The sequence below is a fragment of the Elephas maximus genome, chromosome 10, assembly GCF_024166365.1.
Source record: "Elephas maximus indicus isolate mEleMax1 chromosome 10, mEleMax1 primary haplotype, whole genome shotgun sequence".
Lineage (NCBI taxonomy): Eukaryota > Metazoa > Chordata > Mammalia > Proboscidea > Elephantidae > Elephas > Elephas maximus.
In genome coordinates, this window is record NC_064828.1 from 89,991,222 (window position 1) to 90,052,169 (window position 60,948).

A 60,948-nucleotide genomic window follows, 5' to 3' on the forward strand; every position below is an offset into this window, starting at 1 on the left:
TTGTTCAGGCACGAGTTATAGTGCTCTGGGGTGTGAGTTTAATGTGAATGAATCAACAACATATCTTAAATAAGGTGACTTTAAACACACTTAAAACAAGGTTATGTATTGATTGGTTGATGAAGATGTTGTGACCAGAGGCTTGCAGGAACCTACTCTGTACTTTCCTGAGGAGCGGGGGTTCAGTATTTGCTACTTAGTGTTCCGGTGACTTTATGGAACGTAACTACCTCGCGTAATGAGAATGGACTGTATTCTGATCAGACCACTGAAGCTGTTTTTCCAGGCTTCCGACGGAGCTGCCTCAGTCCCGCAAACCTCCTGGCTTCCTTAGGTGAAGTTTTCCTCGCCTGGTCTCTATTCCAAGATGAAGGAAAGTGGTGATGGTTTTTGGCCAGGCGGGTAGAAGGAACAGTCCAAATCTTCCCAGACTCCTTGCAAGGGTGAGCGGAGCAGGGGGGAAGAAGCACAGTCCTCTCTTTTCTCAGAGATTTTCCACTTGGAGGCTGGGATGCTGCCAAGCTCAGGAAGCCAGGAGCCAAGTACCAGGAAGGCAGCAAACCAGAGCTTTCTGGTTCACTCAGGGGGTGTTTTTAAAATTTATGTATTCAACAAGGAGAGCGAACACGGGATTCTAGGCACTGTGCCGGGCACTGAGGACATGTAGCATCGTGTAAAAGGGAGAAGACTCTAATCCTGCCCTTATGGGGCTTTTACTCTAGTGGGGTAAGAACAGACGATAAGGAGCATAAATACATTATGGATGAAGTATTTTGGAAGGTGGTAAGTGCAATAGAAAAATCATAGACGGAAAGGGGTGGTGTGCAGAGGAGTTGCGTTATTAAATAGGGTCACCAGGATAGGCCTCACTGAAGAGGTGACATTGAGACACCAGTTGTTTGCTCCCCTGGGGAAGCCCTGAGAAGCCTGTTGGCTCAGAACCGGGGCCAGGTGCCTTTCGTGAGGTGCTAGGATACAAGCACAGTCAGAAGCCCTTGTTGTCCCAGACCAGATAATGTCATGCCCTTGCTCTGAAATCTTCGACAGCTCCCCACTGTCTACACAATTAAGTGCAAATCGTTCAGTCTGAGATTTAAGGCCTCATGGTCTGGCCCCAACCTGCCTGTCATCTCACGAGACCCTTCACAGTAAGGCTGTCTGCCATTTCTAGAATATTCTACCCTCTGCTTCCCTCCTCCACTCATTTGTCCCCTCTGCCTGGACTGGCTCTATCTCCGTAGGTTTCTCAGCTTTGCAATCTCACTTGCCTTCCGGATGCCACCTCACCTGAAGACTTTGTTTGTCTGACTGGCTATGGTCTCTGGGCCCCATGACCTTGGCTTCTACCTTTCCCATCCCATGAACCTTACTCTGCCTTGGGTTTGGCCATTGGTTTAACGGATACTCCACCAGGGTGGGGGCTCCCCAAGGGCAGGGGCTGGGGCTCTTTCACCTCTGTGTCCCTGCCTCCAGCTAGAGTGGGGCTTAGCAAACCTTGGCTGAACTGAGTGCATCCAAGCTCAAAGCCCCTCAAGTGACACTAGGACAAGCCAAAGGGAGCCTTGGCCCACTCAAAGAAATCAGAGTGGGGGAGGGGCAGGAAGGAAGAGAGGAGACTAAAGCATAAATGAGATAAGATGGAGGAACTAATGAAGGAAAGAGAGAGAACACTCCATCACATTTTTCTCAGACAGGCAGACTACCACAGACAGAAGTATGGGTCTCTCTTCTTTAGAAATGGCTACTCCCTTTAGCATCCCAGACTGGTCCTTCCTTGTGTCTAACCTGAACGCCTCTTGCTGCTGCTGGAGCTCATTTCTTCTGGTTCTATCCCTGGGATCCAAGTTGCTAATTGAGTCCTCGTTTAGCATGGATCAAAGTGGCCTTCCTGACCCCCACCCAAGGGTGTAGGCTGGGGCAAGGTCAGAATGAAGATGGCCCCTGACTTGGGGACTTGTAGTCTGGTTGAGGAGGCCAGTGACCCCTGGAGCTATGCAGAGATTGGGAGCTAAGATGTGGGGCCACCATCAGGCAAGGAGGGTATGCCGCCAGTCACAGCTCTTGGCTCAGCTTCCCTTCAGGGCTAACCTTCATCACAAGCATATCCGGAAACAGAGAGCCCCCAGCACAGTGGTGGCACTGTGATTTGCCAGTCCTTCATGTTCTGGGCCTCTCTGCTCCCCAGGTGCCGGGAGACCATGGAATCTCTGCCATCTGGCACCCACCCTCAAGCTGCCAGAGCAGCTGTGCTCAGAGAGCCCCCTCACCTCCACCTCCCTGCCCAGTGCCCACCCGTTGGCAGCCAACTCTGCTCCTGCCCTATTTAGACAGATGGAGCCAGAGCCCAGGGACCAGGCTCCCACTCAGGTCTACCTCGTCTTGGCTGCCTGGAGGGCTGGTGAGTTTCCGTCTTGGGGACTTGGACTCCCCCAGGAGACAGCCTGAACACAATCTGGGCCCATGACCTCGTCTGCCCCCTACTCCCTTCCTTTCCGTTTTTGTGCTCACAGTGGACTCTGCTGGGAATGTCCTGCCTGCGCCTCCCCTTAGTCCTCCACGTGGCCACACTTCTTCAGGTAGAAAGTCCATGTGGGCTCTGGCTGGGAACGTGGATGCTCAAGTCAGACTGTCTAGGCTCAAAGCTCAACTCAGCGACAACGGTCCCCATCTTGGGGTTGTTGTGACGGTTAAATGGGCTCCAGCAGCTACTGTTTACTGTTATCCATCTTGTAAAAGCCGCCTTGGTAGCCCCTTCTCCGGGCAGCCTTGCTGGACCCCCTAGGCCTGTCGGGCCTCCTCCTGTATGCCCCCACCGCCCCTTGGACAGGCCTCTGGTCTGCGCCTACGCGGTACTGTCATGGTTGGTTTAGGGCATCTGTATGCCCGCTAGAATTTTGAGCCCAGCCTGTGAGCTCCTTGAATGCAGGGAAAGGCATCTGGAACATAATTTGCTGCATAAATGATTTTGTGAGTGGCAGGCAAGGGGCTGGAGACGGAGAGGATAAGATTGAGCCAGCTGAAGATCTGGCTTTCTGGGCCTGTGTGCACACCGAGGTCTCAGGGGAAAGGGAGAGGGCTGAAGAGGAGACCGATCTTCTGCTGTATGGTCTGCATTTGTGATTCGCAAAGTATGGTACCTTTCCTATTCCATGGACCTTACTCTGCCTTGGGTTTGGGCATTGGTTTAACTGATCCTCCACCAGGCTGGGGGCTCCCCTAGGGTGGGGGCTGGGGTTCGAAAGAACCTCTATGTCCCTGCCTCCAGCTGGGGTGGGGCTCAGCAAACCTTGGCTACACTGGCATCACTCAGGAGCTTGTTAGAGATGCGCATCTCAGGACCCTCACCCCCTCCAACTGCTGAATCAGAAACCATGGAGTGGGACGGGGACCAGCTATCTGTGGGGTAGCAAGCCACTAGGTGATGCCGATGTACCAAAGTTTAAGGACCACTACTCTGAGGCTTCAAAGTAATTGAAATGACTCATTTTCCCTTAAACAAACCCTGAAGAGGACAGGGTCTCTGGGGTCTCTGCTGTTCTGAGGTCTTCCTGGAAGGCTGTCATGCTGGACCTCTTGGGCATGGCTCCTGAGCTTGAGACTGTCTTACTGACAGGGCAGGTGCAGTGGGGACACTCCCCCTGCAGATACCCTAGATTGTCACTTCCCCTTTCCCAGGTGGCCCTAGACCAGAGAAGGTGCTGCTCCAAGCTTGGTCTTAATCCTAGGTCATCCCCACTGCCATTGGCCAGGGTCCTCTCAGGCTGGCCCCTGCAGCAGGGGCCCAGGGCAACTCCTGGAATGTCTGGGATTGCTAGGTCTTAGAGAGCTTTGGCTGTATACACATATGCGTGCCCTCACACACACACATGCGCACGCACACACACCAAATCATACAAAGACATAGACACACACAGATGCATAGACATATACAACACATTATTCCAGTTGTCTGCTTTTGTGGCCTCCTCTCTGTCTCTCCCACCTGACTGTGCGCTCGCTGAGGGCAGGTTCCTGTGTTTTTCCTCTTTGCCTTCCCATTTCGTAGCCCTGGTTCCGGCACAGAGCAGGCCTTCAGTGAAGGCTGGTTCTATCTGTGCAGCAATGAGTCAGCAGCAGCTGATTGGGTCTGAGTGGGAACAGGGCTCAGCCTCCCGGCTGCAGAGCCTGGGGCTTCTCTGTCTCCCCCCACGTGTGGCCTTTCTGTGGCAGCAGAAGGGAGTGGGTGAGATGGCCCCCAACAGTGTCCTGCTTGTTTTTGCCCACCACTGGGCAACCCTCTGCTGGCAGCCTCATCCTGGCTCCAGCTAGGCAGACGTTGAGCTGGGTCTCTGCTGCAGCTGTATTCCCTTCCTCTCCCCTCCCCTTCCCTCCTCTCCTCCTCTAGTGTCCTTTCCCCTTCTCTCTGCCCACTCAGGACTCCTGCAGAGGACTCCATCAGGGAAGATGCTGGGACATCTCTTGGCGTCTCAGCCCAAGGGGACTTGCTGACGACAAGCCCATTGCCCGGTTTCTGCTGGCTGAAGGCTTAGTCGGGACTTGTTGCCACGGAGACGGGAATTATGGCCATAACGCAGGCTTGAACTGAAGCCTGCAGCTTCCCCCAGTTGTGATGGGAATATATTCGCTCCACAACACTCAGATATGAGATGTGGCACATTTTGTATAAATCAAGACAGAAACAGATGCCTCAGTCCAAGAGTTCGCCATGCCTTCAATCAGTAGGTTTCGTGGAAGTTACGACCACCTAGCCCTGTGAGGATTGGAAGCCCAGGGAAATGCCAGTGAGCAGCTCCCTTCGCTCACCTATGGGAGGAGGGGCTTAGATTAGAGGATTTATAAGGGCCCTCCAGTCAAAGAGGACAGTGATGGTTCAGGAGTAGAATTCTCGCCTTCCATGCCGGAGACCCAGGTTCGATTCCTGGCCAAAGCACTTCATGCACAGCCACCCCCTGTCTGTTGGTGGAGGCTTCTGCATTGAACAGGGTTCAGCTGAGCTCCCAGACTAAGACAGAATAGGAAGAAAGGCCCGGCGATCTCCTTCGATCTCCTTCTGTAAATCGGGCATTGAAAATCCTATGGAATACAATGGTCCAATCTCCCTGTGCGTGGCGTTGCCAGGAGTCTGGGGGCAACTTGACAGCAGCTAACAACAACTCCAGCCCAAACACTCTGGGCTTGAGATCACAGGGGACAAATGAGACTCCATCTAGCCCTGCTGCCAATCATTTCTTTCTTCAACAAATATTTGTAAAGCACTTAGCTCCACCCAGCGCAGCAGAGAAGATAATGAGTAAACACAGCCAGGGCTCTGTCATCAAGGCACTTTCCATCCACTGGGGGCGTCAGCCGTTTGCCATGTCATCCCATAAATAAGCATCAAATGTGCTAGGTTCTAACAAGGAAAATAATCCTTAGCATTTATTGAGCTATTACTATGTGCTAGGTGCTGTTCTGGGTGTTGCATTTGAATTGGTTTACTTAATCTTCACATTCATCCAATAAAGTAGATGCTATTAACATCTCCATTTTATAGATAAGGAAACTGAGGCACAGGGAGGTTAAAAAATTTTCCCAGAGACATGGAACTAGTAAATACCAGAGGCAGTATTTGAACCCAGGGAGTCTAGCTCTAGAGACCCATACTTAAATGCTACACTACGTTTGCTTTCCCAGATGCTCTGAGGGTGTGTAACATGACAGCATGTGATGTGGGCGGCTTGACCTGGCCTGGAGTTCTTCCCTGAGGAAACAAAAAGTGAGCTGAGATTAACTAGTGGGAGGATGAGTTAACTAGTGCGGCGGGGAGCATTCCAGGCAGAGAGACTAGTATGTGCAAAGGCCCTGTGGCAGGAGGGGAGGTGGCATGTTCTAGGAATTGAGAAAAAGACCTGGGAAGCTGGGGGATGAAAATGAGGGGAGAGTGGGGTGAGATGAAGTTAGAGTGGTGGGCAGGACCAGACCCTGCCAGGCCTTGCTGGCCGAGTTAAGAAGAGTGGCAGAAGGACCTTCTCCTAGCTGACCCCACCGCAATCTGCAGGATGGCTCAGGCTTACCTCGTCTGAGAAGCCTCCCTGGCCACCCCATCCCCGACTGGGTTCTGTGTGCCTCGTCTGTGAGCCCTGCTGCTGCAGTAGCCCTTCTCACACCCTGTAGGCCATGATTGCCTCTTAGCCTCTTCTAGAATGCGGTTGGCGAGGGCAAGGCCACGTCTCAGTGTCTTCAGCACGCACTACCCAGTAGGGAAAGGAGAAAGCGGTGGTTGAGTGGTAGAATTCTTGCCTTGCATGAGGGAGACCTGGGTTTGATTCCCAGCCAATGTATCTCATAAGCAGCCACCACCCGTCCGTCATAGGAGGCTTTTGTGTTGCTATGATGCTGAACAGGTTTCACTGGAACTTGCAGACCAAGATGGATTAGGAAGGAAGCCTTGGTGATCTACTTCCAAAAATCAGCCAGTGAAAACCCTAAGCATCACAGTGGTCCAATCTGGTCGTGCATGGGGTTTGTGTGAGTCCAGGGCCAACAGGAGTCGGGGGCTGACTCCACAACAGCTAATTCCACCACCATCTGGTAGGGAACTCAGGAAAGACTAGGTGAGGGTCATAGCAGCTGAGGGAGAGCGAGATCACTGATACCCAGGGGTGCTCGGGGAGGATGGCCTGGAGGAAGCAGAGCTGAGCTGGGCCTGGACCATGGCAACGCTCTTTTTTTTTTAATTATTTTATTGTGCTTTAGGTGAAAGTTTACAGCACAAGTTAGTATCTTATTCAAAAATTTATACACAGATTGTTTTGTGATGTTGGTTGCAATCCCCACAATATGTCAGCAACCTCTCCCTTTCACCCTGGGTTCTTGTGTCCCTTCGTCCAGTTTTACCGTCCCTTCCTGCCTTCTCCTCTTGCTTTTGGGAAGGAGTTGCCCATCTGGTCTTGTATATTTGATTGAACTAAGAAGCACATTCCTCACATGTGTTATTGTTTGTTTTATAGACCTGTCTCATCTTTGTCTGAAAAGTGGGCTTCAGGAGTGGCTTCAGTTTTGAGTTAGCAGGGTGTCTGGGGGCCACAGTCTCAGGGGTTCCACCAGTCTCTGTCAGACCTGTAAGTCTGGTCTTTTTTTTTTTTTTAATTGTACTTTAGATGCAGGTTTACCGAACAAATTAGTTTCTCACTAAACTATTAATACATGTGTTGATTTGTGACATTGGTTGCCATCCCCATGACCTGTCAACGGTCTCCCCTTCTCAACCTTGGGTTCCCCGTTACCAGCTTTCCTGTCCCCTCCCACCTTCTCGTCCCTGCCTCTGAGCTGTTGTGCCCCTTTGGTCTCATTTTGTTTTATGGGCCTGTCTAATCTTTGGCTGAAGGGTGAACCTCAGGAATGACTTCAGTACTGAGTTAAAAGGGTGTCTGGGGGCTATATTCTTGGGGTTTCTCCAGTCTCTGTCAGACCAGTAAGTCTGGTCTTTTTTGTGTGAGTTATAATTTTGTTCTAAATTTATCTCCAGCTCTACCCAGGGCCCTCTATTGTGATCCCTGTCAGAGCAGTCAGTGGTGGTAGCCAAGTACCATCTAGTTGTGTTGGACTCAGTCTGGTGGAAGCTGTGGTAGTTGTGGTTCATTTGTCCTTTGCGTTAATCTTTCCCTTGTGTCTTTGGTTTTCCTTATTCTCCCTTGCTCCAGACAGGGTGGGACCAGTAGAGTATCTTAGATGGCTGCTCACAAACTTGTAAGGCCCTAGATGGTACTCACCAAAGTAGGATGTAGAACATTTTCTTTATAGACTATGTTATACCAATTGAGCTAGATGTTCCCAAGACCATGGTCCCCAGCCCTCAGCCCAGTAATTCGGTCCTTCAGGGAGTTTGGATGTATCTGTGAAGCTTCCATGACCTTGCCTCGGTCAAGTTGTGCTGAGTTTCCCAGTATTGTGTACTGTCTTAGCCTTCACCAAAGTTACCACTTATCTATTGTCTAGTTAGTGTTTTTCCTCCCCGCACTCAGCCCAGCCAGCCCCAGCAGGGAGGGAGGCGGTATCAGATTCTGTCTGCCCTTGAGTCTTCTTTCTGAGCAGGCAGCCTGCACAGGAAGCCACTGGGTCACACAGCCCCCGGAGGGCCACTCCCCCCACCCATGGATGGGTTTATCTAAGTGGGAGCTGGTCAGAACGAGGGCACTTGAGGAAGGAGAAGGATTTGATGGGGAAAGAAAGAAAGCTGATTGCCTAGAAATATCCAGCCTTCCTTTTTAAATATTTTTTTTTCTGATTATAAAAAGTAATACATAGTTATATTAAATAATTATAAAATTCAGAAAAATAATTTTTTTTTTTTTTTAAGAAAGCTGAGATAACATAGTCCCATCACCAAATGATAACTGGTCTTTTTTTCTATAGCTATAATTTTCTTTTTTAATTCTTTTTTAGAACTGAGATCATCTATTTTAACAGCTTTGTATCCTGCTGTTTTCACTTACCATTTTGTCTTTTTAGCACAAGCAGGGAACATCCCTTCCCCTCCTGGAGTCTCCCTGAGTCACTGCCCAGCTCTCAGGGGCCTGGGCTGGCTGTGATGGCCACACAGCTGCCTCTACCTCCTGCCTCCAGCCCCAGCTGACTTAGGTCATGGGCAGAGAGGCATGGGCTCCTGGATGGGAGTTCAGGGTCCGGAAGGCCGGACAAGGAATCTTCCTGGGAGGAGCAGGGCCCCACAATGTTCCCAGAGGTAAGACAAGGTGGAGTGGGGAAGCTGGCACCTGGCTTCCAGCCCAGGGTCAAATGGCCACCTTCTCCCCTCACCACACTCCAGCTCCCTCAGCCACCTGCAGCCTTCCCTTGCCTCCAGCTAAGAGTCCCTTAGATTTACTGCAAATCTAGGATACAGCCCTCCTGGGGTGGGCAAAGCAGCTCTCTCCCCAGTTGTGCCTTCAGAGGCCATATGATGTAGTGGAGCCAGACTCTTAGATTTCAACCCTGCATTTCTCTCTCCTCTGTGTGACTTTAGGCCATTTACTTTACTCTCTGAGCCTCAGTTTCTATGCCTGTAAAATGGGTATACTGATACCTATCTGTGAGGGGTAGATGGTGTTTAGTGGGATGACCAATAAGAAGGTGCCCAGTACAATGCCTGGCCCATCACAAATGTCAGTGTCCTTCTCCTCCCCCTTTCTTCTGCTGAGACCTCCTCAAGGGCTGCACCTACTGGAACCTGGAGTGTGTTCCCAGTATTATTTGTCAGCATTTCTGTCTCCAGCCTGGGGGCTGTGGTCCTGTCTCCCTTGGGGATGGCACATAGCAAAGTGATTAGGAGGGGGCTGTTAAGTTCAAGTCCTGGGTGCAAGTCCCAGCTCCACTGCTTACTAGCTGCCTGATCTGGGGCAAGTCACGTAACCTCTCTGTGCCTGAGCTTCCTCATCCCTAAAATGGTGATTATAGTAGAATCCACCTATTCTGTGTAAAAAAAAAAAAAACCAAACCCAGTGCCGTCGAGTCGATTTCGACTCATAGCGACCCTATAGGACAGGGTAGAACTGCCCCATAGAGTTTCCAAGGAGCACCCGGTGGATTTGAACTGCCGACCCTTTGGTTAGCAGCCGTAGCACTTATCCACTATGCCACCAGGGTTTCCCTTATTCTGTGCACAGGATACAAAAGGCCGTTTTAGGAATCTTAAGCAAACTGGGGTTTAATGCAAGGAATTATATGCTTACACATTCACTGGAAGTGTTAAAATCTGGGTCTTCAGAACAGAGCAGAACTGACCCAGCGGAGAAACCAGCCCTTACCCCCCACCCCACCCCCGTCACAGTCAGGAAGGCCACTGCTGGGACCACTGAGTTCAAGGTCACACCCCCTCGCCTGCAATCCAGGGAGGAGGAGTCATTGCTGCCCTTGCTACAGTTGCCTCTCGGCTCCCTTCCCCCTGGGAGCCAGACCGGGCACTGAAATCTGCTGCAAAGTACTCTTTCCTCTGCTCAACACCGCTTGTCAGCAGAACACAGCCAAAGTATCAGGAAGATGGCAGCCTCCTCCCTTTGACTTATAAATCCATCTCAAGTGCATCTAATTGATGGGACCTAATTTGCATCCAGAGCCCCAGCTGCAAGAGAGTCTTGGAAATGTAGCTTTTAGCTTTCCAGCTCCTGCAGTATAGGAAGGTACATTACAAGGAGGTGGGAATGGATGCGAGGGTCCTCAGCCAGCTCCAACATGCAACTTGGTAGGTTTGTTAACCCACGTGATGCACTAAAAGACTTGCCACAGTGACTAGCACATAGAACTCACTCAGTAAATGCTAGCTGTTACTCTTATTCTTGTGGTAGGGGTACCAGTGAGCACTGCCTGGGCCTGCCCACAGAGCCCTGCCCATAGATCCCTGCTCACATAGCCCTGCCCACAGAGCTCTACCCGCAGAGTCCTGGCAGGGAGAAGCAGCAGGCATGTTCTGTCCACGGTGCTGAGAGTTGTCTGCTGCTCCCAGCTACTGCCTGCCTTATTATTACCCAGCTTGAATAGTGGGCCCAATGGCAAGATGTGACTCCAATCCAGGGAGCCCTGGTGGTGCAGTGGTTAAGTGCTTGGCTGCTAACTGAAAGGCTGGCAGTTCAAACCCACCCAGTAGCTCCATGGGAGAAAAGTCCTGGTGATCTGCTCTTGTAACAATGACAGCCTAGGAAATCCTATGGGGGAAGTTCTACTCTGTCATATAGGGTTGCTATCAGTTGGAATCAACTCAACAGCACACAACAACAACACCAATCACAGTCGACTCACCTCCTGCTGGGGCTTCTGGGGTGGCGAGGGAGGAAACAACAGAACTTTGGGAACTCCTGAGAGAAAGCTGGCCTCAATCCTAGGAAGGACATAGCAAAGGCAACAATCAACATTTGTGGCACTCATAGTTTACAAAACTGTCTCCATGCACTGTCTCCTTTAAGTAACCATCATAGCCACCTGGGGCGGGCAAGACAGACAATAATGTCCATTTTATAGAAGAGAAAACTGAGCACCAAGGGCTTAAGTATAGTTAATAAGTAAGTCACACCTGATCTCCCACCCCCAAATTGTATGTCCCCTCCTGTCTACCATGCTGTAACCTGGGGGAGGGGGAGACTTGGTGGCCATTGATGTACTCTGGGGAGGCAAAATTGAAGGACTCAGGTACCCTCTGCACACTATGCAAATGTATGCAAATCACCCACATTCCATTCTGTCCTGTCTCTGAGTGTGGTCCTGGGTGAAGGGCCAGCTATCCTTCACTAAGCCTATGTGTGCTAGTCACTGTGCAGGAACCTCGGAAAGTATAAGAAAGAGACATGGTCTCTGCCTTCAGGGATCCCATGGATTTAGGGGAGCTGGCTGCTCATGTGCATGGAGACATGAGAGGATAGTACCGGGCAGTGGTAGCAGAGACCAGCTATGTGATGGGTGGGGGATGAGGTGCAGGCTGGAGTGATCATCTGGAGGAAAGCTCCAGGGAGTAGGATTTGAGCTGGACCCAGAGCCTGTAACTGCTGAGAGACCAGGGTCCCAGCAGAGCCCAGGAGGAAGTGGCTCAAGCTGTCAGGGGTGGGGGGCTGGGACAAGTAGATATGAGAGACATGGGCACGCAGGCAGGGGTCAAGCATGGTGTCCATGAAGAAGTGGCCAGGCCAGTGGCCTCTTGCGTAATGGGAGAAATGCAAGAGTTTGGGGATTCCAGTGAAGAGGTGGTGTGGGCCACTGTAGAGTTCCAGTCCCCTTTCTACAGAGACTCGAAATGAGGTGAGATGGGGAGAGCTCATGGAAGGAGGATGTAAGGACCAGCCTCATGAGCTACCCTTTGAGACATGATCCAGGCATCACTGAGCTACCATCCTTTATCCCAAAGTATCCCCATCCTCCGTCCTTATTTAGAGAGAGTCTGCAAATCTTAAGCCCCATGATCTCTATCTTGGCTGCGCATTGGAATTGATGGGAGATTCTCATTCTTAAGGTCTGGAGTGGAGCCTGAGTATCTGAAGCTTCTAAACACTGCCCACGTGATTCCACTGTGCCCCCCCACCCCACCTGCAGGCTGAGGGGGTCACTGATTCAAGCCCGAAGAGCACTGACCAGGGAAATCCAAATTCTGATCCCAGATGCATCACTCTTCCCAGCCTTAGGCAAATCTCTTAGCCTGCTGGAGGCTCCTTTCTTGATAAATGAAATTGGGCAAACCATCTTTTGTGAAGATATGAAGAGACCAAAGACCAAAGAGCAGTCTAGAGCAGGAAGGTCTTACTGATACTTACGGAGAGATTCATGGTCAGCTGACATGGGGGTTGGGGAAGGACATGAACCAGAACCCCTCATTCTAGTCACACCCCTTTTCTCTCCTTTCCGTCCTCTAAAGCTTACCTGGCCCCTAGCAGTGAGATGGTGAACCTGAGAGGGGGGAGCCTGAGAGCACAGGGTATGGGAGGGGTATAGGAGAGACCCAGAGAGGAAGGGGAGGCGGGAGGCGGCTCCCATGGCCAGGAAATCCAGTTTGTTTGTTTACAGTCCAGAACCATGGGAGATAATATTTCCTGTTGTTAACAAAAAGGTGATGAATTATTGAAGAGGCTGAGAAGGCTAGATGGCAAGAAGGGGCAGGGTAGGAGCTGTGGCTTTGTGCTCTGTGTGGGGGATGGGGTTGGGGGGAAGAGGAGGGGGTGGCTCCCCACCCACAACACCTTCTCCTAGGATGTGGCTTGTGACAACAGTGATTCTCTCCAAACCGAAATACAGGCCCTGAGAACTCATGGCACTGATGGAGCAGACTGGGCCCTGGGCAGTGCAGGCAAATGCAGCCTGGGTGGCCGCAGCTAAGCCTCTGAGACACCTGGAATTGTAGGTCCAGCCTAGCCCTCAGAGACCTTACACCAACACCCCGATCTTGTTATTAGTTCTGCTGTTAAGTTGGCTCCAATTTATGCCAACCTTATGTATTTTTTTTTTTTTTTATGTATAACAGAGCAGAATGTTGCGTGGTCCTGTGCCATCTTTATGATCGTTGCTCTGTTTGAGTCCATTATTTTGGCCACTATGTTAATTCATCTCACTGAGGGCCTCCCTCAGCTTCACCAACGCTCTACTGTACCAACCATGATATCTTTTTCTAGTGATTAGTCTTTCCTGATGACGTGTCCAAAGTAAGCAAGCCAAAGTCTCACCATCTTCACTTCTAAGGAACATGCTGGTTGTATTTCTTCTGAGACGGTTTTGTTTGTTCTTCTGGCAGTCTGCTGTATATTCAACAGTCTTCACCAAGAGCACAATTCAAAGGCATCAATTCTTGCTCTGTCTTCCTTTTTTCATTGTCCAGCTTTCGCATGCATATGAGGCAATTGATGCCCTGAAACAGTGCATGGCTTGCATCGGATGCATGTAAACTGTGGCCTAGAGAAGGGAAGGCACCTGGCCAAGGCCACACAGGTGGACCGGCTCTTCTGGGATCTCTCCATCCATAGTAGTTTTCACTGTACCACCCTGAGGGACTGGGAAAGGTTCTGTTCCTGGACTAGGGGTTGAGGAGGTCAGCCTATTCCCCTGCCCCTCTGCCCAGCACTGTTCAAAGAGCCCAGGAGGCAGCAGAGCAGATGGTTACAATCTGCCTGAGTTCAAGGGCCAACTCTTCCACTTACTAGTGTTGTGACCTGGGACAAGTTATTTAACCTCTCTAGGTCTTAGTTTTCTCTTTTTATTTAAAGAGGGATGATTCTAGTACCCACCTCCTAAGGTTCTGGTGAGATTAAATAAACTAATATTTAAAGGGGAAATGCTTAGTCTATAGTAAATGCTATAAATGTTAGCCATTAAGACTGGCGTGCCCCCGGGCTTCCTGCTCTGTCCTAACTCTGGAGTCATTCCTGAAATTTGGGGTCCTCTCACAGAGGACTTGGGCTTGAGATAGCCAGCTCATCTGGAAGAAAAAAGGGGGATCAAAGAGCTGGCCTGGCTGATTAGGGCAGCAATTGATGAAACCAGACCAGGTCTGGAAGCCTGGGGGTGAGGGGTGGGTTGGAGAGATAGGAAAGATAAAGAAGGGGGCCTCATGTTTGTACCCCCATGGTTTTACATAGGGCCTGGCAAGAAAAATTTGTTTTCACCTCTTCAAAAAGCTATGCTTGATCTTCTCTCTGGGCCTTTGCCAATATGGTTCCCTCTGCCCAGAACATGCTTCCCCACTGCACTGTACTAACTCCTACAACTTCTTCATGTCTCAGCTTGGAGGTCATTTATTTGCTGAAGACTTTCCTGACCACTCAAGTGAGGACAGGCCCTCCCCATGGCTCCATTGTCCGGAGCTATCAGAGTGTGTGGGATGTGCGTCTCCCCAATGAATCTGGGAGCTTCAAGAGTCAGGTCTGCCAGAACCCAGGGCCTTGCATGATGCCTGGCCCATGGTTGGTACTCAACTCTTATTTGAGGCAGGCAAGCAGGCAGGCAGGCAGGAAGGCAGGAAGGAAGGTTGGAAGGAGAGAGAGAAGGGAGGGAAAAATGCTTTTGGAATGAGAGAGAATGAATGAGTAGGAGTGAGTGGGGAAAAACAGCACCCAGGACTCAAACCTTCTCAGAGCCAGATAGAAGCCCAGAGCCCGTCACAGCCGAGAACCACCTCCCCTTTCTCTCGTTATGTGGAATATTGCTAAACAATAGAAACAATTCCAAGTCCTTATGGTTGTATAGCACTTTACAGTTTACCAAGTCTTTCACGTCCTATTCACCTTATTTGAAAGATGAGGTTTCAGTAAACAGTGCTGGGACAACTGAATGTGGACATGCAAAAAGATTAACTTAGATCCTTACCTCACACCATATGCAAAAAAATTAACTCAAAATGAATAATAAGCTTAAATGTAAGAGCTAAAGCTGTACGATATTTGAGAAAAAGCTCAGAAGAAGATCTCTAAGGCCTTGGGTTAGGTAAAGATTCCTTAGATATGACACCAAAAGCATAGTCCATAAAAGAAAAATTTGGTAAGTTGGACTTCATCAAAATTCAAAACTTTTGCCCTTCAAAATACACCATTAAGAAAGTGAAAAGACATTTCAAAGCAAGGAACTGGGAGAAACTGTTTGCAAACACACATATCTGATCAAGGATGTGTATTCTGAGTATAATGTATAAAGGTGAGGAAAGGGGCCAGTGAAGAGGGTCCTGAGTCCCTAAATCCTATAATCTCTCTACTGGATTTGTTCTTTTGCAGCAGTCCTGTAGCTGAGTGGTGCTGGAGCCTCCAGACCTAACTGGACCCTTACTGCAGGAATTGCCCAGGTAGGAAAAGTCTCCCTAAGGCTTTCAGACCTGGAGGATTCATCTTCCTATGCCCACCACCGCCTGCTTCCTTAGCACAGGCTCTCCCCAGCGGCTGCCAGCAGAACTGTGACTTCCTGCTGTAGCTGAGCTGGAGCCTGAGAGGCTAAAATGCCTGCCCCATTCACTAAGAAACCATAGAAATGCCATTGCCACTACTCTGACCCTCTGGGAGAGGGCTTGCCATTAAAATGCACCATGTTAAATCTAAACCGTTGTAAGTCATTGATATGTTAGTCTAAATGAGTTATTAACAACTTGGGGCAGGAGGAAGTAAAACTGTGGGTGCCTACGCAGAAAGAGAGGGGAGCAGAAATCAGGGAGATGAGAGAAAAGAGGTTCTCCATTTAGGCTAGCAGCCAATCTGGAGGATTGGAGTGTGGGAAGTTTTTGTGTTCTCTTTCTTTTTCCAGGACTAATTTCATTGTGCCTTTTATCCCTATTTTTGTGAGTTAGCATAAGTGGCCCCAGGCTTCTTCACTCCAATCCGTTTACCTCATCCCCTTCTCTCCTTACCTCCTAACCCTCCTCTACTCTTGAAACCATTCTCCTGTGCCCCTCAGAATTCCTCATTCATTTTTCGTTTTACAGATGTCTTTGTGATACTTCCTGTGTCCAGGCATTGTTCTATAAGATTGACAAATATCAACTTATTCCTCTTAACAGCCCTATGAAGTAGGTGCTAATTGCTATCACCATCCCCATTTTACAGATGCGTAAAGTAAGGCATGAAGACCCTAAGTAGCTTTCCCAAATTTGAGCAGAGGGTGTTTGAGCTAGGATTCCGTATCACAGAGCTCGTGATACCCAGAAACACCCCCAAATCCTTGGCCTCCTCACGTTCTCACTAGAAACGAAACCCAAGACTGTCAAGGACCTAGCCCACCTCATCACCCTCTCAGCACCACTGGCCTGGAGATGGGAAGGATGTCTGTCTTGCTCCTCTTTGCAACTTTCAGACCCTTGTTCCTTCCTCCTCTCTAAAGCGCCTGGCTTTGACTCACTGGTGTCAGACTAGGCGTCATGCTCTGTCTCTTTGTTACAGTTGCCAACCACAACCTCCCAGGTCACTCCTGACCTTTCTGGAAGGTTTTAGTTCTAACTCCCTATCCCTAAAGGACTATCCTGTCTTCATTCTGTTTCCTGACTTCTTGTCCTCCACCCTACTCAGCCACTCATTCTTGTGGTCATGCTCTAAACCTCATCACTACCAATACCTGCAACCCTTCCTTAACTTCAGTATCAAACATCTTACTCTCTGGCCACCTCTCCCACCTGTCCAGATTCCACACTCTAGTACTCAACAGTTCTTCTACTACTCTGGACTGTCAACACCTTTTCGCTCTTCCTCACCCACCTTACGTCTCATTTCTCTCCTTACTTACTTGAAATTCCATAGGCATTCATTAAGGTTACTTCCTGGCGTACACCCCCAACCTTCTTGCCTCGCTCTCATACTTGGTTGGAAAAATCCTTAACCCAATTAAATCTATCTCTCTGCCTCCTCTACACCTGCTGGAGAAAAATACACAATGAGTCTGACTGGTCTTATTATAAATTCAAGACTATCATCTTCAATGCGTCCTTCATGCTGCCCAGGAATCCTTCTACATTCCCCTAATGCATTCACCCTCTCACTCCCCTGGGCTTCTATTTATACTTTTTTTCCTGTCCTCAGGCATCCAACATCTATCTCCCTAGCACCACCACTATGCTCATCTGAAACTTTGTTCCCTCTTTTACTGAGAAAATAGAAGCAGTGAAAATGTGCACAGTTCTTATCACCACATCTACTCACCTGCCAGCAGTCCCTGTGCATATCCACAGCTGAACCAAGTGTCCAGCTCTCATCTAAGGCCAACTTCCCCACTGTGCACTAGATTCCTACCCTTCTCACATTCTAAAGACATTGTTCCAGCAATTACCCCCTCTCTCCTATGTCACCAAATTTTTATTTCCTACTGGATCATTCTCATCAACATACAATGTGCTGTTACTTCTCTCCTCTTAACCACTTCCACCTCTAGTTCCTCTTTGAAAGGGTTGTTTATCCCCACTGTTTCTGCTTCCTCTCCTCTTGTTCTCTCTTGAACCTGTTCCACTCAGGCCACCAGTCACCTCCACGTTGCTTAAACCATGGCTAATTCTCGGTTTCCATCTTATATAACCATTCAATGCAATGGATCACTCCCTTTTCCTTAAAACATTTTATTTGGCTTCCGGGAGGACACCACACTCCTGATTTTTCTCTTCCCTCGCTGGCTGCTCCTTCTCAGCCTCTTCTCTTTCCTTTTCATCTGCCCAACCTCTACATTTTGGAGTACCCCAAGGTTCAGATCTCTCTTCTCTTTGCTCTCTCTGTTCACTCTCTCCCTTGGTGATCCAGTCTGATGCCCTCAAGTGCCATCCATATGCTAGTGATGCCCACATTTATATGTCTAGTCTGGTTCTCTCTTCTCAATGGCAAACTCATAAATCCAACTGTTTGCTCTCTGTCTCCACTTTTATCTCATACTTAAAATGTCCCACACTGAACTTCTGATCCTCCCTCAACTTGCACTTCCCATCCTCTTTCCCATCCAGTTAACAGCAACTCCATTTTTCCAGTTGCTCAAGCCAAAAACCTTAGAGTCCTCCTGATTCCTCTCCTGTCTCACGCTCCCCATCTAGTCTGTCACCAAATCTTGTTGGCTCCACCTTCAAAATGTTTCCAGAATCTGACCACTTTCCATCTCCTCCACTGCTTCTGTCCTGGTCCAGGCTAGCATTGTCTCCTGCTTGGATGACTACAGCTTCTTCCTAACTGACCTCTCATAGCAACTCTTTGTACAAGAGAATGAAACACTATTCAATTCTGTGCCATCCTCACAATCGTTGCTATGTTTGAGCCTATCATTGCAGGCACACTGTGTCAATCCATCTCATTGAGGGTCTTCCTCTTTTTTGCTGACCCTCTGCTTTACCAAGCATGATGTCCTTCTCCAGGGACTTGTTCCTCCTAATAACATGTCCAAAGTATATAAGATGAAGTTTTGTCATCTTCCCTTCTAAGGAGCGCTCTGGTTGTACTTCTCCCCAGATAGATTTGTTTGTTCTTCTGGCAGTCTATGGTATATTCAGTATTCTCCATCAACACCATAATTCAAAAACATCAGTTTTTCTTTCATCTTTCTTATTCATTGTCCAGCCTTTGCATGCATATGAGGTGATGGAAAATCCTATGGCTTGGGTCAGATGCATCTTAGTCCTCAAAGTGACTCTTTGCTTTTTAACACCTGAAAGAGGTCTTTTGCAGCAGATTTGCCCAATGCAATACATTGTTTAATTTCTTGACTGCTGCTTCCATGGACGTTGATCATGGATCCAAGTAAAATGAAATCCCTGATAACTTTAATCTTTTCTGTGTTTATCATGGTGTTGCTTATTGGTCCAGTTGTGAGGATTTTTGTTTTCTTTATGTTGAAGTGTAATCCATATTGAAGGCTGTAGTATTTGATCTTCATCAGTAGGTGATTCAAGTCCTCTTCACTTTCAGCAAGCAAGGTTATGTCATATCTTCAATACAAGAGCCAAAGGTGACTCCTTTAAAACATAAGTCATTCTGTGTCACTCCTTGACTTACCTCCCCCCACCCAGTGCTTTTCACTCTCCCCACTCCAGCCACACTGGCCTATCTCCTCTTCCTCAAAACATCCTAGGAAGCTTGCACCTCAGGGCCTATTTCTTTGCCTAAAGTGCTATATCCCCTGTAACTGTATGGTTTGCTTCCTCTCTTCAAGTCTTTGGGCAAATATCACCTTCTCAGTGAGGCCTTTCCTAATCACCCTGTTTACAGTGCTGACCTCACCCTCATCCCTGCTCTGTTTCTCCCCACTAGAGTGGAAGCTCCACTGGGGAAGGATTTATTTGTCTTGTTCACTGATGCATCACCAGCATCTGTGTGGCGCAAAGTAGTTGCTCACCAAATATTCGTTGAATGAGTAAATAAGCCTAATTTTCCTGAATTAGAGTGAAGAGTTCTAGGGTGGGGTGAAGTCTGGAGTCAAAATGAATGATCTTTTGGGATCAGAACAACCTTGCAACCTAACCCTAACCCTAATCTTAACCCTAGTTCAAGCAGCTACCCGTCCCCTCCAGTTTCCACCCAATCTTTCCACTTTTATCTATGCTTGAAGAATATGGATACCAGTCACCTTGAGCTCTACATTTGGGTCTTCCCAAAATGCTCAGGCTTACTGGATTAGCTCAGGCCCCTGGGCAGGTGCTGCTCTACCTGGTTCCAATGTGACATTTACTGAGGCACTGCTATGTGCCAGGCACTCTACACTCTAATCTAATATAGTCTCAGGAGCTATTGCCTTTCCTGGGAACTGTATCAGAAAATTGTAAGATGTTTGAGATGGTCATCAGTGAGCTCCATCTGCATAGGTGCCCTGCAGATGCAGTTCCCCTGTCTTCCAACCTGAATATTCCCACTTTATGGTCTGACCCACCTTAATGAGCTTTGTTCATTTATATACAAGAAAAACTTCACAAACGTAGGATTATTAAGACCCATTTGGATGCGCATTCTACAAATCTTTTCTTAAAGAGATCACGTGGTACAATAAGAACTACCCCAGGGTGCCTGCGCTGTCCTGTCATAATGCCCTGGGCTGGAGCAACATGTTCTCTTACAGGACAAGGCTGCATGCCATCTTCCTGGGCTGTGTCTTCCTTCACTGGCCAACCATCTATAAGCCTGGCACCTGGGCACACGGTAGGATGGGAATCCAGACCCTGCCTGGCTGTTACACTCAAGTGACTTTCCCTCAACTCCCCAGCAGGTTCTGTATTTTTCAAAGTGACGGTGAGCCCTCATGTCGAACCTGGAGACTCCTCTGTTCACCAAGGAACCCCCTAGGACACCTGTCTTGGGAGGCAACCTGAATGTGGTGGAGAAGGTGCAGAACATGTCAGCCTATGACTGCTTCCAATCTAGGAGCACTGTCCTCCAGGGGCAGCCCTTTGGGGGTATCCCCACTGTGCTGTTGCTTAATGTCATCTTGTGGATGGTAAGTCCTGGTCGCTGCAGTGGGCAGACAGCAAGGTCTCAGCTAGGGCCATGGTCATACTTTCACAAGTGATAAATCGGGGGCTCCAGTTGTCTATTTGGACAACAGCTGTAGTGATGCAAACCAGCTGAATGCCAGTCCCGCCCAGGGCTACCCAGGTGTGTGGGCCTCAGGGGAAGAAGGGGCTGAAGGGACAGTCAGAATTCCTGGGATTCCCTTCTGTGTGCCATTGTCCAAATGTCCATCTGGCTAATGCTTTTGGGTTTGCTTCTCTCTCTCCTAGCTGATGTCTCCAAGGGGAGTTCTTGTCCAATAGCTTTAAACATGCTATCAGCTCCTTTATTCAACAAACTGAGCATCCACCCTGTGCCAGGAAGCTCTGGGTACTGAGAATAGAAAGTTGCAAAGGGCGTGGCCCCTACCCTACATCTCCCCATCTTGTGAAGGAGGGGAAGGCATCCATGAACTCTTCTGCCCTATATCACTTTTCCTGACCTGTAGGTCATCATTTTGCTTTACTCCTTCCTCCGGAAAGCTGCGTGGGACTACGGGCGCCTGGCTCTGCTGATGCACAATGACAGGTGAGGAGGAGCTGGGAGGCTGGGGTGGGTGAGCTGCTCTCTGAGAGGAACATGCTGCTGTGACCACACCCAGGAATGATCCTACCAGTGCCCAACCTGTAGCAGGTGTCTCATCAGCAGGTGGCATTTCATCACCCACCCTGTGCCCTAGCTCTGCCTCTGCCTGCAGGAAGGGGACTTGGAGGGCAGCCATCTCTGGGCACAAGGCTACTTTCTTCTCCAGTCTCAGATTTTCTGACCCCAGAGCTGGACTCCTCAGATGCACTATCTACCTGGCAATGGGGGCGATGACTGTTTGCACCCACAGTATGTGCTCAGTCAACCAGCTGAGACATTGAGCCTGCCCCAGGCAGAGAGCAGGGCAGCCATATGAAACCTTCTCTGTCCTTTCTTGGCTGGCAGCCTGACTTCACTGATCTACGGGGAGCAGAGCGAGAAGACATCTCCCTCAGAGATTTCTCTGGAGATGGAACGCAAGGACAAGGTGAGTGCGGGGAGCAGGTGGGCTGGGGGAGTCCTGGCTGCGGGCAGGCACCCCTGGTGTGCCCAGAAAGGGATGAGGGGCGTGGGAGTTAGTCCAGGCAACCACTTCTGGCAATGTGGCCTTGGACAAATTATTCAGCCTCACCAAGTCTCAGTTCCTGCATCTGGAAGATGGAGATATTAACGGTACCTACCTCCTAGGGTACCAAGTAAGTGTTAGCTAATTGTAGTATCTTAGATGGATTTTTTTTTTAATTGAATTTTCTACTCTCCTCAAATCTCCAACCCTCCTCCCAGCCCCAACCTTGCCTCTCCCTCTCACTGACCAAGGACTCACCTTGCACTTCACATAGAAGATTCACATCATGTGGCAAGGATCCCCTCAACTTCTTGCTGCCCAAGCCTGCCGTCTTCTCCCCCCTCTTCTTCTCTTCTGTTCAAGGCCCGCCCCTCCCTCTGAGCTATTCATTCATTCAGCTGTTGGCTGTGGATCATCTGCAGCCACTGGTCTTGGGACCGGGCACTGGGCAGTGAGAAAACTCACCAAGTCCTGACCTATGGTGCTTTCATCCAGGGTGCGGAGACAACCATGTGGTGCATGTGGGAGGGTGAGAAGTGCAGAAATGAAAAAGGAATGAATTTTTCATGCATGAATGAATGAAGAAAAAAGCACAAGAGAGGCCCTAAACAGCAATGGAAGACACTCCCGTACAGGTGGTAGTCAGGAGGGTCTGGGTGTAAGATGGCAGCTGAGTGGGGATCAGAGTGCAATGAGAGAGGAGAACTGCCATTGCACCACCATACCCCCCACAACCCCAGTCTCCTTTGGCCCATCACAGCTAAACTCCTGAAGGAGTTGTCTACTCTTGCTGTCTCCATTTTCTCACCTCCCTCTCACTCCTCACTATAACCTGGATCCACCCCTCCAGTGGCTCCATCCCCATAGCTCTACCTTCCTCTCCACCTGCCCCCCCACCTGCCCCTGTACTCTACCCATACACTTGAGGCTCCACCCACAGCCCTTGGCTCCACCCACCCCTGTGGCTCCCCCCAAACAAGGTCATCAGTGGTGTCATGCTGCTAAGTCCAATGGACATTTCTTGGTTCTCGCCTTACCCCATCTCTCAGAAACATGTGACCCTGTAGACCATCTTCCCTTTGTAAACAGATACATGTAGTTGCTCTGTGACACCCCCTTCCCCCTGAATTTTGCTTCTGCCTCTCTGTCTGCTCTTCAGCCTCCTTTGCAGGACCTCCACCACACCTGGAGTCCCCACAGCTCAGTCTCAAGCGCTCTTCTCCTCTGCCTTTGTACTCCATCTCTTGAGCAATGTCATCCACACTCACAGCTTCAATTGCCATCTCTACACTGCTAACCCCTAAATTTATATCTCCAGCAAGACCTTCCTCTCTAGCTCCATTTATCCAACAACCTTCAAAATATCTCCACATGGATATTGTAAAGGCATTCCAGATTCAATGTGTTTAAAACATGCCATGATACTCACCCCACCTGATCCTGGATCTCTGGGTTCAGACTTACCCCACCAACCAACCAGGTGTACCTCCCTAGCTCTTGCCAGCCCCCTGAGCACAGTCAGTCTGTCACCAAGCCCTGGTTGCCTTTACCAACCTGGTTTTGTTTCTCTTCGCCTCCCCCACCCTCCCCAGGTCCAGGCCTCCATCAGTCTCTTACGTAGATGACTGAGGTAGCCTTTCACTGATCTCTTTATGTCCACACCTGCCCTCTACCCCATCCATTTTCCACCTGCCCCCAGAGCGAGCCTCATAGTTGAGGACTTTTCATTCCCTTCCACGAACCATCAGTGGCTCCCTAATGCTCTTGAAAATAAATTGCAGGTGCCTCAGCATGGCCTGGTGGTTTGGCCTCTTGTCCACCTGCCCAGCTGCAACTCCCTCCCCCCACCAGCCACTTTGGCCATCTTTTAGATCCCCTAAAGTGCCACCTCCTTCCCACCACAGGGCCCTTCACATGCTCTTCCCTCTCCCCCTTCTCCAGTGACCCTTCTCTGAGTTAACACACTCACCCTTTCTTCATATTTCATCCCAAACACCACTTTGCCAGGAAGCCCTAACCACCCCATCCAGGTCCATGTTATATGGTCATGGAAAACTTGTTCGGTTTCCTCAAAGCTCTTAATCCAGCCTGTGATGCTTCCTTGTCTGTATGATCAATCTAATAAGTCTGCTTCCCCCACTGCGAGCAGGTACTGACCTTTGGCTCATCACAGTATCCCAGCACCTAGAAACATCTCATGAATATTTGTTGGATGTATTGAATGAGTATAACCATATTTCTGTTATCAATCCCCCAAGAGCCCAGGTCCCTTTACTTGCTAGGATCTGCCCTTTACAAAGTGAGAGGCCTCAGATGAGTTATTAATCTCTTGGAGGCTTCATTGGTAGAACGAGGACAGTAACACCTACCTTGCAAGGTTGTTCTCAGGTTTATTTTTAGAAATATCACTTTTTTTTTTACAATGACAAAAAGATCATTTTATTTTTAAAATGTTTAAGAAGATAAATCATGCAGAGGTCAAACAGAAGAGCGTAGAAATTAGACGAGCGGGAGTACACTGAGGTGCCCTGTGGTGGTCCATCTGGGACAGGAACCTCACCAGGGCCAGGCGTGTGGGTGGTCAACAGGCCTCACCACAGGGCCCCACGAGCAAGTCAAGGCAGGAGTCATTGCCCACACGTGGTGGGTGGGGGTGGGGACTGGCCACTGTCAGTGTGATCTTGTCACCTGAGCTGGCCCCTGGGAACCTGTGACCATTTCCTACAGGGCCAGAGAGAAGATAGGAGGTGTCTGCCTCTTGGGCCTGCTGCTCAACTGCTAAGCTTTCTAAATGGTTTATCATTTCAGAGCTACGATGTATATGGTGCGTGTGTGTGTGTGCACGTGCGTGCACGAGAGAACGTATCTATGTCTATGCAATTTCACGGGTACATGGGCCACACTCCACTTATGATCTCCGCCCTTTCATGAATCAAACATTCATTCAAAGAGCTGGAATCCTGTCCTCCTGTGTATATTCCAGTGTGTGTACATGCTGGTACGTTGCATACACCTGCACACCTGTCCATGGAAAGGGATGGAAGTGCATGAAGATACGTTCTCAACTGGCTCTAACCATGAGGGGTCATCAGAGAACCTACTTGCTCGCTTTATAACACACACCCCTGTTTGTCTAAAAAAGCCAGTGGAGATGCTCTCCACACAGGGAGGGGTGGCTGGCCCACTCAGCCTAGCTCTTGTATTGCCCTGACTGATATGCAGCCACCATACTATTCCCCTTCCTTGCTGCAGCTCACACCTCTGACTCATACCCGTCCTAATTTTAGTTCCCTGGACCTAGCTAGGAAATGGTCTCTCCTGAAGTGAGTGGACATTCCCACTGTCAGTCACCCACACACAGGGAAGGGACTTAGAAGGCAGGCCTTGTGCTGAAGAGGTTGAGGAATTCCTTCTCTTTTTCATGGCTCTTCATTGCCTCATTTTGGGAAATGCCTCATTTCCAATCCATGTGGTTCCAGGGGAACTGTCCATCAAGTGGCCTGGCCCTGATTCACCGACGTGTGATGTGCTGTGTGTTTAACCCAAATGGGGCCAATCAAGGGCTGCAACCTTCCCAAGATTTTGCTAAACCCTCAGAGATCCCAGAAGGAAGTGTGCACCAGGGTAATTTAACCAGCTACCAGATCTGGCAGCTTCTAGAGCCCATGGCCCCAGCCTACCCTCAGCACAACCTTCTGAAACTGACTCTCTCAGAGGCCGCCTCTCTTCCACCCCCAGAAACTCCAGACAGCAAGACCCCAAGAGAAAAGTTTATTCAAAAGGACTCTCAGATGCAAGAGAAGAAACCCAGCTCAAACTAGTTTACAACAAAAGGGTAATTTGTGATTTAGCTTATCAGCTTACTAATTGCTGTCCAGTTGATTCCCAGTCATGGCAACCCCATGTGTGTCAGAGTACAGCTGTGCTCCATAGGGTTTTCAATGGCTGATTTTTCAGAAGTAGATCACTAGGCCTTTCTTCCAAGGTGCCTCTGGGTGGACTTGAACTACCAGCTTGGTTGGCAACTGATTGTGTTAACCATTTGCACTACCCACCCCCCCCCAAAAAAAAGGGATTCCAAAATTTAAGAGAGGGGGCGCTGCTTCAGGCACAACTAGCTAGATCCAAGAAGTCCATCAATGCCACCAGGACCTCCCTCTCTCATCCTCTCTCCTCTGAGCAGGCTTTTTTCTCAGACCAGCTCTCTGCACAGGGCACCAAAGATGGCCCCAAGCTACTGCATGCTTTATGTGTTTACTGAGATGCTGGAGCTCACAGGGAGAAAGTCTTTCTCTCTCCCAACACCCATACTTATCAATCCCCTTAAGAGAACTGTGATCGGGCCCACTTGAGTCATGTTCCCATGTTCCACCAGTCAGCTGGTCACTGGTGGGCAGCTCACCAGACCACATGCATCAGGGGAGGGGCATTCCCCAAAAGGAAGCAAGGAAGGACCAACCGAAAAGCAACGGATGTCTACTCCAGAAGGAGGCCCTTGTCTATCTCCAGTGCCAGGCCCACATTCTAAGGCCCCGTTTCCCAGAACAGGAAGGCTGGGGGCAGGAATGTCCACTTGCTTGAGGAGAGACATCTTCAGCAGTCATCCTGAGCCGCTTCCTTCCTGGACCAAGCTCTTACCCACCACCTGCTACCTGAGAAGGAAGTGCCTTCTGGACACTGCCTGGGTTGACAGAGCTGGGCTAGGCAGGCCTGAGGCTGGATTTTCTCACTGTTCCTCTTCTTTTTCCCCAGGGTTTTTGTTCCTGGTTCATCAATAGCATAACCATGAAGTAAGTACCTGAGCTTTCTGAGCTTGTGAGGGCATTGCCTTTGGGGGCGGGGGAAGGTCCTCCTGCCAGAATTAGTAGCCTCCAGCCCTGACTGGAGGAGCTCTGGTGGTACAGTGGTTAAGCACTTGACTGCTAACTGAAAGATGGCGGTTCGAACCCACCCAGCAACCCCGAGGGAGAAAAGATCTGGCAATCTGCTCCCATGAAGATTACCAAAACCCATTGCCATCAAGTCAATTCCGACTCATAGTGACCCTACAGGACAGAGTAGAACTGTCCCATAGGTTTCCAAAGAGCAACTGATGGATTTGAACTGCTAACCTTTTGGTTAGCTGCCGTAGTGCTTAACCACTGTGCCAATTATGGCCTAGGAAACACTCTATAGGGCAGTTCTACTGTCACAAGGGGTTGCTGCGAGTCGGAGTTGACTTGACAGCACGCAACAACAACAACAACAGTCCTGGCCAACTGGGCTGACCTGAGCACTGTAGCCCCTCGGGCTCAGCCCAGGCAGAGAAGGCTTTCCCGGACCACAGAGGAAAGCATCGATGGAGTTACGGGGGTCTGAAATAGGGGCAGGGCATAGCCCACAGCCTGTTTTCTCTCTGCCACAGCCCCCAGGAAAGGGACACAGTTAACAGCTGAATCACTGCTCTCATGCAGCCGTGCTTTTAGGCACTCCACACCAGAAAAAAGAAGTCCTTGTTGTGATGGTACTTGCCTCATTTCTGTAAACATCATGAATCATATTTATCATGATGGAAAAATTACTGGGCACAAGGGCAGACGTCCTCTCTCGGCTCCAGTCCCTGATTAGAGAAGGCAGGTCCCTTGGCCACCTCACCTTCTAGATCACTTTAGTGCCCACACCCCGCCTGATGAGGAAACAGATCCCAAGTCACCTGTGTTCTCCCGATTCCCGCACACCAGCCAGATGCTTCTGCCAGGCAGACACTCTTTGTCAGAGCTCTGTGCCCCACTGCACATGGGCACACACATACACAGGTGCCACACCTGCACACGCATGTACACCTGCGCACATATGTGCACAGACATGCATAAACATGCACACAGCTCTGCCTCCACCTCAGAGCCCTCTGTCATGGCTCTCCCTGAATACCCCCACCATGCTGCCCTGCCCATTCTTCAGACCCCCCCTCCAGAGCCCTTTCTTGCCCAGTGATGCCGCTTTAGGCACATCCTCACTGTTGCCCAAATGCATTGGGGTGGACTGGGCCTGCTAATCTACTTGTTTGCAAGAGCTGGTAGGACTTCTTCCTTCACATGCCTCCACGCCTACCACTTGATGGTTAGCCCTCAAGGACTTTGTTGGAGCACTCTTATGTTGCACCAAGACCCCACTCCATCCTATGAGCCATACCTGACAGGAGGGGAGGGGGCCTAGTACACCCTGACGGGGCCTTGGGAATCCCAACACAGGCTTAGGATCAGTGTCCTCTGGTGTTTGATCCCAACCCAACCAATGGGAGACCCTCCATGGCCTTGGGTTCCAGTTCCCATGATTCATGGATCATTGTCCCCAGGAAATGATGTGACTAGTTTGTGTGGTTCAGCAATCAGCCTCTTTACTCTTAGCCACACATGGGGGAGTGAAGGGGAGATTTATTTCTTGGCTGCTGCTTTGATTTTGCTTTGTTAATTTTTTAAGTGCATACAAGCTAGCATAAATAGGGAGAGAAACATGAAAGTCCACCTCCAGTCTCTCACCCCATCCCCGTGACACCCCTCCGCAAAGGCAGTCCCTGTCAGCAGTTTCAAGGGAAGTATACTTTTTGCTTTTTGACAAGCATTTACTATTTTTGTGTTTTTAAAATAACCAATATTGTATGTGAACATTTGGAGCTGTTACTCTGGGGGGCAGTACAGGCTGGATATGAGTTTCTGGGTTTGGCCAAATTCATGAATGATAGGAGCAATGACATGACGGCAAGTTAGCCAGCCCCTTGCCCGGGTAAGCAGGAAGGGAGCCTGGGATGCGTGGCCCCTCCCGAGCTGACCACATCTCAGATATTGGAGAAAAGGAGCCCCTCGGGGTAGTTTGGGAGTCCCTAAACGAAAACCAAACCAAACTCCTTGCCATCAAGTCAATTCTAACTCAAAACGACCCTATAAGACAGAGTAGAACTGCCCCATAGAGTTTCCAAAGAGTGGCTGGTGGATTCGAACTGCCAGTCTTTTGGTTAGCAGCCAGGCTCTTAACCACTTGCCACCAGGTCTCCTTGGGAACCTCTGAGCAGTGCAAATGGCTACCACACTTGGCTGCTAACTGAAAGGTTGGTGGTTCAAGTCTGCCCAGAGGTGCCTTGTAAGAAAGACCTGGCGATCTACTTCTGAAAAATGAGCCATTGAAAACCCTGTGGAGCACACTTCTACTCTGACACACACGGGGTCACCATGAGTTGGAGTTGACTTGATGGCAACTGGGTTTTGGAGCCCTGGTGGCACAGTGGTTAAGAGCTTGGCTGCTAACCAAAAGGTCAGCAGTTCGAATCCACCAGCTGCTCCTTGAAAACCCTATGGGACAGTTCTACTCTGTCCTATAAGGCCGCAAGGAGTCAGAATCAATTTGATGGCAAAAGGTTTGATTTTTTTTGGTTTGGGTTTTGTCGGTAGTTTGGGACTGACTTTGTGGATTTTTACCGTTGCCTGCTGACATATCAACAGGTATACACAGAGAAAGAAAGCATCTGCTTTGAGTGGGGGTAAAGTACATGCAAAACAGGTAACAAAATTTCATGGGGTAGGTGTCTCTGTATCCCTGTGGGGTGGGTGTGAGTATGAAATAACAGATTCCGATCACTGTGTTGGTACAGACCTCAGTGTGCAGTTGTTTGTGTATGTCTGTGTGTGTCTGGACCTGCAGATGTCAATGAGAGGTAAGTGTACACAGCCGTGTGTGTGTGTGTGTCTGTGTGTGTGTGTGTATCCTCTCCCCCTAGAATTTCCTATCAGTGAGGCCCCTCCATTGGTAATCTGTCATCAGGGAAGGAAAGAAGGTGGGGGCTGAACTGTCCATCCAGCCCCCTGAGAGCAATGTCATAGAAGACATTTACTGAGCAGGGACAAGGAAGCCAGAGTCCCAGCGTATAAACCTGTTTCTAGTTGGAAAACCAAAGGTTAACAAGACTCATCACATGTAAGTCATAATGGGGCTCTGATGGTGCAATGGTTAAGGCACTTGGCAGCTAACCGAAAGGTTGGTGGTTCGAACTCATCAGCGGCTCCATGGGAGAAAGATGAGGCAGTCTGCTTCCATAAAGATTTACAGCCTTGGAAACCCTATGGGGCAGTTCTACTCGGCCCTATAGGGTTGCTATGAGTGGAAATCCACTCAATGGCAATGGGTTTGGTTTCGGTTTGGGAGAGGCCATAATTGCCATGCAAAGGGCATTTGGGAGAGAGTGAAATTAATCCAAGTGAGGGGTGGGGGGAGGTTAAGGCAAAGCATGGTTTTGAGTTGGGCCTTGAAGGACGGGAAAAATTTTGACATTTAGATAAAATGTAAGACTATGTAGGAAAAGACTTCAGGTTAAATGCTAAGCAAAAGAGCAATCCATCAAATGCCATTTATAACACAGTCACTAGATAAAACCAACACAGCAAGAAACTAAAGGAAGTTAATCAAAATGCTTCATAGTCATTGTCTTAGGTTTGATGAGATTGTGGGCAAATTACTTCCTATTCTTCTGTGCTCTCCAAAGTTTCTAAAATAAGCATGTGTTGTTTTTCATTTTTTTAAATTAACATAGCACACATAGAAAAGTGCATAAAAATAAATATACAGCTCAATTGTCACAAAGCAAAACCTACACAGCCCCAATCTGGATCCAAAATTAGAACATTCATGACACCCCAGAAGTTCTCCTTCTGCTCCCTCCCTCCTTCCCAAAGGTAACCAGTATCCTGACTTTTACATATAGTTCTGTATTGTCTGTTTTTGAACTTGAATTGTTTTGTTTTGTGCCCGGCATGTTTCATGTCTCACTCAACGTTGTTTTATGAGGTTTAGCTATGGGTCATTCATTTTTATAACTGTTTAGTGTGTGTGTGCGCGCAAGCACATACACAATTCACGTGTCCATTCTATTGTTGATAGACATTTACATTGTTTCTGGTTTAGGGCTGTTCCAAATAATGTATCTCTGAGATTCTTGTGCATGTCTTTGTTGCACATGTGCACGTATAAACCTAGGAGTGGAATTGCTAGACTGTGGGGTGTGTCTCTAGTCAGTTTCAGTAGGTAATGCCTGCTGCTATTCAACATCCTGTGCCACGCACACACCCGTAAGTGTTAGGGACCTCTCAGTGCCCCATACTCACACCAATACTTGGTCAGTGGCATCACTAGGGGATGAGGAGGGTATGGACTGCACTGGGTGACACTGTCAGAGGACGTGACGCCGAAATGGCTGTCTATAAAATTTTTGTGCAGTGTTCAGCAGAAATTTATTATTTTTTGTAAAAATATCCCTATAAATCTTCTAAATATTAAACACTTATGCTCATCAAAAGACTTCATCAAAAAAGTAAAAGGAGAACCTACAGACTGAGAAAAAAATTGGGCTATGACAATCTGACAAAGGTCTAATCTCTAAAATCTATAGGAAAATCCAACACCTCTTCAACAAAAAGACAAATAATCCAATTAAAAAATGGGCAAAGGATACAAAAAGACACTTCACCAAAGAAGACGTTCAGACAGCTAATAGACATGTGAGGAAATGCTCGAGATCACTAGCCATTAGAGAAATGCAAATCAAAACTACAATGAGATGCCATCTCACCCTGACATTATTGTCACGAATCAAAAAAACAGAAAATAACAAATGTTGGAGAGGCTCCAAGGAGCTTGGAACTCTTATGCACTACTGGTGGGAATGTAAGATGGTACAGCCATTTTGGAAAACGATATGGCACTTCCTTTAAAAGCTGGAAATAGAAATACCATACCATCCAGGAATTCCACTCTTAGGAATATATCCTAGACAAATAAGAGCCATCACACGAATAGTCATACGCACACCCATGTTCATTGCAGCATTGTTCACAATAGCAAAAAGAAACAACCTAAGTGCCCATCAACAGATGAATGGATAAACAAACTCTGGTACATACACACAATGGAATACTACACAACAATAAAGAACAATGATAAATCTTCAAAACATGGATGAATCTGGAGGGTATTATGCTGAGTATAATAAGTCAATCACAAAAGGACAAATACTGCATGAGACCACTATTACAAAAACTCATGAAAAGGTTTACACAGAGAAAGAAACAATCTTTGATGGTTACTAAGGAGGGGTATATGTAGGGTTGCTATGAGTCGGAACCCACTCTATGGTGCTGAAGAACAACAATGGGGAGGGGAGGGGTAGGGAGGGAAAAACACTAACTAGACCATAGATAAGTGGTAACTTTGGTGAAAGGTAAGACAGTACACAATTCTGGGGAAGTCAGCACAACTTGACCAAGGCAAAGTCACGGAAGCTTCATAGACACGTCCAAACTCCCTGAGGGACCATATTACTGGGCCGAGGGCTGGGGACCATGATCTTGGGGGACAACTAGCTCAATTGGCATAACATAGTCTATAAAGAAAATGTTCTACATCCTATTTTGGTGAGTAGTGTCTGGGATCTTTAAAGCTTATGAGCAGCCATCTAAAATACTCCACTGGTCCCACCCCATCTGGAGCAAGGGAGAGTGAAGAAAGCCAAAGACACAAGGGAAAGATTAGTCCAAAGGACTAATGGATCACAACTACCACAGCCTCCACCAGACTGAGTCCAGTGCAACTAGATGGTGCCCAGCTACCCCCACCGACTGCTCTGACAGGGATCACGGTAAAGAGTCCCGGACAGAGCTAGAGAAAAATGTAGAACAAAGTTCTAACTCACACAAAAAAGACCAGACTTGGTCTGACAGAGACTGGAGAAACCTCGAGAGTATGGCCTCCGGACACCCTTTTAACTCAGTACCAAAGTCACTCCTGAGATTCACCCTTCAGCCATAGATTAGACATGCCCTTAAAACAAAATGAGACTAAATGGGCACACCAGCTCAGAAGCAGGGACGAGAAGGCAGGAGGGGACGGGAAAGCTGATAACAGGGAACCCAAGGTCGAGAGGGGGAGAGTATAGACATGTCGTGGGGCGGACAACCAGTGTCACAAAACAATATGTGTATTGTTTAATGAGAAACTAATTTGCTCTGTAAATGTTCACCTAAAGTACAATGAAAAAAGAACCCCCCCAAAAAATATCCTGATAGTTGTAACAACAGAAAAATTTTTGGTAAGCCCAGCTTACATGTACCAATATACCTACAAGGCTAAAACTCTATGCTGATTTACTTTTTGAACCTTCTAATGCACTTGGTCCGAGCTGTCGTCATTACCCAGTTACCGTGGCACTTCAGATCGCGTGGTTTTGTTTGCACCTGCTACAGGCACACGCTGTTGTTTTCGTTGCGGCCAGTGTTTTTATAGTCCTTGATTTTGTCAAATTCTCTGCTGTTTTAGCTACAATTTGTGGTAATTGGCATGGGGGGGGTGACACCATGAGTTACTGTACTGGGTGACACCAACTCTAGTGATGCCACTGCACTTGGTATTGTCTGACTTTGTATAATTTAGCCAGTCTAGCGCTGTGGAGTGTATCTCATTGTGGTTTTCAGGTATTTAATTCAAGAAATTTCAATACGCCCTCGTTTTTTTTTAATAGAATATATCTTGATAGCATTCATGCCTTGGCCAGTGCCTACACCAAACAAGCCCTCGAAAATGCTTGAAAAATTAATTTAAAAAAACAAAGAATGTTTGATTGCAAGAGTGCTTCTGGCTTGCTAAATGTTTCTCTGTAACATGGCCTCTATCTTTGAGATGCCTGTAAAATTCAGTTAAATACATTTCGGGCGTAACAGAGGCCTTGACATGATGGGTGATAATTTTTTTTTTTTAATTAAAACTTGTGGGGAGGGATGCACTGGTAACCTTCCTTCTTTTTCCTGCACCTCCATGAATTTAACCTGTGTCCACCCTGGCTCCTGAGAAATGTCTTCCTTGTATGTCTCTTCCAGGAATGAGGAGCTGATTAACAAGTGTGGGGACGATGCCCGCATCTACATCATGTTCCAGTACCACCTCATCGTCTTCGTGCTTATCCTCTGCATCCCCTCCTTGGGGGTCATTTTGCCCATCAACTATGCTGGAACTGTTCTGGGTAGGCAGAGCTCAGCAGGACCCTGGGGTCTGGGTGACTAGACCTAAGGGGCAGCCTGGTAGGTGAGACAGAGTTTGGGTCTTTGGGTCTAGAAATTTGGATTTTAGTCTCACCTCTGGCAGTAAGTGAAGGTCTCTAGGTGGTGCAAATGGTTTGCACTCAACTACTAACCTAAAGGTTGGTGGTTCAAACCCACCCAGAGGCACTGAGGAAGAAAGGCCTGGCATCTGCTTCCATGCTTTCGTAAAGATGATAGTCCAGAAAACTCTATGGGGCTCAGTCCTACTCTGACACACCTGGGCTCACCATGACTTGGAATTGACTTGACAGCAATGGGTTTGGCTTGGGGTTTGGGGGCAGTTAATAGTTGTGTGACATTAGGCAAGCCATGCATCAGTTCTCTTATATGGAGAATAGAGATGGTACCAACTTTGTCACATAGTTGAAGGTGCTTGACCCAAAGCCCGTCACATAGCAGGCACGTAGTACTGATTCAGTCTGAAATAGAATGTTAATTCATGTCCTACCTGCACTTGGCCAGGGGGTCATGGAGTCCCTTTTATGACATGTGACCCACTGCCAAGATCCCTGAACTGGGTTTCTCCCGTACTCACTCTGATGGACACAGCACCATAAGTGCAGAATTTGTCTCAGAGGACTTCTAACCACACTCGTCATGAAAGGGTAAATCCTATTGACAAATCACGTCAGGGGTGGGGGCTTACTTTGAAGACAGAAAAACCAGGCTGTGAATCTTGGCTCCACAACTTTTGCCCACATCTGCTTCCCAGAAAACACCTTTGCCCTATCTGGTGTGTTATTTAATATTGTATTCGGCTGATCAACCTCTCCATGCCTCATTTCCTTGAGTGTGATAGGGATTGGGAGATGATGCATGTCAGTGCCCAGTACAGTGCCTGAGACATAATAGGTGCTCAGTGAATTGCAGCCAGTATCTCACTCAGCATTATGAAGAGAGACAGAGCTGTATGTAATCTACCTAACAAGGTTGTGTAGAATAGCACCTTATTCTCCCAGGTGGCAACCAGTTTTCCTCAGGTTTCTACCTGTTTCTCCGTAGCCAGAGGTAGCCCTTAATGAATTCAGTGTAGCATATGGGATGTCTGTGCTATACAACCCCACTTCCAGAGTAAATAACTTCTGAGTCATGTCTTTCCAGATTCTCATCCTAAGAGCTAGTGTGTTGGCAATGATAATATAATGTAGGCTTTTCAGACACATTCCGTAAAACCCAGAGGTGTCGAAACCAGCAAACCAATGTACTTAGCCAGGAAGACTTTGCTCCATGGAGGCATTCACCTTTTCCAGAGGTTTGGGCTCTTGTGATTGTTGTCAATGGTAACACTGTTGCCAGTTTGTCTTTCTGCGCTAGTGGGACATCCCGGTTCCTTCAACAAGCATTTGCTGGGTGTCTGCTATGTGCCATCAGGCACTGGAGGTGCTGCATGAGACTCAGCCCCCTTTACGGCCATGGAGCCCCAGTCAGCAGTACCAGGGAGCAGAGGGGGTCACTGCTGTTTCTGTTGAAGGTGGGGTAAGCTCTGGGGAACTGGAAGGAAGAGCAGGATGTAGGCAAGCATCTCTAGACCCCAGGCGTTCCTTCTGGAACCTTGAATCCTGGTGCTCCACAGCTCCCAAGGAGCCAAGCTCAAGGCCATCCACTTTCTTCTCTTTCAGAGTGGAATAGTCACTTTGGTCGGACCACCATTGTCAATATCTCCACAGAGTAGGTACCTGATCTTCTTACCTCCCACTCTACTGCCTGGGGGTGTTGGTGGGGAAAGAAGGACCAGCAAGTCCGTCCATCATGTGAGCACCGCTTTCCTGATGAGAGAGGCCTGGTTTCCCGAGGATTCCAGGTCCTGAGTGGGATGTCAAAAGCCACATTCTTTTGATGGGGAAGGACCCTTGGTGCCTCAGTGTCCCCATCTCTGTAATGGGTGGACTTACCCAAACCAACCTCCCTTGAAGACTGGGGAAGGTGGTCCTATCTGCTTAGTATGTCCAGCTCCTAAAAGACAAAGATCTTATACCGAGTAGAGGCTTAAGGTACGATTTCCTCACACACCAGTAGGTTCAAGCCAACCTTATATGTCCATGAGTGAAGCCTGGACCTGACATTCCCCTGTCTGATTCCCACAGCAGAAGGACGGAGGAGTCCTAGGACTTGGGTTCATGCCCATCTCTGCCATTAACTGGCCTGGATCTGGGACAATGCACCTCCCCTCTCAGAGCTTCCATCCCTGTCTGTGGTGGGGGAGGAACTGTTGGATGTGATCACTAAACCCCTTCAGCCCTCACAGTCCACGAGCCTATAGTTTTGAACGTCAGCCAGCCTGACTGGTGGGCAATTCAATCTGTACTGAGAAAAATGTGGCCCTATTGTGCCATGCTGAGAAAATGGGCTCACTCGGTGTCTGGCCAGGCTTGGTTGACTTCCTGACAAAGCTAAAGAAGCAGTTCAGCGGGCGGGGGCTCACACATGACTGCCCTACCTCTCCTCTCTCCATGCCCTCTGTCTCCTGCACTTTTACAACCCATCCTCAGGGTGGGCTGGCCTCAGGCAAAATTCCAAAATCAGCAGAATGGGGCCATAGCATCTTCTTAATCCCCTTTCAGCCAGCTCCCAGTCCTGCCACTCCCCACCCCGACGCCTAGAGCTGCCAACACCAGAGCAGAGCTACCAGCTTCCTCCCAGGTTTAAACTGTCTACACCTCCCCAGCAAGAAACAAACTTTAATAGAGCAGCAAAACTTTCAAGACCCATAAATCCATACCAGCAGTGAGCTAGAAAATCCCTTAGCAATTATGTAATCTTGCCCCCTCCGAGGATCAAGGCATCTAGCTAGCTAGACAGGGAGTGTATGTGAAAAGTCAGGCACTGTGACTGGGGTGGAGGAGCTGTTTTAAAGCAAGGTGGCTTTTCTCTCCTGAAACCACACCGAATAAGGCAGGCCCCATTTCTGAGCAGAATCCTGGCCAGAGGCCTGGGGCCCATGTCAAGTGAGCTGGAAGCAGGATGGCACACATGGCACTAGTGTGACCACTGTTCCTGTCCCCTGGAAGGCACTGCTCAGACCTTCTTTCCTGCCAGGCCTGCATATGACCTCAGGCTCCTCCTCAGTAAGGGGCTCCCGGGGGCCCTTCTGCCTGGCCTGAGTATGACATAGCAGTGAGGAATCTAAGTGCTTCAGCAGATCCTGGGCTTCCCTCCCAGCTCTGCCACTCCTATGAGTTCCCTCAGGCACATTGCCTACTCGCTCTGGCCAGTGGTGTCACTAGGGTTGGTATCACTCAGTGCGGTAACTCATGATGTCAGCCTCCCCACCCCCTGCCGCGTGTACTGCCTCCTGTACCAGACCGTACAGAATCCGGCCAGGCCCCCAGGGATCCCCAGCCTCAGCCCAGCAGCACACAGCCTGTGAGCTGCCCCAGGTCCCCGACACCCATCGGCCACGTCCTCCTGCCCTAGCACCTGGCCCAGCTGTGCCAGCATCTCACGTGCCAGTAGCTCACACTGCAGAGAAATTTTAGACACCCATTTTGGTGTCGCCACTTCTGACAATGTCACCCTGATGTGACCTACATTCCCTCACCCCCCCCCCCCGCAAGTGATGCCACTGACTCTGGCTGTTATTTCCTTATGGGGAAATGAAGATAATCCCAGTCCCACCCTCACGTGGCTATGAGTCTAATGGAAAAGGTATGTGAAGCACTTGGCCCCGTCCTGGCTGTTGGCACATAGGAAGTACACGATACATGTTAGCCGTTATTAGCTGGAGTGAGACACCCCCTTCTTCTCACCACTGCCATCCCCTTCCAAAGTGCCTGAGGGTCTGGACTCCCAATGGGTGGCCACACGGAGATTTTGTGCCCAGTGGGCTCTGTGGACCCTGCAACCCCCTGCAGAGGCTGAGCCCCCCTCTGCTTCTCGTTCCTCCAGGAGCAAGCTCCTGTGGCTGCACAGCCTCCTCTCCTTCATCTACTTCATCACCAACCTCCTCTTCATGGCTCGCCACTGCTTGGGGTTCGTGCCCAAGAAGAACCAAAAGGTGAGTAAGTGAAAGAGCCACCAGTGCTACTCCCCCTGAGCTGGAGCCACCACCCCAGCTGGGCCACCCCGCTTTCATCCTTCAGAGATGGCCCAGCTTGGCGCATCCTGCACACCTGTGTACCTCAGGTGGGGAAGATCTCACCTGAGCAGGGGCAAGCCCTCTCCCTATAGCCCTGGTGGGCTATCATTGAGCACACCTGGTGCTTCCAAATCGGTTGATAAACAGCTCTAGCCCAAGTGCCCCTGGCACCCCTAATGCCCCAGCCCCTCTCCCGAAGCCCCTGGACCTTCTCAGAAACTCTAAGTGTTAGCAAAAACCTGGCCCAGTGGGGGGCCTGCAGGCATCCTTCCTGACTGCTCAGTACCCTCTGCTGAACTGCTGGCTAAATATTTTGACTAGCCCCTTTTGCAATCTCTCTGAGGTCAGAGACTCCATGTCTTGCTCTTTACGTGTCTCCACTGTCTTGGTTTGGGTTCCCCCCAAAGCAATCTCTGAGACAAGGATCTGAATAGAACTAGTTTATCTGGAAGGAGGTCTGGTGGTTCAGTGGTTAAGAGCTCGGCTGCTAGCTGAAAGGTCAGAAGTATGAACCCACCTGGCAGCTCCGCAGGAGAAGGACCTGGTGATCTGTTTCCGTAAAGATTATAGCCAAGAAAAGCCTGGGACAGTTCTACTGTGTCACAATGAGTCGGAATCGACTCCGCAGCCTTCAAAAACCACACAGTTTATCTGGGAGGTGATCTCAGAAAAGACCAGTAGGGGAATGGGGAAGTGAGACAGGAAAGAGAAGGCAACCAGCAAAAGGGAGCATTGTGAGCCATTTACCCCTGTGGGCAATGGCACTGCATCCCACCAGGGAACTCTGGGGATCAGTGTAGAACCAGGGCTTCGAACACACATCTTAAGAGTTTTCCCAATCAGGGGTGAGAAATTGGAGGTATATGCCCATGAACTCTGTCTGTCATTGATTCAGGTCTGCTTTCAGGGGCATTATGCTTTGCCATTTCTGGTTTGTTCTGCACATGCACTGAACATACTCTCCAGGGCAAGAAAAAGTGCTTAGGCAGTCTCAGGTGTTTGAAGTAAGCCACAGCCCTTGGTGTGTAGAGGTGAACACCAAGGGGACAGTGCACGCGTAAGGGACAGTGGAGGCTGTCTGTGCTCCAGTGGGAGCCAGGGAAGAGTGAAGTACTTATCCTTGGCTCCCATCCTCAACTTTTCAAAGGTGCAATGGACTGAGATCAGCTCCCTCCCTGGCCGTCCATCCTAAAGGACTGATTCACCTTAACTCACTACAGGATATAAGTCTACATACCCTGAAAAGTCACCCCGAGTGCTTCAGGCTGCCAGGCATGGAGGCTTGGGCACCTCTGGCCAGTCTGGGCTTGGCTGCTTCAGCTCTCCTTATTGTCACCAGAAGCTTCAGCCAGGACTCCAGCTTCTTGCAGCAGGTTGCCACACTGTCCCCTTGAGGGTGATGGCTCAGGAGACAGCTCCCACTCCCAGAAGGAAACGCTAAGTTCAGGAGAGCTTCCCTAGTCCCTCCCCAGAGTTCTGCTCGCCTCCCACTTTCTTTCCCCACCCCAGTCTAATCTTAGGGATTTCCCTGGCGATGTGGGGTTTTACCGTAGAATAGTGGGAACAACTCTTAAAAGTTGCAGGGAGACCAGAAATTCTTGGTGGGGCCGTATGGGCAGCAAGTGAGCAGCTCTTCCCAGTCTTGGAGCTTTGACCTCCACCCCAGCCCTGTCTGCAGCCCTCCTTCCCTTGACCACAGCTATCCATGGCAGTGGGCCCACAGCTATCCATGGCAGTGGGCCCACAGCTATCCATGGCAGTGGGCCCACAGCTATCCATGGCAGTGGGCCCACAGCTATCCATGGCAGTGGGCCCACAGCTATCCATGGCAGTGGGCCCTCAGCTATCTATGGCAGTGGGCCCACAGCTGGGGCCCAGGAAATAGCACATGCACAGTGTGCCTGCTGAAGCTTCCCATGGCCTGCTGACCTCAGGCTGCCCAATTCAGCTGGAGCACCACAGGGCAGGGAAGGTGGTACTTGGCCTGCTCAATAAGGAGGCACCAAGTGTCCAGCAGCCTGCTGTGAGTAGAAGGCTGATTGCACAGGGGCGCTGGACTGCAGCCACCTGAGCCCTGCCATCCTGCTCAATAGACCCAACTATCCAGGATTCTTGTGCTCAGTTTTTGTTCTCTATTTGCCCTCCCCACCTAGGTCACAAGGACACTAATGATCACCTACGTCCCCACGGATATCCAAGATCCCGAACTCATCATCAGACATTTCCAGTAAGTGGGGACTGGACTGAGGCATGGATTGTCTCCTCCTGGCAGCCCTGCCTGGATCCTCTTGTGGGTAGTGAGCTGACACAGGATGGAAAGGCTAGAGAGACCCCAGGTGGTGGCTGTCCCTGGACCAGCTCAGGTGCGGCCCTTCAGAATGAGGAAGATGACTGGGGTCGGGCAGGGTTTTGGAAGTCAGGAAGTTCCTGCATGGCATGGGTGTGATGTGGGTGATGCTAATTTTCCTTGCCCTCTGCTCCAACTACTGACCCCAAGGAGCCCCTGAACCATAGTTAGAGGAAGTCATCTTGAGACACCTTTTATGACCCCAAGTTCTTAGCCCCACGGACAACCACCACTGAGCAGATTATGCCTCGGTGAGCAGCTCTTTCCTGGGTCTCTGGTGGTTTGAGCCCTGCCCCTGGGGCTGTTCTGGGTCATCTGGCAAGGATGCAGCCACTCTCTGATGACCAGGAATCAAACCCTGAAGTTCAGCCTGAGGAGCAAGGGATGGATTCTCCCATCCCAAGAATAGGCAACCACAGGCAGCTAAGCCGCCCAGCCCTGTGGGCTGTAGAGCTTGGCAAGGGGCAGACGGCAAAAGCAGCACGTCCCAGCCCTGGAAGCTGGCTCAGCATCCATGTTTGCGGCTGCAGTGAGGCCTATCCAGGATGCGTAGTGACCAGAGTCCACTTCTGCTATGACGTCAGGGACCTGATTGACTTGGACGACCAGAGGTGAGGTTGCAGCGGGGCCTGAGGTCAGGGGAGAAGGGGAGGATATAGCTCTGCTGGCCCCTGACCAGAAGACCCTTCCTTTCATTACCTGCTGGCTGACAGGCGCCATGCCATGCGTGGCCGACTCTACTACACGGCCAAGGCCAAGAAGAGCGGGAAGGTGATGATCAAGATTCACCCCTGCTCCCGCCTGTGCTTCTGCAAGTGCTGGACCTGCTTTGAGGAGGTAGCTGGCATGAACGTGGGGAGAGATGACCAAGGAGGGGCTGGGGCACTGGGTCTCCAGGCTTTGTCCTGCACCTGTAGGCCCCAGGCTCTCTCTATTCAGTTCTGCTGTGATGCCAGACCCTTCCCTTCCTCTCCACCATGCCCTGCCTCCCTGTTGAGCATGTAGAGGAGCTAAGGCCTTTCTTGGGATCACCTCCAGCACAGCGAGAGAGGCTTACGAGTGCTCTCTTTCATTGTTGGATGGGAGGACCAGAGAGAACACAGCAGGCTGCCAGACCTCAGGCTTTCAGAGCTAGGACAGGGACATTTGAAGTCAGTGGGCTCCATCATATCACCCAACCACTGTGGCTGGAAGGAGCCTCAAGACTTGAACCTCTGCCTTAGGTAGGACTGCTCCAGCCAGTCCAGAAAAAGAATCATCTCCCTTTCCTGAAAATGCTGGAAATATATTCTATCACTTCCTAGGGCCCACCCCAGGTCTGAAAGCATCCTCCTCCCCAGCCATGCCTTAGTTTCCCTAGAGAGAAGAGCAAGTAGCTCACTGCAGATTCATAGCTTCTTCCTGCTTTAGGGAGGACACCTGGGGCCCTGAGCTCTTTGCCAGGCTTTAAGAGGGGCTGAGGATGGGCCAGTGACCTCAGGCCTACCCTTTCCTGGGCTGCTGAGTACAGAGGGACCTCGTGTGCAGGTGGGGCCTTCTGGGGGCCTGGCCTCCCCAGCTCTGAGGGCTGCGTCTCGCCCCAGGTAGACGCAGAGCAGTATTATAGTGAGCTGGAGGAGCAGCTGACTGATGAGTTCAACGCCGAGCTCAACCGCGTTCGGCTGAAGCGTCTGGACCTGATCTTTGTCACCTTCCAGGACGCCAGGATGACAAAACAGTGAGTGCTAGAGCCAGTGGCTGGCTATGCACAGCCCCAACCCTGAGAGCAGGACTCTGCTTCTCTGACTCTATCCTCTTTCATCCCATTCTAGCCAATGGGAGGAGGGAGGGGAACCTCCCTCCAGTTTGCCACATCCCAACCTCCCCTTGGCCCCCTCCATGCTCCTCACAGGCAGCTGCCATCTTGCTTTCCAGAGCATTGCCACATTCGTTTCACCTGGCTGCCAGGGCTCAGCTTATCCCCAGGGAGGCCCAGGGCCAGGGGTCCTCACTGCTATATGTCTTTGCTTTGTTAGCACAGAGTGGTCAGAGTGACCTTTGAACTCTTGGCTCCTTTCCAGGACCTGGACAAGAACATTATCCATTTCCTCCCTCAATGCAGACACCTCACTTCCCTCTCCCTACCACAAGTGATGGAGTCAGGTAGAGAAGCCCTGCTTGACCTTTCTCCTCTCCTGCCTCTTAATTCGGTCTTATAGCCTCTTCTCTTCTCTGCCCCAGCCTCTAGCAGCCCCACCTTATCAGGGAGAGTGTCAAGTCAAATTCACTCTGGAATATTCTAGAAAGATCCTTAGGACTGGGTCAAATACATGGCACACCAACATCAGTCTCTTGAGAATTGTGGGGCCTCCCCTCCCTAGGGGAGCCTGGTTAGACACAACACTTTGTCCTTGCCCGCTCCAACTCTTCAAAGGGAAAATGGAACAGCCTAGATTTTAGTACAAACAATTGTGTGCAATTCTGCAAGTCACTTATACTCTCAAATTTCTTGTCTGTCAAATTTGATTACTCATATCTTCCCTTATCCATACCCCAGAGGGCTGAGAAGTGATACGTGTTCTATTTAGTGTGTGTTATATATAAAGCAATACACCTACGTAAGACCATATTGTTCATTTACTGAGACAATGAGACACTGTCATTTGATAGATAGAAGCTGAGGTTTAACTATAGCAGAGGTATGAGTTAGGAGGCCAAAGACAGGACTGCATTGGTTGTGTCTTTACCCGTTAAAACCCTTAGGCATCTCAATTATTTATCTGTGCAGTTGGTATTAATCACCAATTAGCACAGTGCCAGGCACACAGGAAGATCTCAGTAACTGGTAGCTATTGATGTTAAGGTGAGGCTAAAATTAGTGCCTCCCCTGCTTCCCCTATTAGTCTCAAAGGGTTACTGAAACAGCTGAGAAGCGTGTGGTACCTCTCCCCTTCCTGGGCAATCAAGACACCCTCAAATGCCCCCTTTCCTGCAGCTGCTAGGCCTTAGGAACTGCCCACCTCTAAGGTCCTGAGAGATATACCCAGGGCCTCAAGAATCCTCAGGAAGCTGACACACTCCTGCCTGTGGGATGGTCATGGTGCCCTGGGACCCCGGCACGAGACCTTCCTTATCCTGCCCTCCTCACTCCCAGACCTCTGTCTTCCCATCCTCTCCCTTCTCTGCAGCATTTTGGAGGATTACAAGTATGTCCAGTGTGGCGTGCGCCCTCACCAGTCCTCGGTGACCACCATCGTCAAGTCCTATCACTGGAGGGTCACCCTTGCCCCACACCCCAAAGACATTATTTGGTAAGCCCCTTCGGCCCTTCCGCTCTCCTTTGAGTCCTCTGAACTGGAAGAAGGCAACAAGACGGGGACAGGAAGAGGGACCCTCTCTCCCCATATCATTGACCAGCAGAGACTCCACGGGGACTGAGCCCAGTGTCATCCAAATACAGGTCCCCCCAGGCCGTATGTCCTCTGCCCACAGCCTCTGCCCACCCCAAATTCACCCTCACCACAAGTGTGGAAGGCCCCCAGCCTTGGGGAAAAGGTTTCTCCTTCAGCGAGAACTCAGATCCGTTTTTTCCTCACCTATGTAACATATTCAGAGCCCTTCCAAATAATGTGACTGGCGGTATGATGCAGGGGTCCTTTACATGCAGGTCTGGGCCCAGGGGGCTGAATTAGACCTGGGCAACCTGGGAGACAGCTGCATGCACATGGGCTGGCTCTAAGGGCTGAGACCCAGGGTCCTAAGTGCACCTTCCTCCTCTCTCCCTTCCCAGGAAACATCTGTCCGTCCGGCGCTTCTTTTGGTGGGCCCGCTTTATTGCAATCAACACCTTCCTCTTCTTCCTCTTCTTCTTCCTCACCACACCTGCTATCATCATCAACACCATCGACATGTACAATGTCACCCGCCCCATCGAGAACCTGAAGGTGCCTCCTCTGCTCAGGCCAGGCCTGGGGGCCCCAGGGAGATCAAGGAAGAACTCAGGCGAGGATGGGATGTGGGGTCCACTGGGATGGGGCCACAGAGCCCTGCTCGCACACTGCCAACGTAGTAGAAGTGGCAGTGGTGTAAATGGTGGGGTAGAGTTTCCTCTGTCCTGAAGTGGATGAATCTGGGTCATCCCCATCTTAGGCACTGGGGCTGGAGAGGAAGGGAAGAGTGGGAGCTGCAGGATGTTGTAGGGGGAATTTTGGGAGGATGGGGTGGTCCACTCAAGTGGGCTTAGAGGTTTTTGGAGATAGGGTCACCCTAGGCCACCAAGAGGTATGAGAACCAAGCTGGACAGGGCGTGGTAAATGTGACCTCTGTTCTCCCCAAGTTCTCTGGGGCTTGGGGTCTCTGGTTTGAGTGGTAAAATAAAGGATGGGGAAGGGTGAGGAAGCCCCAGTCCCACCCTCCAAGAAAAGCAGGAGCCCCTCACCTGTCTTCACTTCCCTCCAGACATCTCCACTCCAGGCCGGCAGCTCTCAGCCCTGTAGGACCCATCCCAGGAATTGAGAGGGTACCTTTTACTTTCAGGGGAGTTCAGAGGAAGCCCTGGCCCATTTCCAAAATCTATAATCCCTGGGTGGCGCAAATGGTTAAGTGCTGGACTACTCGCTGAAAAGTTGGCAGTTCTAATCCACCCAGAGGCACCTCAGAAGATAGGCTTCCAAAAGTTGACAGCCTTCAAAACACTATGGAACAGTTCTACTCTGCACGCATGGGGTTGCCATGAGTAAAAACTGGCTCTTCCACAACTAACAAGAATGACATAGCTTCAAGGCCGCTATAAGGAGCCTAAAAGTCTCCTCCTTCCGTAGTATTCACATCCTTATTCCCTGCAACATCCACACACTCGCACATTCACTCATAAGTATACACATACATGGACACACATGTACATATGTTCACGTACATGCTGTCACACACACATACACTCACACATGCTCATACATGCATACATTCATGCACACACAAGCACACCTGGAGGCACACCACTTCTGCTGCTTGCTCTTGCTCCCCTTTGTCACCTTCATGATAGGCCCCAGGCAGCATGCCTGCTGGGAGCATCATGGCGCTCCCTGAGTGCTCTTCCTTCACCATCTGCCCCTCCTCCACTATTCGTACTACATGAGAAAAGGGTAGTGTTACCTCCATGAGGTGTGAGACCTGACAGCAGCTGGCTCTGAGCTTCTTGGGACCCTGCCTGGCCTTGTGTGTCAGCTCAGCCTGCACCCAGCCAGCCAGACCCCTGGCCAGGAAGGCACAAGAGGAAGGCTAAGTCCACTAAGCAGCCTCAGGCAATGGGAAGCCAGGGAGAAGAGGCTTGGGGTGTAGGAAGAGCCAGGGGTAGCCTGGAAGGGGAAGGGGCTCTTCTTGCGTTGATGTCTCTCCTGCCCCCTCCCCTCTGTCCCTACAGAGCCCGATAGTGACCCAGTTCTTCCCCTCCCTATTGTTGTGGAGCTTCACAGTGATAATGCCTCTGATGGTCTACTTCTCTGCCTTCCTTGAGGCACACTGGACCAGGTGAGCTAGGACCTTCTCTCCCAGCCCTGCCCTTTTTCCCAGCCCTTCCCCTGCACCACCCACACTAGCCTAGCACTTGGCCTTGAATTTGGCCTCAGAAATGGACCAACAGGGCATTTTCTCTTTGGATCAAGGGGCTGGGTTGTCTCTGGGATTCTGGCCTCACAGATGCTGAGATAGGACCACCACATAAAGGGTGTGGGGCCAAAACCATGCCTTCCTTAGGCTACATCACTGGCACTGAGGGGATGGCACTGCAAGCACGAGCTAGGCAGTGCCAGGAAGGGCATTCCAGCTGAGCACACAGGATGAGAAGGAGAGAGCAGGACTTGTTTTGGAACGTCAAGTAGGCTGGCATGGCCATAGTAAAGGGACCCGCAAGTTCAATCTGACTGCAGATGCATTTGGGCCACACGGAACCAACATTCGAAACTATCAGGACACCATAAATTCCTACCATCCTACCAAGCAATAAGGCCGAATGTTTGTCCTAACAGAAATCATAACTAGTCTTTCTTCTGGCTAAGAACAAGACTTATGTTGATTATTGAAACTCTGCAGGGATTCTGAGTATCATTAGTAATGTCCCTTTAACTCAGGGACGTCTAATATATGGTATACGTGTGCCCTCCATCCCTGTGTCCAGAGCAGAAGTCACTAGTGGATCGTATTCTCACCTGCTGTTCCCAGACACAGCACAGCTCACAGTGCTCCCTGGAGATCAAATTGGTATGCATGACTTTCTAGACTAGATAGCTGTCTCTCTCCTTGTTATGTAGTTAGGCTTTTGATTCTTACCACGTCTCCCTCACTGATCAATATCTCTCTTTGCTTCCTTCTAGATCGAGTCAGAATCTGATCATAGTGTACAAGTGTTATATCTTTCTGGTGTTCATGGTGGTCATTCTGCCCTCTATGGGACTGACCAGGTACCTCATCTCCAATTATCCCTCCTCTCTCAGGCAGGCTCACCCTAGAGTTGGAACCTCCTCTTTCAGACACTATAGACCTACCAGTGGTTGCTGCAAATCCATTCCTCAAATAACAGTCCAGTGCCTGTCATGGGCCTAGTGTGAGCCAGGTATCATGTGAACGCTGCCCTCAAAGAGCTTATCATCCTGCTGGGGAGACAAGGCATGCCTGATAGCCCAAGGTGGGAAGAACACAGCCAACACGCAGTAGAATTTCAGAAGAGGGAGAAAGCACTATGGGAGAAATGGCTGGTGAAGGTTTGCTGGAGGAGGTGGCCTTGAGCTGAAGGGTCAAAGGGTTAGGGGCAGGGGTGGCCCAGCATTAAGGAAGAGGGGCAGTGTGGACTGGCCAGCTAGAATATTAGGATGTAAGAGCCTTTGGGCATTGAGCAGGGAGGGAGAGAAACCAGGCAAAGAGGAATAGAACCCTAGTTCTTTAACTCATAAGTTTGCTAACTAAAGGGCCTACTCTTGTTTTTGCTTCTAGCTTGGATGTATTTTTCCACTGGCTCTTTGACATCTATTACCTGGACCAGGCATCTATCCGGTTCCAGTGAGTACTAGCATACACATTCTAGGGTTATCCCAAATGTACACCCAGACTTCTGTGTGTGACACTAGGGCCACACCTCCCCTGAGTCTAGCACCTTTATTTGTTCTGCTGGTGACCTCTTTAGCCATATGGTAAAACCTATGGACCCTTTCTCTGACTGTTGTTTTTGAAGTAATTATAGATTCACAGGAAGTTGGAAAAAAAAGTCTAGGGAGGTTCTGTGTACCCTTCATCCAGTTTCCTCCGGTAGTCACATCTTGCATAATTATGATTCAATATCAAAACCAGGAAAGCAACATTGGGACAATCCACAGGCCTTTTTCAGATTTCATCAGTTTTATATGTCCTTTGAGTGATGTCTTTAAATATACAAAATCCATGAATTTCAAAGGAAACCAATTATACTGAAATATAGCTATCAAAATATTTTAAAAATCAAATTTGTGACATAATCATTATTAACACATTTAATAACAAGACAGTTCATTTTAGACATAAGCAAACTAAGGCTAAGTTGTATTGCTTTAAAGACATCAGTGTGAAGGCTGATGTTACTTTGCGTGAATGAGAGCATTAAGTCACAGGGAATGGTCATCTTTGACAAGGTAACACAAAGGTCATGGTGGATATCCAGCCAATTTTTATTTTTTGTTTTTATGGTTAAAAGTGTTGAAAATCCCAGTTTTCTAACATATAACGTTGCAAATGACATGCAAGCCTCCATAATGTTACTAGGTGCTGCTGAGTCACTTTCAGCTCATAGCGACCCCATGCAGCATAGGGTTTTCTAGGCCGTGATCTTTTTTCTAGATGTCATTTTTTTTTTTTATTGTACTTTAGATGAAGGTTTACAGAACAAACTAGCTTCTCATTAAACAGCACACATATTGATTTATGACATTGGTTAACAACCCCAAGACGTGTCCACACTCTCCCTTCTCTACCTTGTGTTCCCTATTACCAGCTTTCCTGTCCTTCCTGCCTTCTAGTCCTTGCCCCTGGGCTAGTGTGCTCCTTTAGTCTCATTTTGTTCTATGGGCATGTCGAATCTTTGGCTAAATGGTGAACCTCAGGAGTGTCTTCATTACTGAGCTAAAAGTGTATCTGCAGCTGTACTCTCGGGGTTTCTCCAGTCTTTGTCAGGCTAGTAAGTCTGGTCTTTTTTTTTGTGAGTTACAATTTTGTTCTACATTTTTCTGCAGCTCTGTCTGGACCCTCTATTGTGATCCCTGTCAGAGTAGTCAGTGGTGGTAGCCAGGCACCACCTAGTTGTACTGGACTCAGTCTGGTGGAGGCCATGGTAGTTGTTGTCTATTAGTCCTTTGGACTAATCTTTCCCTTGTGTCTTTAGTTTTCTTCATTCTCCCTTGCTCGCAAAGGGGTGAGACCAGTGGAGTATCTTAGATGGCCGCTCACAGGCTTTTAAGACCCCAGATGCTACTCACCAAAGTAGAATGTAGAACATTTTCTTTATAAACTATGTTATGTCAATTGAGCTAGATTTTCCCCGAGACCATGGTCCCCACAGCCCAGTAATTTGGTCCCTTGGGGAGTCTGGATGTGTCTGTGAAGCTTCCGTGACCTTGCCTTGTACAAGCTGTACTGGCTTTCCCAGTATTGTGTACTGTCCTACCCTTCACCATGGGCTATAGTCTTTACGGGAGCAGATCGCCAGGCCTTTCTCCCATGGAGCTGCTGAGTGGGTTTGAACCACCAGCCTTTCAGTTAGCAACCGAGTACTTAACCATTGCACCAGCATGGCTCCTTGTAAGCCTTCATAGCTTGTAGTATAAGGCGAGGAGCAGGATTCTCCAAGGTTTCTGCAGTTAAACTATAATTGCAGTACTTTTTTTTTTTTTTTTTCTTCTCTAATATCAATGAGTTCATCTTTGGCTAGGTCAGTAGCTTCAATACAGATTATATCAAAAAGGAAAGAATTGTAAATCCATGACTCAACGTTGATGTCATCAGGAAGGAATAGCTTTTGATAGAGTTCTGAAATATATCCAGATGCTCACGGATTTCTCTGTTCAAGGAAGCTGACAGAGAATTGTACAGAGATAGGACACTGGAAGGCAACAGAGATGCCTGGGCTGCCAGTGTAAGAACAGGCACATTGCCCAGTAGATGGCTGTATGACTCCTGGTTGAAGTTGGCCAGCCACATCAGGAAATGTCAGTTTCAGTTGAAATGGAAAATTCCAATCATGTATAAGCCAGCAGCAGATCTAATAACTTCCATAATTTTGAAGTCATAATGAATGTAAACAATATTGTAAAATATGAGCAATAACTGTAATGTGATATGAAAATATCTGATTCCTGTTGGTGACAAAGTCACAACTACGACTAGCATTATTGAGGTTTATTGCCCACATCCTTTTTTTTTTTTTTATTGTGCTTTAGGTAAAAGTTTACCTAACAGTACAGTTTGTTTCTCATACAAAAATTTATACACACATTGTTATGTGACCCTAGCTGCTCTCCCTATAATGTGACAGCGCATTGCTCCTTTCCACCGCAGATTTCCTGTGTCCATTCAACCAGTTCCTATCCCTTCTGACTTCCCATCTCACCTCAGAACAGGAGCTGCCCATTTAGTCTCATGTATCTACTTGAACTAAGAAACACACTCTTCATGAGTATCGTTTTATGTCTTATAGTCCAGTTTAATCTTTGAAGAGTTGGCTTCGTGAATGGTTTTAATTCGGGGTTAACAGAGAGTCCAGGGGCTATGTCTTCTGGGGTTCCTGCAGTCTCAGTCAGACCACTAAGTCTGATCTTTTTACTAGAATTTGAATTCTGCACCCCACTTTTCTCCTGCTCTGTCAGGGACTTTCTAGGCGGTCATTGGCGGTAGCCAGGCACCATCTAGTTCTTCCGGTCTCAGTGTTGCCTGCATTCTTAATTGAAGGAAGTGGTAAAATTGAGTTAGACTGTAGTGAAAACAAAAATGTAAATTTTTTTCCCATCCAAGGTTATGGACCCCCAGAATTCTACCCTTGGACACTCCAGATCTGTGGACCCAGGGTCAAATACCCCTACTTCTGATCACGCCAGTGCATGTATTTCAAATGCCCACACCTTATGTAGACCATCCCATCCCTGCTCAAAAGAGCTGCTTATTATCTTAAATAGGGGCTGGGGATAGGTATAAATATAAAATTTTATTCCTCTCATCTCTGTCTCCCTCACCCCCAATCCCTACTCCTTCCATTACTTTTCCCTTTTTCTCTCTTCCTCCCTTCCAACATCTCCCCCTTCCCCATCCACCTTCCCACACTGCCCAGGTGTGTGTTCTTGCCAGACAATGGTGCCTTCTTTGTCAACTACGTAATCACGGCAGCTTTGATTGGCACAGGCATGGAGCTTTTGCGCCTGGGTTCACTCTTCCTGTACAGCACCCGCCTCTTCTTCTCCAGGTCGGAGCCAGAGAGAGTCCACATCAGGAAGGTGAGGACTCCCCTGAGCACAGCTCTTACAGTTTCTCTTGGGAGGATGTCAGGAATGGGGTTTGTGGTAGTCTGCTGGAAGCACCAAGAAACCCAAGGTTGGAGGCATGGTGTGGTTGGATGGGTGTTTCTTGGACTCCCGGTTTGAGAGGGAGGCTGCCTGGAGGCCTGAGCTGCTAACCAGCTCCCAGGGGCTGATAAGGAGCTACAGAAGCAGCCAAGGAGCCCAGGAAACCTCAGGGTAATCCCTTGCCTTCCACCCCAGAACCAGGCCTTAGACTTCCAGTTTGGGCGAGAGTACGCATGGATGTTGAACGTCTTCAGTGTGGTGATGGCATACAGTATCACCTGCCCTATCATTGTCCCTTTTGGTGAGTCACCCCTGAGGCACACCCATTAGGCTACACAACCTCAGACTGGGAGGAGGGATTAAGCCCCACAACATAGGGCGAACTCCTGGAGCATGAGGAGACCTGGGACAACCAGCAGGGTGCGGAGATGTCCAATCCAGGGCCAGGAAAGGGTTATGAGGTTGGATGGCTGTTTGCATAAAATGTCTGTTGAATGAATGAATGAAGCACTCTTCATCAAGCTGGCAGAATATGGAGGCTCAAGGGAAACTGCTGGTCCCAGAGGTCAGCCCCACAGGGCTCCCACAGCCTGGCCTTGCTACTCTCAGAGTCCTGAATCTGGCTTCTCAGACCTGTGGGGGCCTTGAGTCACACAGGTCCTGACTGTTGAAGTAGCTGCTGAGTGTGCCCTTGTCCTCTGGCCCCCAGGGCTGCTCTACCTGTGCATGAAGCACTTAACAGACCGCTACAACATGTACTACTCCTACGCACCCACCAAGCTCAACGAGCAGATCCACATGGCTGCTGTCTACCAGGCCATCTTTGCACCACTCTTGGGTCTATTCTGGATGCTTTTCTTCTCCATTCTACGACTAGGTGGGTGCCAAGTCTGTCCTGCAATCTCCCCTCTGTCTGTCCCCCACTGCTCTGTGAATCCCTGTATGCCAACTCAGTTAGAGCAGAAAGAGCCCAGGGGAGGAGCTTTGCCAGGCCCAGGACCTTCTCTAGGCCTAAAGGACACAAGTTAGAGTCTCAGCAGAGCTTTGAGGCTAAGGGGAGGTTGGACCTCACAGTCCAAATTGTACAGAGTTTGGTTTACAACACTCAGAGCAAGAACCATCATACTCCTTCATTCTAATGCTAGGCTGGCAGGAAATAACACTACTAGTTATTTGGGGGCTCAATTCCCATGACACTCCTTCTGGCATCCTACAAGGGTCTTACAGGTGGTGGAAAGGCTGCTGACCCTGCCATTTGTGTCTCAGACACTGCTGCCCAGGCCAGCTCGGAGACAGCCTTACAGACTGGGCATGCCTCAGCAATCTCCCCAGTGGGGCACCCGTGTTGCTAGGGCAGTGGTCTCTGCCAGCCCCTGCTAGTTGCAGAAGAAGCTCACCCTGCCCCTCTCTGAGCCTCTCCTCCAGGCTGCTTCCTGCCCCCGCCCCCCATGCCCCACTGACACTGTCTTTCCCTCAGGGCCACTTAACCTGAACCTCTTAGTGGAGTGGACACGGGAAAGTCTGTATTGTGTTTTTCTTGCCAGCGTTCCCTTTGTCACCATGGTGTCTGTAAACCATCCCCTCTGTTATTTCTGTTGATTTTGCCTTTGTTGTTGCCCCCAATTTCTTAACCCTCTCACCTTTCCCCTGACACCTAGCAGGCTCATTTTTTCCATAATGCCCTTTCCTAAGTATAAAGGGCTACATGTTTCTTAGCAAAAATAAAATATGTATATAAAGACTAAACTCTAAATTGTCCATCATCTCATCCAAAGCTTGATGGATGTTGCTCCCAGCCCTTAATCTATGCATGTATTTCCGGGAAGAAGATTTTTGGTTTATTGTTACTTTACAAAATTGTAAATTTTATGACATTCAATCTTGTATTCTAAGTTTTTCCCCTGAACATTATGTTCTGAACAATTTCCTGTGTTGTTCAAATATCGCTGGAGCGCATACCTCTAAATGGCTGCATTAGTTCTGTCAGTTTTGGTCCGCTCTCCATTGCTGGATATTGAGGTTGTTTAGCATTTTTTTTTTTTTTTACTATTTTAAAAGCATTGCAGTAAGCATCATTATGCAGTCATCTTTGACTGTAAAGCATAAAAAAGTTACCAAATATTCCCAAAAGAAATCTAACTCTTTAGTCCTCGGTTGCTCTTCGGTGTCAGGAGCGCAGGTAACTGAGTGCTCTCACTTTGAAAGGGCTTGCAGGGAAAGATTGGGTTTGGGGACAGTGACATAAATAGGGCAGGGACCTCAGAGGTACTTCCCAGGGACCATGGTGTTGGAGGTAACTGGCAGGTCAAGAAGAATATGTTTAACGGGCACTTAAGTGGGTACTTAAGTCAATTAAAGGAGCCCCTGGGTTGTGCAAAAATACTCAACTGCTAGCTGAAAGGTTGGTGGTTTCAATCCACTCAGAGGTGCCTCGGAAGAAAGGCTTGGTGATCTGCTTCCGAAAGGTCCCAGCCTTGAAAACCCATGGAGCCGTTCTCTGCACACACAGGTCGCCATGAGTTGGAACCGATAGCAACTAACAGCACCAACAAGTCAATGAACAAAAACAAATTTTTTTCATGGAATCCACAAAATGCCAAATTCTTGAACTGATCCAATAGAACAGAGGGCTGGTGTTCTAAGAACTGGAAGGAGAATGGGGCAAGTGTCTCTCTGCCCCAGGCTGAGCTGGTCCCCAGGCCTCTGGCAGCCAGGGGGCACCTCAGCTGGCAGAGCCCTGCCCACAGCCTGGCCCCTCAAGCACCAGGCCCACAGCCTCTCCTTCTCCTTGGCAGGTTCATTGCACAGCATCACCTTCTTCTCCCTCTCGACCCTTATCCTTTCCATGATCATTGCCTTCCTTGGCACTCTTCTGGGGAGGCTTCGGAGGGTATCTGACAGTGAGGTGAGTGGCCGGCCAGCCTTTCCTCCACTGGTTCTCCCTGGCCCTGGGGACACGGCTCTAGGATGCCCTCCTGACCTGGGACCTGTAGCAATACAGAGAGTAAAGATTCCCGCCCTTCTGATTACTGGGTGAGCGTGCATGCAGGAGTGTGGCCTTGCACCAGCCCAGGCACTGGCCCCCAGAACCACACCTCATGGGCTGGAGAAGTCCAGAAGACAGCTGTCCCCCTCTCTGACATCTCCTCCAAATAACAGGCTGCAGGCCTGTCTCCCATGCAGTGTTAGCCCTGTCCAATCACTGTGCTGTAATCCCCACTTCCAGGGGTGGAGGGTTGGGAGAGAGAGGATGGAGCAAAGGAGGGGAAGGAAGGGTAGTCATTTCCTGCCTGGTGAGAGGCCCAGGTGCAGGGTCCAGGCTCCTCTGGATATGGGGAGGGGGCAGAGGGCAGGCATCCCCCTTCTGTGACCCACCACCTCTCTCCTCACTGCAGCCTGAGGAAGAGATTGAGACCGTGTTTGACATGGAGCCAAGCAGCACCTCCTCTACACCCACCTCCCTTGTGAGTCACTGCCTTCACCCTGGGGACAGGTCAGGAGGGGGGCGCCTGTGAGAGTGGGCTACTTCAGCAGTTGTGTGTGCCCATCCTGGATATTGGGGTGGAGATGGGGGACCCCTCCAGGCTCCCACCTCTGACACAGCAGGACTTGGCCCAGGTCAAAATGCTGCCGTGGCCCTGGCTGAAGAGCCGGGCAAACAGAAGAACCATCCCTTTCGAGACATACTCAGAGACGATGACCAAGGGCTTATCGAGCTCAGTCGTGTAGACAGACACAGGGTCGTGCTGGGGCTCGGCCTCAGGACTGAAGGCTGCCAAGGGCACGAGTGCCAGGCCGTGCGCAGACAGAGCTGCAGGGAGCTATTGGAGGTCTGCATTGCAGGGTAAGGCCTGGGGCACAGCGTGAGGGAGCCAGCAGTGCATGAAGAGGCCGCCTCGGAGTGGAGGGGGCTGAGCAGGCTGGGGAATGGACACCACGCACTGAGCCGGGTGCTGGGTCAATCTGTGCCCCATGCACTGAAGAAGGGCGCCAACCAGCCCCGGGCGCTCAGGGAAGGCTTCCCAGAGGAGGGAACATCTAATCTGACTCCAGGAACGGGAGGAGGGCTTGCCCAGGTGAAGGAGGGTATGGGGAAGAGCACTCCAGGAAGAGGATCAGCCTGTGCAAAGGCTCAGAAGAGACTCTGGAGCGTTTCAGGAGCTGAAGACGGTTTTCAGAGTGGTGCACATGCGGAGTGGTCATCCAGGCCAGTGGCAGACAAGGCTCTAGTCACGGCCAGAGTTGGGTAGAAGTGTCAGAAGTAGATATTCAACGAGAGTTGTGGAGCTGCCTGCCCACAGTGCACAGACACAAGGATAATCAGAACTATAGGTTTGCTTCACTTGGAAAAAACCCTGTATCTAGAGACCAGTGGTCCCTGAGAGGTGTCAGGGGAAAAGGAGCATCGGTGACCAAGAGATTACAGAGGTCTCCAAGCAGGAAGGTCGCTCGGCACATAACACCTTCCCTGGGGCCTTTCTAACAGGACCTTCTCAAATGTTGTTAGCAGTCCTCTGTTGAAATCTTCTTCTGAGCTTGATATCATAATTCTCTCTTACTGTTTATGATAAATACACACAGTAGGGGCTTTTATCCCCATCTGACAGGTGAGAAAGGCTAAAAAAGTGAATAAAAATTAATTACTTTAGACCTCAGAGCACTAAATCGCAGGGCAAGTGGCAGAACAAAGTTTGATCCAGGCAGGTCTGTCAGACTCTAAAGCCTATGCTTAAAAAAAAAAAAAGTATATATGTATATAAACCCATAAACCTGTTGCCACCAGGGCTTCCTATATATATATACATATATATATATATATATATATATATCCAAACGTGTTGCCATCGCGTCTGTTACGACTCATAGCAAACCTATAGGACAGAGTAGAACTGCCCCATAGGGTTTCCAAGGAGTGGTTGGTGGATTCGAACTGCTGACCTTGTGGTTATTAGCCATAGCTCTTAACCATTACACCAATATATACATATATATATAGGGTTGCTATGAGTTGAAATCGACTCTATGGTAACAGGTTTGGTTTTGTTTTTGGTTTATATATGTATGTGCACACATACAAACACACATATAGAAACTGATTTTTAAATCTTTCAGTAATACAAAAATGATATATGTACATTATAGAAAATTATGGGGGAAAACAGATAAGCAAAAATAAATAAATCCATATTCCCACCATCCCGTCACCCACTGATAGTTCAGTGTATGTTCTTCCATATAGATAGGTAGATAGGTATATACACACACAATGGTTTACTAAAACAAAATGATACTGTACATACTGTTTTATAACCCACTTTTTTAGCTATCTTCATCTTTCCATATATATACATTTTCATCTCTTCTAATATCCAGTCTATATTCAGATATCCCCAGTTGTTCCAGAAATAGCCAGTCTGATACCTGTGTAGATTAACCCAGTGCATCTGGTTCTTATATCCCTTTTATACTAGCACAGGCCCTTTTTTGTGACTTGTTAGAGACCAAGCCAGTAGTCCTTCCAAATGTAACACCATCTAGATTTTTCTGGCTGTTTTCTTATGATGTCTTATAGCAGGTTCTACTATCTCCTGTATTTCCTGAAAACCAGAAATTAGATTCAAAGCTTGATAGATTCAACACTGGGGGCTAAAGCATGTTACAGATAGTGCTGTGCATCGTACCAGGAGATACATAATATCCAGTCTGTTCCCATTTCTTTTCCCATTAATGATGCTAAAGTGACCCCTGATTAGGGTGATGACAGCTGGATCCTTCATTGTTCAGTTAACATTCCCCCCTTTTGACCAGAAGGTCATCTATGGGTTTTACTTTGGTGCCGTGCAAATGTCCAGTTCTCCAGTGTTTTTCTGTAGGAAAATTGGTCCCTCATCAACTGGGGCTGTTTGGTTTCACTGAGATAAAATTCCTACAGGAAAGGTTCAATTCTGACCCTTAATTAGTTATTTTCAAAGTAAGGAGTTGGTTTAAAGCCTGCTTCAAAAGGTGACAAACAGCTTTACTCCCTAGTAATTCCTGTGGTTTTTCTACTGTGCTGCCCTACTGTTTGACAGGCATTCCTGTTTGACAGACCACATGTCCAAGACTTCATGGAACAGTCTTGAATTTCAAATCTTAACTCACAGCACACCAGTGGTGTACCGCAAGTCTGAACGTGCCTCTGAAGCTGTATTAGAAAGTGCACTAGCTCAGGGATGGGGCATCTCCAGGACCCAGCCTAGGGGAGCTGCCCATCACTCCCCCTGGGTTCAACCTGACTGTGGATGAAGAATAAGTAGAACACGTTCTGAAGGAGCAGTGGACTAGAAGTCAGGAGACCTGCCACTAAGTAGCGCTGGGAGCTTGTAGATATTCTTTAAAGGATCAAGAGCTGCTGGGCGGGTAGGGGGGATGGACAGGACTTGAGCTGCTGGAGTAGAAGGGAGGATCCATAACTTGGAGGGGGCAGAGGGTTGGGGGTAGGATCTGAGGGGAAAGGGCATGCCCAGGGCATCCCTCCCAGTGTAACCTTGCCCCCATCTCCCCTCTCGGCCCCAAACAGATGTATGTGGCCACTGTGCTACAAGAGCCAGAGATGAATCTGACTCCAGCCACCTCTCCAGCCCGGCACACCTACGGCACCATGAACAGCCAGCCAGAGGGAGAAGAGGAGAGTGGTCTGAGGGGTTTTGCAAGGGAGCTGGACTCGGCTCAGTTCCAGGATGGGCTGGAACTGGAGGGCCAGAGCCAGTACCACTGACCAGGACCCGAGGCTTCCACCTGGCAACTCCAAGAGGGAGTGGCGGCCAGGGGAGGGCCTGGCAGGGGGAGGCAAGAGGGTGGCCTGGATCCCCCCACTACCTCCTACAGACTTTGGGAAGCCCTCAGTGGAGATGTCTACCATCCTGGCCGTGGGCCTCCATGATGTGGAGGCCCTGAACTGCTGACCTGCTATAACGGGAGGACCTGGGCAGTGCAGATAGACCCTGGGGTGGGATGTAGGACACTGGCAACCACCATGTCCTGGGAGAGGCAGCTGAAGCTTTGGACACAGAGACTGAATGTTGGGGTTCCCTGCCCCAGGGGTAGGGTCAAGATGGAGAAAGTGTGTGTAAGGGAGGAGCCAGAAAAAAGTCTGCCGAAGGTTCTCCGAGGTCTTCGTCACCCCTCTACCAGTTGCCCTTCCAAGGAGCTTCTGCTGCTGCTCCTCTGTGCCCCCTCCCCCGGCCCCCTCCTTCTTCTGCAGTCTGTGGAGGCCAAGGTATGTGCACTGGCCTCATCTTCAGAGAGTCACAAGACCTTAGATCACCACCTTGGGACAGGCTTCCCTGCATGGGGATCTGTAAGGGAAGGCCCACAACACCGGTACAAGGGGCAGCTGAGACCGTAGACCTGAGCCCCTTCCTATTCCTCTGCCCCTTGTCAATTTCTCCAGGAGGAGGAAGAGCTTTCTCCTTTCCATTCTTGTAAGAGTAGCCGGGGCATGGTCACCCAGGGGCTCGCTAACGAGTCTGGTGTGCTTTTGAATGAAGGAAACCTTTGCCAGCTCTGCCTGGTTAATACCTGATGGGGAGGGGCAGAGGCAAAATTCACAGAGTGGGGTGGTCTCCTCCCAAAGCTCTGGGTGGTGGGAAACTACATATACCTCCACTAGGCCCCAGGGCTTAATAAGAGGATCCCCAAGGTCAAGTCCGTGGCCACTAAGAGCTTCTGCCTCATACCCATCTGAGTGCCTTGGCTCCCCCAGCGTGACCTAGGTGGGTGGCAGCTTAGGGTGAGAATTCCATGCTTCCAAGTCCAGCTGAAGGCACTGGCCATTCCCATCCCCCCCCCCCCCAAGTAGGCCCCTTCCTCACCTCTCCGGGCTGCCTGTGTCCCGGACTGAAGATGACTCGAGTGGCCTGCAGGATGGCCCTGGCTCAGGCACTGTGCAGGTGCTTCCAGCAGTGGCGCCACCACAGCCAGCCCTGCCTTGAGGGAAGCATCACTGTTGGAAGCATCTCCTTGGAGAAGCCGTTTCTGGGTCACCACCCCAGGGCCTGGAGGAGCTGAATCCTGAGCAGGAACAATCCCCGTGACACCCAGCACCTTTGCCACAGCCGAGGGGCTACAGACCTCCGTCTTTTGGGACAAGCACCCACCAAGACCACCCCGCAGCCCAGCTGGGGCGGACATGGAGAAGGGCCAGCTGGGCCGCAGTAAACCAGCACAAGCCAAGCTGGGACAGCATCTGCATGCTCCAGAGCCTTCTTGGGCTTCCTTCTTCAAGGTCGATGTCCCCACAGCCACCTTGTTGAAGGCGGTACCCCAGGCTCACCTCACTCAGGAGGTTCCCACCACATCCCAGGCACATGGATGCCCCAAATTCTGATCACCTGGGCCTCATCCCTGTACCACCTTTGCCCACATTGCAGCCCAGAGCTTCACCCCAGGCTAGAAATAGTGCTCAAGGGACAGACATTGCCGTACTCCAGGGCTTGGCCCAGCCTGGCATGGGGGATCATTCCAGAGGGCTTGTGTCGGCTGGCAAGGAGGCAGTCTTTCCCACCCCATGTCTATCTAGGAGTAGGATTATTACAAACCCAGACCCCACAGAGCCCCTTCCCCCTAGAATTTCACCAACCACCAAGAAGCAAGGATCCTTTCTGAAGCAGAGAACTGGGGGCAGATGGCCAGCTCCAGGCCCTGGACAACCCCCACAGTGTGTATTTGTTTCAGGGGAGGGGGTCCTGCCAGGAGCTTGGGGGAGGGGGCTCTCCTCCCTGGGCACTGCTTGCTGGTGCTTGCCCCCAGTCTCTGCAGCCCCTACTGGACTGTTGCTGCTGCTTCAGCTGCTGCCCCTTCCCCCTGACGCCTGTGGAAGCTGGATTCAGAAAGGGTCCCAACAGACAACACGGCAGGATGGCAGGAGCCGTCCCCCTCTGAATTTGGGGCAAGTGGCATCATCGTGAGAGAAGGTGGTGTGAATGTTGAGAAAGTTCCTGAGCCCACTCACTTCTCTCCTGGAGACCCAGGGCAACCAGCAAGGCACCCTCCTGCATCCCGTGGTCATTGCTGGCCCACTCTTTAGCTCCTCCCCTGCACACTACATCCGGTCATCCCCAGACACTTTCCCTCTGACCTGCCACCACCTATCACCCTCCCAGGGCACCTCCTGAACCCCTACCCGACTGGCCCCACTTCCCAGTTCCCTGCACCCCAGTCAGCCCACCAGAAACCTCCAGGCTCTCTCTGGAGGGAGCTGCCTCTGGGGACCTGGGATTGCCTGGAGCCACTGAGGGGCCCTGCTCCCCCAGGGGCCTGCCTGGAGCCCCTTCCCCAGGATAGAGCAGCCACTCGCCTGCCTGCCCGTTCCTCAGCTGCCTGTGGAAGCAAAGTGCCTATCAGCAGCATTGTGTCCTCTGGGTTCCCATGGGGGTGTGGACTTCCCTTGGCCATCACCACTAAAAGAATGTGCCAGAATGCCGAACCTTCTTGTTATTAATACTATGACCGTGCCTTGAATAAATAAGTCGTCCCAGCCTCTGCTGGCCTCTTTCCACACCGGACCACATGGAAGGAGCCAGAGCCTGTTGAGCTCCTAAGGGCTGAGCCTCCCTGGACCCTCCAAGCTAGAGCACCCCGCCTTGCTTCCCAGCTTTTGGCCTTTGGGCCAGAGCTGCCCCCTCTGGGATCCCCTCAACTGTGAGGCCTTCTCTGGCCCCCATCCCCACAGAGGAAGGCCTGACAGGTGCTGCCTGTTCTGCTGGGGGGATCTGGCTCATTCTTTCTGTTGTTCTGAGCAGTAGAACTTTCTGGTCCTTGTGCTGCCCAAGAAGCTGTCAGGGCAGACTCTCTGGGTGAGAGTGGGCTCTGTGAGCAGGCAGTTGGCCTAGAAAAGCAGCTACACTTGAACAGACACAGATTTCAGGTGGAAGGCCCCCAGAAATCAAAAGGCACAGCTCAGGCCTACATGGGTGGGGGGTGGGCAATTGAGAAGAGGTTGTACATCGGAGGAATGGTGGGCAGCTGGGAGGAGATGAGAAACACCTTTTAGCAAAGGGTGGCCATAGTGGTTAAGAGCTACGGCCGCTAATGAAAAGGTTGGCAGTTCGAATCCACCAGATGCTTCTTGGAAACCCTATGGGGTGGTGCTACTCTGTCCTATAGGGTCACTATAAGTTGGAATCAACTTGACAGCAATGGATTCTTTGGTTTTAGTTATGTCTCAGAGTCTCTGGTACAAACCATTAACATGTTCAGCTGCTAACCAAAAGGGCGGAGGTTCGAGTCCACGCAGAGGTGCCTTGAAAGAAAGGCCTGGTGATCTACTTCTGAAAAATCAGTCACTGAAAACCCTCCAGAGCACAG

General features: G+C 49.8%; 1 protein-coding gene across 1 annotated transcript; it reads left to right on the plus strand.

Moving 5' to 3' along the window:
• The first annotated feature begins 20,175 nt into the window (after nucleotides 1-20,175).
• On the plus strand, nucleotides 20,176-57,821 carry TMEM63C (transmembrane protein 63C). The gene is made up of 22 exons (XM_049897540.1): nucleotides 20,176-20,370; nucleotides 20,872-20,951; nucleotides 21,354-21,435; nucleotides 26,266-26,303; nucleotides 33,408-33,550; nucleotides 35,249-35,297; nucleotides 37,515-37,623; nucleotides 39,858-39,931; nucleotides 40,582-40,662; nucleotides 40,765-40,888; nucleotides 41,635-41,768; nucleotides 43,219-43,341; nucleotides 43,821-43,974; nucleotides 45,450-45,556; nucleotides 46,399-46,485; nucleotides 47,015-47,080; nucleotides 50,370-50,532; nucleotides 50,797-50,902; nucleotides 51,311-51,478; nucleotides 53,397-53,506; nucleotides 53,997-54,065; nucleotides 57,161-57,821. The coding sequence occupies exons 1-22, from the start codon at nucleotides 20,176-20,178 to the stop codon at nucleotides 57,356-57,358; spliced, it is 2,460 nt and encodes an 819-aa protein (XP_049753497.1). The 3' UTR covers nucleotides 57,359-57,821.
• The last annotated feature ends 3,127 nt before the right edge of the window (nucleotides 57,822-60,948 follow it).

What these genes read in the sequence shown, in the direction of transcription:
- TMEM63C (XM_049897540.1), top strand. Translation starts at nt 20,176, where the DNA reads ATGTCGAACCTGGAGACTCCTCTGTTCACCAAGGAACCCCCTAGGACA. An exon ending in CTGCTGATGCACAATGACAG is followed by an intron (nt 20,952 to 21,353) that starts GTGAGGAGGAGC and finishes CTTGGCTGGCAG; the next exon opens with CCTGACTTCACTGATCTACG. An exon ending in GGAGGGTATCTGACAGTGAG is followed by an intron (nt 53,507 to 53,996) that starts GTGAGTGGCCGG and finishes TCCTCACTGCAG; the next exon opens with CCTGAGGAAGAGATTGAGAC.